Source organism: Procambarus clarkii, chromosome 21, assembly GCF_040958095.1.
Source record: "Procambarus clarkii isolate CNS0578487 chromosome 21, FALCON_Pclarkii_2.0, whole genome shotgun sequence".
NCBI lineage: Eukaryota > Metazoa > Arthropoda > Malacostraca > Decapoda > Cambaridae > Procambarus > Procambarus clarkii.
Window position 1 is genome coordinate 20,350,387 of NC_091170.1, and position 72,089 is coordinate 20,422,475.

Genomic DNA, 72,089 nt, shown 5'->3' on the forward strand with positions numbered 1-72,089 from the left:
TAAGAAGTTTCTAGTTACCACCTCCAGTAGTTTGGCTCTCCATGTATCCTCGCCTCCATGCGGTTCCTTGTTCTCCCAATCAATCCTTCTGTGATTGAAGTCCCCCATGATGAGCAGGTGAGATCTATTTCTACAGGCAGCAGAGGCTGCCCTTTCAATTATAGTGTTAACTGCCATGTTGTTGCTTTCGTACTCTTGACTGGGTCTTCTGTCATTTGGTGGAGGGTTATATATTACTGCTACTACTATCCTAGGTCCTCCCATTGTTATGGTGCCTGCTATGTAGTCTCTGAAACCCTCACAGAACGGGATAGCCATCTCCTTAAAACTCCATTTCATTCTCATGAGTAGGGCCACTCCGCCTCCTCCCCTACCTTCCCTCTCTTTCCTTATTACTGTGTACTCCTGGGGAAACACGGCATGTATGTATGTTTGCATGTATGTATGCATGTATGTATGTATGTATGTATGTATGTATGTATGTATGTATGTATGTATGTATGTATGTATGTATGTATGTATGTATGTATGTATGTATGTATATACTCACCTATTTGTGCTTGCAGGATCGAGCATTGGCTCTTAGATCCCGCCTTTCCGGCCATCGTTTGATAACAGCAATGACTCCTGTCCCATTTCCCTATCATACTTAATTTTAAAACTATGAATAGAGTTTGCTTCTACAACCTGTTCCCCAAGTGCATTCCATTTTTCCACTACTCTCACGCTAAAAGAAAACTTCCTAACATCCCTATGACTCATCTGAATTTCCAGTTTCCACCCCATGTCCCCTCGTTCTGTTATTATTACGTGTGAACATTTCATCTTTTTCCACTTTGTCAATTCCCCTGAGTATTTTATATGTTCCTATCATATCTCCCTTCTTTTCTCTAGTGTCGTAAGGTTCAGTTGCCTCAGACGTTCTTGATATCCAATCCCTCGTAACTCTTGGACAACCTCGTCGCAAACCTCTGAACCTTCTCCAGTTTCTTTTATGTGTTTCTTCAGGTGGGGGCTCCATGATGGCGCGGCATACTCTTAAGACTGGTCTCACGTAGGCAGTGTAAAGCGCCCTAAAAGCCTCCTCACTTAGGTTTCTGAATGAAGTTCTAATTTTCGCTAGTGTAGAGTACGCTGCTGTCGTTATCCTATTTATATGTGCCTCAGGAGTTAGATTAGGTGTTACATCCACTCCCAGGTCTCGTTCTCGAATCGTTACAGGTAGGCTGTTCCCCTTCATTGTGTACTGTCCCTTTGGTAGTCTATCACCTTATCCCATTTCCGTAACTTTACATTTACTGGTGTTGAACTCCAGTAGCCATTTCCCTGACCATCTCTGCAACCTGTTTAAGTCCTCTTGGAGGATCCTACAATCCTCATCTGTCACAACTCTTTTCATTAATTTTGCGTCATCCGCAAACATTGACATGTATGATTCCTCTCCTGTAAACATATCATTTACGTAAATTAGAAAGAGGATTCGACCTAGCACCGATCCTTGAGGTACTCCACTTGTTACTGTTCGCCAGTGTATGTATGTATGTATGTATGTATGTATGTATGTATGTATGTATGTATGTATGTATGTATGTATGTATGTATGTATGTATGTATGTACATATGTATGTATGTATGTATGTATGTATGTATGTATGTATGTATGTATGTATGTATGTATGTATGTATGTATGTATGTACATATGTATGTATGTATGTATGTATGTATGTATGTATGTATGTATGTATGTATGTATGTATGTATGTATGTATGTATGTATGCAGCATGCATGTATGTATGTATGTATGTATGTATGTATGTATGTATGTATGTATGTATGTATGTATGTATGTATGTATGTATGTATGTATGTATGTATGTATGTATGTATGTGTGTATGCATGTATGCATGTATGTATGTATGTATGTATGTATGTATGTATGTATGTATGTATGTATGTATGTATGTATGTATGTATGTATGTATGTATGTATGTACATATGTATGTATGTATGTATGTATGTATGTATGTATGTATGTATGTATGTATGTATGTATGTATGTATGTATGTATGTATGTATGTACATATGTATGTATGTATGTATGTATGTATGTATGTATGTATGTATGTATGTATGTATGTATGTATGTATGTATGTATGTATGTATGTATGCAGCATGCATGTATGTATGTATGTATGTATGTATGTATGTATGTATGTATGTATGTATGTATGTATGTATGTATGTATGTATGTATGTGTGTATGCATGTATGCATGTATGTATGTATGTATGTATGTATGTATGTATGTATGTATGTATGTATGTATGTATGTATGTATGCATGTATGCATGTATGCATGTATGTATGTATGTATGTATGTATGTATGTATGTATGTATGTATGTATGTATGTATGTATGTATGTATGTATGTATGTATGTATTTATGTATGTATGTATGCATGTATGCATGTATGTATGTATGTATGTATGTATGTATGTATGTATGTATGTATGTATGTATGTATGTATGTATGTATGTATGTATGTATGTATGTATGTGTGTATGTATGTTTTCCCAATCACGTTAAAGACTCCCCGTCTATCTTCCAGTTTAAGAGAAAAACAACTATGTACTAAATAATCAACTCCTTGTAACTTTAATTATGCTGACCTTCCTATCTGTATTCAGACTGTGCCTACCATAATTAAAGGTGATTATAACGCTAGGCATAGGAATATTGGTAATTCGCAGTTCAGTAATCGTAACGGCAACCAACTGTGTCACTATTAGGTAGTCACGATGATGCACAGATTGTGGGTGACCTTGAACCGACGAATATCTACGGAGGTATTCTTGATCAATGTCTCAATGTCAACGTCTCCCACACCGTGTGCGCCTCGTCAATAGTGCCAGATATGGCGTCTGATCATCTGGCCATATTAGCCACTGTAAACATTTGCAGCTCTATCCTCCCCGGTGGAGTGTTCAAGCGGAAGAGGCTGGCTGTGCCCATCGATCAACGAGACAATCTTGTTGCTCATTTGTCAGATTGGTGCAGTTCATCTGAGCCTTCATCAGTTGAAGATTTTAACAATGAGCTCACAGGTACTATCGAGCAGTTTATAGAATCACTTGATCCATCGTCCAGGCCACGTAACCCAAATTACACTGGTCATAGCACTTATGCTTATTGTAATGATTCTAAATTGCATGCACTAAAACGCACTGCCAGAATAATTGGACTAGCTTATAGAAGGACCCGCACTGCTGAAATGCTTCGGCTCTTTCAAGTTGCTCTGGCTAAGGCCAGGGAACGTATGGTGGAGCTGAGGCAGACAGACTGGGAAACTTTTGTCCGTGGTCTCAATTCTCACACGCCACTAAGTCGGGCATGGAAGGATATCAACAAGATCAAAGGGAAAAATGCTGCAGAGATCTCGTACCCTAATCCTCTGCACAGAGCAAATGAGCTTGTTGATGCTTGGGCCACAACTTCCAGCTTTGACAGTCTTCCTCTACCCTCACAGAATGAATTAAATGATAGATATACTGATAGACAACCCGTTCTCACACAAGACAGCACATATATGACTTAATGCTTAAAGTCAATATGTTGAATATGAATTAGTAAATATGTGATATATTCCCAGTTACTTTTTTTTCCAAGGCCCAAACTCTTCCTCACGTACCAACTTGCGTCTCACAGTACCCGTCCGTCAACCTAGATAGCAGAATAGTCGTGATTGGTTCAATTATAAGGAAAATTGTACTTTTCAGGTCCCACATGGGTTGTGAAATTTACCTACTATTGTCCATGCTCTTAGAATATTATAGATCAGCTACTTCCTATTGAAGGTTCGTAGTTTTGTTTTGAGAAATATTAGTTGTTCTTAGTATATTATAATAAGCACTAAAAATTATTACATAGAATAACAGTCCTTCACCAATCAATATTATATACCATAGTTGGTGCTTTACAAATCTTTAAAGGATGTTTTGTAGGAACGCTAACAGAAAACGATGGTTCATTGGAATGTCTATGGGGTAAACTACTCTAAACAGGATGGTATTGTGTCTACTATACCAACTACAGGATCGGTATATTGTCCACTACCACCTGTTAGGTGAGTAAGGGGTGCAATACCACCCACAGGATGGGTATGAGGGTCACATCCACCCAGAGGATGAGTATGGGGATCACATCCACCCACAGGAAGGGTATGGGGTCCAATACCACCCACAGGATGAGTATGGCGTCCACTGCAACCCACAGGATGGGTATGGGGCTCCAACCACCCATAGAATGGGTATGGGGCTCCAACCACCCATAGAATGGGTATGGGGCTCCAACCACCCATAAAATGGGTATGGGGTCCAATAACACCCACTGGATGTGTATATGGCGTCCATTGCCGCGCGTCGAGCTCGAAAACCGCAGCATTCATCTCAGAACCATGCCTATTTCACGCAGATTCCTTAATAAACGTAAAAGTTTTATATGTCACAAGAAAGATAGAAATATAAGCTTCATTCTAAATACCTTACCATGGGCATATTTAAATTTAAACCGAAGATACGTGTACTTTTATAATAGCCGAGCTCCGACCCCGGACAGATCGATCGACCGAGCAACTCTCTCTCAGAACAATGTTTATTTCACGTGAATTCGTTAGTAAACATATATGTTTTATATGTCTCAAGAAAGACAGACATATAAGCTTCACTTTAAACACTTTACTATAGACATATTTAAATTTCTAATGAAGATTATTGTATTTTAAAAATTACGGAGCTCCCACCCCGTACAGACTGAACGACAGAGCAACTCTCTCTCAGATCAATGTTTATTTCACGTAAATTCGTTAATAAACACAAATGTTTTATAAGTCTTAAGCAAGATAGAAATAAGAGCTTCATTTTAAATACATTACAATATACATATTTATAGCTCAAGTGAAGATACATATGTTTTTATAGTAGCGCTCAGTAGCTTGTCGGGCATGGAGTGCAGACGCCTACGCACTTGCCGATATATTGTATAATATACAAAGATACGCTAATAAAGCCTAAAATCTTATATGCCTCCAGAAAGACCGATATATGAACATTATTATAATTGCACCAAATGAAATATATCATGTTCGAGAACAAAGATATATCAATTTTAAATTAAGTTTCGACTCTCTCTCGGGTGAGAGAGATGGGGCGACTCTCGCCCCATCTATTGGAGATTCTGTGCACTAAATACCCAAAGCTACTCAAACCCTCCTAGCATTATTTAAGTAATGAAGTAATATGGTATATTTACTCACTATAATGTGGGTGCTGAATGCAGAACATGAGAAAACATATATTTACTCCAAACTAATATAATTTCATTATGAAATAAGTAGCATCAAAGGAAGTCGATGGTCCAAGCAGCAATGTTGTGGAGCGACTTATCCAAGATATATCGTTGTTTGGAAAGTGTTTGTTGGCATATCCAGTTGTCGCACTTCTCTGCTCAAATTATCACAAATTTAAATTATAATGTTAACAAGTAGAATACGTATTTTTAATAAAATCTAACATAACTAGCCAGAAAACATTTAACATTAATTAAAAAATATATGTTTGGAAGTTAAATCGACTTCATAGGACAATGGTTTTGTTATATATACTCGTTATTCGTTGACATGCGTTCGTTACTTAAACTACCATGTACTGTACTTATGTAAAATCTCCCATGTCTCTTCGCTCATCTCACCGAACCCTACAGGCTCTGTGATATATTGTTTAATTAATTGAGATTCACAAATAAAGCTTATAATTGTATATGTTATCAAAAAGGCAGAGCTTAGTTTAGTTCATTTATTATGCACTCCATACCCATCCAATGGACGATAGTCGAGTGTTACAGAGGCACATAATGGGCTCAGGGAATGAGCCCCACAATTCATATAGCCAAGCAAGTTATAATCTTGATAAGCTAGTTACAAAAGTCAATACACATTGTCACATCAACAATGGGCTCGAGACCGACCACAAGTACAGTTTATAATTTAAGCAACTGACATATGGAGGGCTAGTGTCACAATTGATATGTTTATCCTACACATAACCCCCTCTCCCCCATCCAATGGGCAGCGGTGGATAGGTTACAATCAAGTCGTTTTTTGCGTTTTATTCAGAGATTAGATCTTATTGGGTGAGAAAAGATATTCATATTTTAAAGAAGGCTTCTTGGCTGATGCTCTCCATTGATGGAAAATATACAACCTTTTGAAAATCAATGTTAGTTTGATCTAGATATTGTAATTAACGAAAGTATTTATGTCATCTGAAAGGTAGAAATATAGGCTACATTTAAAATCCTTTGTCATAAATATAACTGAAGTGAAAACGAAGATATATGCGTTTTGATAGTTACTTGATGGCTTGCTCTGAGAGTGTGAAGCCCTGCACACCAGCCAATAAATTGTATAATTAGTTTCCATATATTTTAATTAATCTTAAAAATCTATATGTCAGAAGAAAGGAAGATGTAGCCGTTAATGTGACAACATTTAAAAATATATATATCTTAAGTTAAATAAATAATACCACCTTATTGCCGGTGTCCGGACACATGAAAATTACCTAGGTATCAGTATCCAGCCAGGCGGGGATCACAGGCTGCACAATACTGATAAATTTATGTAATGCACTACTTGTGGTCGATCTCGAACCCATTTATGATGTGACGACTTATAGTGAATTTTGTAACTAGCTCATTAAGATTGTAACTTGCTTAGCTAAATGAATTGTGGGGTTCGGTCCATTCATTTTCTTTCTTTATTATGCACCCCATAATACACATCCCGTGGGCGGTGGTGTAAAGGATTACAGAGGCACATAATCGGTTCAGGAACTGAACCCTCTAGTTCGTTTAGCTAAGCAAATAACAATCTTTTGACGCTAGTTACAAAATTATTAATGTACACATACTTATGCATACATGTACATATTCATACGTATACATATATACATACACATACATATTTAATCACCACCACAAATACACACATCAGTAATCTTTTGTGTCACAAGTGATTCAACAAGAGGCTCACAACAGTCACTATACAAGGCACTTTACATCTATGGTGAGTCGCACAGTTACTAGTCTTGCTGCACACCCACCCAACTGGGCGGCAGCTTTACAGTCATGTGCTCCACACCCACCCAACTGGGCGGCAGCTTTACAGTCATGTGCTCCACACCCACCCAACTAGGCGGCAGCTTTACAGTCATGTGCTCCACACCCACCCAACTGGGCGGCAGCTTTACAGTCATGTGCTCCACACCCACCCAACTGGGCGGCAGCTTTACAGTCATGTGCTCCACACCCACCCAACTGGGCGGCAGCTTTACAGTCATGTGCTCCACACCCACCCAACTGGGCGGCTGCTTTACAGTCATGTGCTCCACACCCACCCAACTGGGCGGCAGCTTTAGAGTCATGTGCTCCACACCCACCCAACTGGGTGGCAGCTTTACAGTCATGTGCTCCACACCCACCCAACTGGGCGGCAGCTTTACAGTCATGTGTATGCATTACCTACAGTAAGCAAATTTTGGATACTTCGCTAAGATTTCGAGCAGCACATCATTATGAATGAAGTACTTATACATTTCATGGACACTATTGATGTTGTTATCTTTAAATTCCGCGATTTTTCACATTCCATTATATAATGACGCAAAGTATGCGAATAGTTCTGCTGACAGAGTTTACATTTAGTCAAATCTACATCATCAGATGTTACAAACTTCCAGAGGTACTTGTAGCTGAGCCTAAACCTAGCAGTTGTAAACATCTAGAAGTCTGCTAACATTATTGGATGACCCATAGACGAGCGATTCATCAAAGTTTATACAATATTGTGAAATTGACAGTCAGTGTAGTAACATAAATTGGTAAATCATAAATATTGTAAGTTAAGAATCTGATGCATGTGTGTGTGTGTTGGGGGGGGGGGGGGGCGGGGGTTATACCCTTGGTAAGCGAGAGAGGAAAGTAACCTTAGACGTACTGCGGTCAATGTGTGGGGGGGGGGGGAGTTGGAGGGAGGGTGGGAGAATTAAATCCACCCTCCAACATCTGGGCATAGTACCAGCAGCCTCCACAACACTCCATCAGCCTCCAGCTGATGCTTGTAGATGCTTCATCTAACCTCACTTATGTCACACATTAACCTACAGTTCCTGTGATATTTAAACTCCTCATCACAGTGGCGTCTCACCAATATAAACTGTATTGGATTTTGTCCCGAAATAGCTATATGCTGACTGGACGTGTATGTATGTATGTATGTATGTATGTATGTATGTATGTATGTATGTATGTATGTATGTATGTATGTATGTATGTATGTACGCATGTATGTATGTATGTATGTATGTATGTATGTATGTATGTATGTATGTATGTATGTATGTATGTATGTGTGTATGTGTGTGTGTATGTATGTATGTATGTATGTATGTATGTATGTATGTATGTATGTATGTATGTATGTATGTATGTATGTATGTATGTACGCATGTATGTATGTATGTATGTATGTATGTATGTATGTATGTATGTATGTATGTATGTATGTATGTATGTATGTATGTGTGTATGTGTGTGTGTATGTATGTATGTATGTATGTATGTATGTATGTATGTATGTACGCATGTATGTATGTATGTATGTATGTATGTATGTATGTGTGTATGTATGTATGTATGTATGTATGTATGTATGTATGTATGTATGTATGTATGGATAGATGGATGGATGTATGTATGTACGCATGCATGTATGTATGTATGCATGTATGTATGTATGTATGTATGTATGTATGTATGTATGTATGTATGTATGTATGTATGTATGCATGCATGCATGCATGTATGTATGTATGTATGTATGTATGTATGTAATGTATGTATGTATGTATTTATATACGCATGTATATACGCATGTATTTATATACGCATGTATGTATGTATGTATGTATGTATGTATGTATGTATGTATGTATGCATGTATGCATGTATGTATGCATGCATGTATGTATGTATGTATGTATGTATGTATGTATGTATGTATGTATGTATGTATGTATGGATGTACGCATGCATGTATGTATGGATGTATGTATGTATGTATGTATGTATTCCCAATCACGTTAAAGACTCCCCCTCTATCATCCAGTTTAAGAGAAAAACAACTATGTACTAAATAATCGACTCCTTGTAACTTTAATTATGCTGACCTTCCTATCTGTATTCAGACTGAGCCTACCATCATTAGAGGTGATTATAACGCTAGACATAGGAATATTGGTAATTCGCAGTTCAGTAATCGTAACGGCAACCATCTGTTGTCACTATTAGATAGTCACGATGATGCACAGATTGTGGGTGACCTTGAACCGACGCATATCTACGGAGGTATTCCTGATCTATGTCTCGGTTTCAACGTCTCCCACACCGTGTGCGCCTCGTCAATAGTGCCAGTTATGGCGTCTGATCATCTGCCCATATTAGCCACTGTAAGCATTGGCAGCTCTATCCTCCCTGGTGGAGTGTTCAAGCGGAAGAGGCTGGCTGTGCCCACCCACCGATCAACGAGACAATCTTGTTGCCCATGTGTCAGATTGGTGCAGTTCATCTGAGCCTTCATCAGTTGAAGATCTTAACAATGAGCTCACAGGTACTATCGAGCAGTTTATAGAATCACTTGATCCATCGTCCAGGCCACGTAACCCAAATTACACTGGTCATAGCACATATGCTTATTATAATGATTCTAAATTGCATGCACTAAAACGCACTGCCAGAATAATTGGACTAGCTTGTAGAAGGACCCACACTGCTGAAATGCTTCGGCTCTTTCAAGCGGCTCTGGCTAAGGCCAGGGAACGTATGGTGGAGCTGAGGCAGACAGACTGGGAAACTTTTGTCCGTGGTCTCAATTCTCACACGCCACTAAGTCGGGCATGGAAGGATATCAACAAGATCAAAGGGAAAAATGCTGCAGAGATCTCGTACCCTAATCCTCTGCACAGAGCAAATGATCTTGTTGATGCTTGGGCCACGACTTCCAGCTTTGACAGTCTTCCTCTACCCTCACAGAATGAATTAAATAATAGATATACTGATAGGGCAAGGTTCCTTGACTTCATGCTTCATCAAGAGGATGACTGTGACATGCTTTTTACTGAATACAAACTAGATTCTGCTCTACATAAAGGCAAAGCTACATCACCCGGGGTGGATGGAGCTCTCTCTCTCTCTCTCTCTCTCTCTCTCTCTCTCTCTCTCTCTCTCTCTCTCTCTCTCTCTCTCTCTCTCAGAGCATCCCCTTATGTGTTGTATGTGGGTGCTGAAGTTCAGTCTCTTGTCTATGTATAGGTGAACGAACTTTCCATAATTGTTATTGCTAATGTTTACTTGTAATACTGGGTATACATCCGGTGTTCTTACCCTCGACCGCGGCGAGGGTAAGCCGCGGTCGTATGGTCTGAAACCCACAAATATTTACAATGGGGGGGGGGATAACATTTCCTCTTCAAGCACGCGCGCACAAATGAACTATGTTACTTAACTGGAAGCACTCGTACAACATAATTTACACGATTTTTCAGGATAATTATACTTCTTACAAGCATATATACAGTATAGTACCTAGGAGGTTCTCTTCAATGATATCTAAGATAATTAAAAGAACCCAAGCAAACTACTGTGGAAATGTGCAGGACAAACATATCCATTGTGACACTAGTTCTCCACATATGACATTTGCTTAATTTAGAAACTGTACTTGTGGTCGATCTCAAACCCATGTTGTTGATGTGACGATGTGTTATGAATTTTGTGGCTAGCTCCTCAAGATTGTAACTTGCTTAGATAAATAAATTGTGTGTTCAGTCCCTGAACCCATTATGTGATAAATTAACTAAACTAAAAACTATAGTCTGGCGACGAAGCCTGAACTGCATAATGTAAATAGGGATTAACCAGAAAAAGATATAGGTGAAGAATAACATCAGGTAACTGCGTTAATTACAATATTAGATCAAACTAACATTGATTTTCAAAAGGTTGTAGATTTTCCATCAATGGAGAGCATCAGCCAAGAAGCCTTCTTTAAAATATGAATATCTTTCCTCACCCAATAAGATCTAATCTCTGAATAAAACGCAAAAAAACGACTTGATTGTAACCTATCCACCGCTGCCCATTGGATGGGGGAGAGGGGGTTATGTGTAGGATAAACAAATCAATTGTGACACTAGCCCTCCATATATATCAGTTGCTTAAATTATAAACTGTACTTGTGGTCGGTCTCGAGCCCATTGTTGATGTGACAATGTGCATTGACTTTTGTAACTAGCTTATCAAGATTATAACTTCCTTGGCTATATGAATTGTGGGGCTCAGTCCCTGAGCCCATTATGCGCCTCTGTAACACTCCACTATCGCCCATAGGATGGGTATGGGGTGCATAATAAATGAACTAAAATAAGCTCTGCCTTTTTGATAACATATACAATTATAAGCTTTATTTGTGAATCTCAATTAATTAAGCAATATATCACAGAGCCTGTAGGGTTCGGTGAGATGAGCGAAGAGACATGGGAGATTTCACATAAGTACAGTACATGGTAGTTTAAGTAGCGAACGCATGTCAACGAATAACGAGTATATATAACAACACTATTGTCCTATGAAGTCGATTTAACTTCCAAACATATATTTTTTTAATAAATGTTAAATGTTTTTTGGCAAGCTATGTTAGATTTTATTAAAAATACGTATTCTACTTGTTAACATTATAATTTAAATTTGTGATAATTTGTGCAGAGAAGTGCGACAACTGCATATGCCAACAAACACTTACCAAACAACGATATATCTTGGATAAGTCGTTCCACAACATTGACGCTTGGACCGTCGACTTCCTTTGATGCTACTTATTTACTTATTTCATAATGAAATTATATTAGTTTGGAGTAAATATATGTTTTCTCATGTTCTGCATTCAGCACCCACATTATAGTAAATATACCATATTACTTCATTACTTAAATAATGCTAGGAGGGTTTGAGTAGCTCTGGGTCTTTAGTGGACAGAATCTCCAATAGATGGGGCGAGAGTCGCTCCCTCTCTCTCGCCCGAGCAAGAGTCGAAACTTAATTTAAAATTGATATATCTTTGTTCTCGAACATGATATATTTCATTTGGTGAAATCATAATAATGTTCATATCTCGGTCTTTCTGGAGGCATATAAGATTTTAGGCTTTATTAGCGTATCTTTGATAATTATACAATATATCGGCAAGTGCGTAGGCGTCTGCACTCCATGCCCGACAAGCTACTGAGCGCTACTATAAAAACATATGTATCTTCACTTGAGCTATAAATATGTCTATTGTAATGTATTGAAAATGAAGCTCTTATTTCTATCTTGCTTAAGACATATAAAACATTTGTGTTTATTAACGAATTTACGTGAAATAAACATTGATCTGAGAGAGAGTTGCTCTGTCGTTCAGTCTGTACGGGGTGGGAGCTCCGTAATTTTTAAAATACATGTATCTTCATTAGAACTTTAAGTATGTCTATGGTAAAGTGTTTAAAGTGAAGCTTATATGTCTGTCTTTCTTGAGACATATAAAACATATATGTTTATTAACGAATTCACGTGAAATAAACATTGTTCTGAGAGAGAGTTGCTCGGTCGATCAATCTGTCCGGGGTTAAAGCTCGGCTATTATAAAAGTACACGTATCTTCGCTTTAAATTTAAATATGCCCATGGTAAGGTATTTAGAATGAAGCTTATATTTCTATCATTCTTGTGACATATAAAACTCTTACGTTTATTAAGGAATCTGTGTGAAATAGGCATGGTTCTGAGATGAATGCTGCGGTTCTCGAGCTCGACGCGCGGCAATGGACGCCTTAAACATCCAGTGGGTGTTATTGGACCCTATACCCATTTTATTTGTGGTTGGAGCCCCATACCCATTCTATGGGTGGTTGGAGCCCCATACCCATCCTGTGGGTTGTAGTGGACGCCATACTCATCCTGTGGGTGGTATTGGACCCCATACCCTTCCTGTGGGTGGATGTGATCCCCATACTCATCCTGTGGGTGGATGTGACCCTCATACCCATCCTGTGGGTGGTATTGGACCCCTTTCCCACCTAACAGGCGGTAGGTGACAATATACCCATCCTAGCTATAGTTGGTATAGTAGACACAATACCGTCCTGTTTGCAGTAGTTTACCCCATAGACATTCAAATGTAACATCGTTTTCTGTTAGCGTTCCTACAAAACATTCTTTAAAGATTTTTAAAGCCAAACTATGGTATATAATATTGATTGGTGACGCACTGTTATTCTATGTAATAATTTATAGTGCTTATTATAATTTACTAAGAACAACTAATATTTCTCAAAACAAAACTACGAGCCTTCAATAGGATATAGCTGATCTGTAATATTATAAGAGCATGGACAACAGTAGGTAAATTTCACAACCCATGTGGGACCTGAAAACTACAATTTTCCTTATGATTGAACCAATCACGAATATTCTGCTATCTATGTTGACGGACGGGTACTGTGACACGTAAATTGGTACGTGAGGAAGAGTTTGGGCCTTGGTAAAAAAAGTAACTGGGAATATATCACATATTTACTAATTCATATTCAACATATTGACTTTAAGCATTAAGTCATATATGTGCTGTCTTGTGTGAGAACGGGTTGTGATAGATCAAGGCTCCTTGACTTCATGCGTCATCAAGAGGATGACTGTGACATGCTTTTTACTGAATACGAACTAGACTCTGCTCTACATAAAGGCAAAGCAACATCACCCGGGGAGGATGGAGTTACTTACGGCATACTGCGTATGCTTCTGCTAGTTCCAGGGAATCCCTTGCTTCAGTTGTATAATATGAGCTATGTAACTGGGGAGCTTCCAAAGTCATGGACCAACATTCTTATTATTCCCATTTCTAAACCAAACCAGCAGTGTGCTTTTCGCCCAATCTCCCTCACTAGTTGTCTCTATAAGTGTCTTGAGAGGATGGTTCTCAACCGTCTCCTTTACAGAATTAGTAACATGTTGTCTCCCAAGATATATGGCTTTACGCATGGAAAGAGTGTACGTCACTGTATTACCACGTTCCTCACCCTGCATACTGATAGGTCATATACGTAAATACGTTAAAATGTCCAAAGAGCTGGCAAGCAGAGGTTGGAAGAACAGAGCGAGGATGCAGAAATCTTGAGCGAGGAACTGGAGACGAGGTGAAGAGGGGAGATGAAAGATCGGTGGCCCAACCACCGTTGGTTTGAACTTGAGTAGAGTGAAGTAGGGTTGAGTGGGGCGTCATTTTCAGTACACACAGGGGGGCGGGCTCCCAAGCAGCTGGCAGTTGATGGTAGTTGAAGGTTGATTACTTCATTGGTTTACTTCTTTCTTGATGGTGGGAGCAAACTCTGATCTTTGGTCTTCGTTTTCGGCTTGTCTTTCTTGGCGGTCCGACTTCGTGTTGACATTGTTGTGCTATCATTGGAGGTTGTTGGTGTAGTGTCGTGAAGAAAATCGGCAGCTGAGAAGTGGTATTTCTGTTAAGGTGGAGATGTCGTTCCCACAGAGACTTCCTCATCTGATGAGTCAGATGAGTACATACCAGGAGATGTGGGTCGTAGAAGTAAAGCTCCTGATGGTTTAGTAGCAGCAGCAGGACTTATTGCAGATGTAGAAGGTTCAGTGGATGTATGTACTGTGGGTGGAGATGTAGCAGGAGATGGTGGATGAGAAGTCGTCGGCTTCCGGGTTGCTACCGTACCAGGAGCAGGTGTTGCAGCTGCAGTAGGTTCAGTATCGTTCACAGTAATGTCCGAGTCCGGACCAGGAGCTAGAGCATCGTCCAACAATGGGTTTGAAGGGTCGGTGACTAGTACAGTGGTCCCTGAAGATTTGGTAGGAAGAGGTGCTGAGTGGCTCTGCTGGGTTGAAGATTCATTGTCGGTTCGTTCTTGAATTACTCTCTTTATCATAGCGGCGTGTTTCGGATATTTCACATAGTACAGAGGGTCAATAATGGCTGGGTGGAGCATGGTAACTTCAGTGCAGTAACGAACTGTGTCAGCATCAACGTACCAAATCTCTCTGCGGGTTCCGTCATCTAGTAGTCCGTTTTCGTAGTCGATGTTCCATTCCCGAGCTGCGATACGTTTCTGAGAGGTCATATACCACTTTCCTAGATCTTAAGTCAGCCTTTGACATTGCTAACCCACACGTCATTCTGAGCGAACTTACTAAAATGAATGTTGGAGGATGGCTTCTATGGTGGGTAAGAGGCTATCTATCCAACAGGAAGTCATCTGTACTGTTCCAAGGGCATAGGAGTGTAACGAGAGATTTTGAACTTGGCACTCCACAGGGAGGTGTCCTCAGTCCTACTCTGTTCAATGTGTTAATCAATGCACTTTTAAACTCGGTAACTAGGAGACCCAGCGAACACATCATTAGCTATGCGGATGATATACTGATCCACACCAATGGATATACCAACACGCAAAATGTTCTGAACTCTGTATTGCACACATGCCAGGAACTAGGCTTGGTCATCTCAGTAGAGAAAACAAAGATCCTGAACCGACGCCCACCTAGACGGGGTGAGGCCGACGCCCACCCAGACGGGATGGGGCTGTTCCCAAAATGCAGCTGGATGATGGCTCTCTGCTCTACTATGTAACCAGATACAAATACCTTGGTCTTGAGGTTCTACTGTACCGCAATGTGTAGCCAGACTGGGTCGCCAATGTAGAGAGAGGCTCCGTGCTCTCAAGGCTGTGGCAGGCTACCATCCAAGCTATGGTGCAAATGTGAGAATTGGAAAAAATGATATATCTCTCATATATAAGGTCTCTGATTGATTATGCTGCACCCATGCTTGCTCTAGTGCCTGAGAGAATGCTTGGAGGGCTGGAATAGATGCAAAACGAAGCCATGAGGATTATCCTCGGATGCCCCCGTACAACTAAATTACTAAACTTGAGGAAGGAACTCAATATTTCATGTGTATGTGATCGTATCTTTGAAATTAATGCTTTAATTGGTATCAAGATGCTTAGGCTAGCCCTCCCTAACCCCTGCACTGAAGCCCTCCAAGCCTTCTTCCTTGAAGGTCAGCATCCCTCCAAATGGATTATCAAAACTGTCGTTATGCTCAGAATGTATAATATTCATCACCTCTACCAAGAGAGACAACAACAACACTTTCCTGCACCATGGGAGATCACTCCTTTCCAAATTATTGTCCCCACCTTTCCCACCCAAGAAACTGATTAAAGAACAAGCCTTGCTTCGACAAGAAGCAAAGTACAATGTCTTAAGCCAAATTGATGCTTTAGTCAGAGAGCGCTCCCTTTCCCAGATTATCTACACTGATGGATCCTTGCATCAGTCCCATGGTGCAGCTGGAAGTGCAGTTGTTGTGACAGTGAGAGATGGTTCCTTCTCCCATGAGTGTGGAGCGCGTCTCAGTAACTGGGCCTCCACTCTTCAAACAGAATTGGTTGCCATAATCCTTGCACTCGAGCGTGTATATGAATCCAAAGTTGGCACGCTAATTGTAAGTGACTCCTTGTCATCCTTGACTGCCCTCAGCTCCCCAAGGCAAAACTGTGACGTGCTTATCTCTGAAGCTATACACAGATTTAATGAAATAATCAATGATGGAGTCAGAGTCTGTCTTCTGTGGATTCCTTCCCATATTGGTCTCCGAATGCATGATAGAACTGATGAGAATGAGAATTTCGGAGACTTGAGGCAAAGTGAAATTCACACCAATTCCTCCATCAATCATCATTCTATTATGCAGGAAGAACCGCACGTCTCTGGGTCATCCAATAAGGTTAGCAGACTTCTAGATGTTACCACTGATAGGTTTAGGCTCGGCTACAAGTACCTCTGGGAGTTTGTAACATCTGCTGATGTAGATTTGACTAAATGTAAACTCTGTCAGCGGAACTATTCGCACACTTTGCGTCATTGTATAATGGAATGTGAAAAAATCGCGGAATTCAGAGATAACACCATCAATGGTGTACAAGAAATTTGTAAGTACTTCATTCATAATGATGTGCTGCCCGAAATCTTACCGAAGTATCCAAAATTTGCTTACTGTAGGTAATGCATGCACATGACGCTAAAGCTGCCGCCCAGTTGGGTGGGTGTGCAACACATGACTGTAAAGCTGCCGCCCAGTTGGGTGGGTGTGGAGCACATGACTGTAAAGCTGCCGCCCAGTTGGGTGGGTGTGCAACACATGACTGTAAAGCTGCCGCCCAGTTGGGTGGGTGAGCAGCACATGACTCTAAAGCTGCCGCCCAGTTGGGTGGGTGAGCAGCACATGACTCTAAAGCTGCCGCCCAGTTGGGTGGGTGTGGAGCACATGACTGTAAAGCTGTCGCCCAGTTGGGTGGGTGTGGAGCACATGACTGTAAAGCTGCCGCCCAGTTGGGTGGGTGAGCAGCACATGACTGTAAAGCTGCCGCCCAGTTGGGTGGGTGTGGAGCACATGACTGTAAAGCTGCCGCCCAGTTGGGTGGGTGTGCAACACATGACTGTAAAGCTGCCGCCCAGTTGGGTGGGTGAGCAGCACATGACTGTAAAGCTGCCGCCCAGTTGGGTGGGTGTGGAGCACATGACTGTAAAGCTGCCGCCCAGTTGGGTGGGTGTGGAGCACATGACTGTAAAGCTGCCGCCCAGTTGGGTGGGTGTGGAGCAAAACTAGTAACTGTGTGACTCACCATAGATGTAAAGTGCCTTGTATAGTGACTGTTGTGAGCCTCTTGTTGAATCACTTGTGATATAAAAGATTATTGATGTGTGTATTTGTGTAGGTGATTGAATACGTATGTGTATATATGTATATGTATATATACGTACATGTATGTATGGGTATGTGTACATGTATTTATATCATTAATAACTGTGTAACTAGCGTCAAAAGATTGCTATTTGCTTAGCTAAACGAACTAGAGGGTTGAGTTCCAGAACCGATTATGTGCCTCTGTAATCCTTTACACCACCGCCCACGGGAGGGGTATGGGGTGCATAATAAAGAAAAAAATTGAATTGTAACTTATCTTATCTCCTAAATGTCAACATATGTCAGTTCAGTTCATGCTGTTGATCTCAATTAGTCTTAAGTCTTAGTTTTTAAGATTTTTCCAGATCTTGCCCAAAACGCTGTGCGTATTAGTGCTTTAGACATAGTATATACTTGTTCTCTCTTGAAATTCAACATTCTGCTTGTAACTCCCAACCACTCCAAACACCACCACCACTACCACCACCACTCCCAACACCACCACCACTCCCAACACCACCATCACTCCCAACACCACCATCAGTCCAAACAACACCACCACTCCTAACACCAACACCCCGTGGGAAGTAATGGAATTTATATCTATCCTTGAGCTGTAGTTGCTCCCATACCCCAGCCTGTGAGTGATAGTGGACCCCATACCCATCCTGTGGAAGGGAGTGGACCCAATATACTCATCCTGTTGGTGATAGTGGACCCCATACCAATCTTGTGGGTGCTAGTGAACCCCATACCCATCTAGTTGGTGGTAGTGGACCCCATACCCATCCTGTGAGAGGTAATGGACCCCATACCCATCTTGTGGGTGCTAGTGAACCCCATACCCATCTAGTTGGTGGTAGTGGACCCCATACCCATCCTGTGAGAAGTAATGGACCTCATACCCATCTTGTGGGTGCTAGTGGATCCCGTACCCATCTAGTGGGTGGTAGTGGACCCCATACCCATCCTGTAGGTGTTAATGGACCCCATACCCATCCTGTGGGTGGTTGTGGACCCCATACCCATCTTGTGTGTGCTAGTTGACTCCATACCCATCTAGTGGGTGGTAGTGGACCCAATACCCATCCTGTAGGTGCTAATGGACCCCATACCCATCTTGTGGGTGCTAGTTGACTCCATACCCATCTAGTGGGTGGTAGAGGACCCAATACCCATCCTGTGGGTGGTAGTGGACCCCATACCCATCTTGTGGGTGCTAGTTGACTCCATACCCATCTAGTGGGTGGTAGAGGACCCAATACCCATCCTGTGGGTGGTAGTGGACCCCATACCCATCCCGTGGGCGGTAGTGCACCCCATACCAATCTTTTGGGCGGTACTGGACCCCTCGCATATCCTGTGGGAGGTAGTGACCCCATAGCCATGCTGTAGGCAGTAGTGGACCTCACACCCACCATGTGGGCGGTTGTGGACCCCATACCTATCCTGTGGAAGGTACTTGACCCCATAAGCATATTATGGACGGTAATGGATCCAATACTCACCCTGTGGGCGGTAGTGGACCCCATACGCGTTCTATGGGTGGTAGTTGAGCGGTAGTTGAGCTCACCTATGGGTGAATGCTTTGTCCTGGGTTCGTATCCTGGCCGGGGAGGATTTACTGGGAGCAAATCCTTAACTGTAGCCTCTGTTTAAATCAACAGTAAAATGTGTACTTGGTTGTAACAACGATTCTTCGCGGCGGGGATCGTATTCCAGGGACCTGCCCGAAACGCTACGCGTACTAGTGGCTGTACAAGAATGTAACAACTCTTGCATATAACTCAAAAAAAAAGTTAACCCCATACCCATCCTGTGGGCGATAGTGGATCCCATACCCATCTTATGGGCGGTAGTAGACGATATACCCAACCTGTCTGCGGTAGTTAACCATATACCCATTCCGTGGACGGAACTGGACCCTATACTCATGCTGTGGGCGGCAATGGAGGCCATACCCATCCTGTGGGCGGTAGTAGACACAATTTTCTTCCTGTGGGTGATTGTTCACCCCAGACCCATCCTGTTGGCAATATAGTGGTCGCCACACACATCCTTTGGGCGGATGTGGAACATATACCCATCCATTGGGCAGTAGTGGACCCCATACTCATCCTGTAGATGATAGTGGACCCCATACTCATCCTGTAGATGATAGTGGACCCCATACTCATCCTGTAGATGATAGTGGACCCAAACCTATCCTGTGTGTAGTAGTGGACCATATACCCATCCAGTAGGTGGTAGTGGACCCCATACCTATCCTATGGGTAGTTATTGGGCCCAGAACCAACGTCATACAAGTGGTATAGACCCCTTACCCACCAACCAGGTGGTAGTAGACCCCTACCTACCTAACAGGTGGTAGTGGACCCTATACTCATTCTACAGTAGGTAGTAGACACTATACCATCCTGTTTGCAGTAGTTTACCCCACAGACATTCCAACGTAACATCGTTTTCTGTTGAAGTTCCTACAATACATTCTTTAAAGATTTTTAAAGCACAAACTAGTGTATATTATGTTGATTAGTGAAGCATTATTATTCTATGTAATAATTTATAGTGCTTATTATAATTTACTAAGAACAACTAATATTTCTTAAAACAAAACTGCGAACCTTCAATAGGATATAGCTGATCTGTAATAGTCTAAGAGCATGGACAATAGCAGGTAAATTTCACAACCCATGTGGGACCTGAAAACTACAATTTTCATTATAATTGAACCAGTCACGACTATTCTGCTGTCTACGGTGATGGACGGGTACTGTGAGACGTAAATTGGTACGTGAGGAAGAGTTTGGGCCTTGAAAAAAATGTAACTGGGAATATACCACATGTTTACTAACTCATATTCAACATATTGACTTTAAGCATTAAGTCATATATGTGCTGTCTTGTGCGAGAGCGGGTTGAAAAGAAAACACTGGCAGCAGTGTGTTTGCTTGGAGAAGTTTAACACAAAAACCTAGTTCAAAATTCAAATGGAAAATATCCTCAGGAATAAGAAGATGCCTTTTGGCTCGCTGCCAGCTACTTTTCCGTATTTCTTTTTCCATTTCTTTCGCTTTTATTCCACTCAGTGGTCGGGAACGCGAATCCTGGAATCCTGTAAGGCTTATCGAGGTCGCCATAGGCTAACTGTTGATGTTTATCTGGATGCAACTCACAACAGCTCACCAACTCACGGGAACCTAAATACAACTTGGTTCATGACAACGTGAATAAACTTCTGGGTCCTGCCACGAGAGTGGAACCCAGAACCTGTCGATCGTGCCGCCTACAATTATTCACTGCGCAGAGAGAACAAGATAACTTACTGAATGGCATTTACACTTCAGAAACAACAAGAAGCGACTGCAGTAAACAAAATATGGTGTATTAATTCCGCCAGATTAGATTCAGCCTTGGATTAGAAATACTGGTATTCCCTGAGGAAGTTTTTAATTTTAATATCTATCATTAGTCTTAAACAATGTTCGTTAAGAAGCAATTTTATGTTAAAATAACAATGTTTCCTTGATCAGAATTTCTTTTAATAAATGTAAGAATAAACACTACAATGGACAAATTAAAATGTGTAGATGTTGTGTACCATTACTGCCAAAATCAATTTCAGTGCAGGAGGCGTGTGAATGTACTGAGAGCAATCACTAGGTCGGCAGATACACTGGTACACCCCGGCCCAGGAACACACTGGTACACCCCGGCCCAGGGACACACTGGTACACCCCGACCCAGGGACACACTGGTACACCCCGACCCAGGGACACACTGGTACACCCCGACCCAGGAACACACAGCCCACACATCCCGAGGCAACACATCGTCTCTGGCTCGCCTGGCTGGCTGATCCTGCACTCAGGATGATGGCTGGATTAAAGACAGTTGTTGTGTGGTGGTTGGTGATGGGTGGCTGTGTAGCCAAGCTGGACGTCCCGGAACTAGAGGAGCTGCGCTCAGCATTAGTGGTTACACAGTTGGTGCTCTCCGAGCAAGCTGAAACCTTGAAGCACCTGGTGAACAGCACACTACAGGCGAAAACCTCATGTGCTCCAGGTATGTCTTGCACCTGTTCTCCCCCTCTACCCAAGACAGCTGTCCTTACTTAACAGTGCTCAACAATTGACTTGAGATACTGATGTTCGTCCCATCAGTGGAACTACAACCACTCACCGCCTACACACACCTTCCATGCACCGCCCACACACACTGCCCATACACCGCCCACACACATTGCCCACACTCCGCCCACACACACTGCCCATACACCGCCCACACACACTGCCCACACTCCGCCCACACACACTGCCCATACACCGCCCACACACATTGCCCACACTCCGCCCACACACACTGCCCATACACCGCCCACACACACTGCCCACACTCCGCCCACACACACTGCCCATACACCGCCCACACACACACCGCCCACACACACACCGTCCACACACACTCCGCCCACACACACCGCCCACACACACCGCCCACACACACTGCCCACATATACCGTCCACACACCGCCCAAACACACCGCCCACACACACCGCCCAAACACACCGCCCACACACACCGCCCAAACACACTGCCCACATATACCGTCCACACACCGCCCAAACACACCGCCCACACAAACCGCCCACACACACTGCCCACATATACCGTCCACACACCGCCCAAACACACCGCCCACACACACCGCCCACACACCGCCCACACACACATCGCTCATACACACCGCCAACACACATACACACCGCCAACACACATACACACCACCCACACACCGCCGACACACCGCCCACACACACACAGCCCATACACAACAGCCACACAAACACCGCCCACACACACACTGTCCCGGAACTGAGAGGGATGAGCTACAAGGAAAGGCTAAGGGAGCTGAACCTCACAACCCTGGAAAACAGAAGAGTAAGGGGAGACATGATAACCACCTACAAAATTCTCAGGGGAATTGACAGGGTGGAAAAAGACAAACTCTTCAGCACGGGTGGAACACGAACAAGGGGACACAGGTGGAAACTTAGTACCCAGATGAGCAACAGAGACGTTAGAAATAATTTTTTTCAGTGTCAGGGTAGTTAACTAATGGAATGCATTAAGTAGTGTTGTGGTGGAGGCTGACTCCATACACAGTTTCAAATGTAGATATTATAGAGCCCAATAGGCTCAGGATCTGTACACCAGTTGAGAGGCGGAAACAAAGAGCCAGAGCTCAACCCCCGCAAACACAACTAGGTGAGTACACACTGCCCACACACACACACACACACCGCCCACACGCACACACACCGTCCAGACACATTGCCCGCACACCGCCAACACACACCGCCCACACATAGTGCCCACACACAGCGCCCAAACTCACCGCCCACACACACACAACCCAAATACTGCCCACACACTACACCAATACACTGCCCACACATACTCCGCCCAAACACTGCCCACACACACCGCCCACTCACAATGTCCACACACCGCTCACTCACAATGTCCACACACCGCCCACACACACACCGCCCACACACACACCGCCCACACACACACCGCCCACACACACACCGCCCACACACACACCGCCCACACACATCAGCCAGATACCCACACCAACATACAGACTGGCTAAGCGACTCAACTGTCTGTTGTCTCCTTATGTGCCTTGTACCTTTAGCCTGAAGTCTCCAAAGGAATTCGGTGACTTACTGCAGGGAGTGGGGCCCACAGGGATAAGAGCCTCTTTTGATGTGGAGTCGCTGTTTACCAACGTGCCTGTGGTCGAAACAATTAGGATAATGATGGACAGATTGTACCGTGATCCAGCTTACACCCCTCTAGACATACTAAAGAGCATACTGAGGAAGTTACTCAAAGCCTGCACTAAAGAGGCACCCTTCTTGAGTCCCGATGGGCACATGTATAAGCAAGTAGATGGGGTCGCCATGGGGTCTCCGCTAGGTGTCCTGTTTGCGAACTTCTACATAGTTATCATAGAGCAGAGGGTCTTAGTTGACATGGACTTGAAACACACCATATACTGCATGTACGTTGACGACATTTTTATGGCGGTACCTGATGTCAGACGTTTGCAGCAGCTGAAGGAGGCATTCGAGCAAAATTTGGTGTTAAGTTTCACTTACGAGATGGAGAGTGATGGGAGGCGGTTCACACACACACACACACACACACACACACACACACACACACACACACACACACACACACACACACACACACACACACACACACACACACACACACATACATATATATATATATATATATATATATATATATATATATATATATATATATATATATATGTATATATATATATATATATATATATATATATATATATATATATATATATATATATATATATATATATATATATATGATACTATCGTTGTTACAGGTTCGTGCCAATAGGCTCTGAGACTCTGGGCGCCTGGGGTAAATGTACACTTAAGTTCCTGAAGGAGCTGGGCGAGGAACTCATTAGGAAGACTAGAGACCCAAGTGCGGCCAGTTTTATGTTCCAGCGCCTCAGTGTCGCTGTTCAGAGGGGAAATGTGTGCTGTATCTTGGGTACGCACCCGACCCCCGAGGTGCTGGACGAGGTCTTCGAACACTGATTGGTATATTGTTATATTGTTATATAAGTGTGTGTTTTCTGTAAACTGTAGCATTGCAATAAAATCAAATAAAAAAAATAATAGGGGTGGTAGGAGAGGAAAAGATGAAAGTATTCAGTAAGAATCCACAAGATCTTCTCTGAACACTATTTATTTTCTTCTTCGAGGATGTGGGTCCCTTTAATTAAACCAGTGGTGGTACCCCTAAATATATATATATATATATATATATATATATATATATATATATATATATATATATATATATATATATATATATATATATGTCGTACCTAGTAGCCAGAACTCACTTTTCAGCCTACAATGCAAGGCGCGATTTGCCTAATAAGCCAAGTTTTCATGAATTAATATATTTTCTCTAAATTTTTTCTTATGAAATGATAAAGCAACCCATTTCATTATGTAAGAGGTCAATTTTTTTTTATTGGAGTTAAAATTAACGTAGATATATGACCGAACCTAACCAACCCTACCTAACCTAACCTAACCTATCTTTATAGGTTAGGTTAGGTTAGGTAGCCGAAAAAGTTAGGTTAGGTTAGGTTAGGTAGGTTAGGTAGTCGAAAAGCAATTAATTCATGAAAACTTGGCTTATTAGGCAAATTGGGCCTTGCATAGTAGGCTCAGAAGTGAGTTCTGGCTACTAGGTACGACATATATATATATATATATATATATATATATATATATATATATATATATATATATATATATATATATATATATATATATATATATATATATATGTGTGTATATCACGAAAATAAACACGTGATTAAAAATGTGACAATGTCAGACCACCTAGGTAAAATGAAACAGGAATTTCCTTAAGTACTTTCGTATATTAATACATCTTCAGAAGGAGTGCTGAAGATGTATTAATATACGAAAGTACTTAAGGAAATTCCTGTTTCATTTTTCCTCCGTGGTCTGACATTGTCATATATATATATATATATATATATATATATATATATATATATATATATATATATATATATATATATATATATATATATATATCTATATATATATCGTACCTAGTAGCCAGAACGCACTTCTCAGCCTACTATGCAAGGCCCAATTTGCCTGATAAGCCAAGTTTTCATGAATTAATTGTTTTTCGACTACCTAACCTACCTAACCTAACCTAACCTAACTTTTTCGGCTACCTAACCTAACCTAACCTATAAAGATAGGTTAGGTTAGGTTAGGTTGGGTTGGTTAGGTACGGTCATATATCTACGTTAATTTTAACTCCAATAAAAAAATATTACCTCATACATAATGAAATGGATAGCTTTATCATATCATAAGAAAAAAATTAGAGAAAATATATTAATTCAGGAAAACTTGGCTTATTAGGCAAATCGGGCCTTGCATTGTAGGCCGAGAAGTTCATTCTGGCCACTAGGTACGACATATATATATATATATATATATATATATATATATATATATATATATATATATATATATATATATATATATATATATATATATATATATGTATATGTCGTACCTAGTAGCCAGAACGCACTTCTCGGCCTACTATGCAAGGCCCGATTTGCCTAATAAGCCAAGTTTTCCTTAATTAATATATTTTCTCATATATTCTTATACATATTCATATTCATATACATATACATATTACATATACTTATACAGAACCTACATTCCCTCCTATGCGTTATGTGGGGTTTCCTCCGAGGCTATTGGGGGGTCACCCTTCTTCCAGCCAGAGGTGGTACTCCCTTATATATATATATATATATATATATATATATATATATATATATATATATATATATATATATATATATATATATATATATATATATATATATATATATATTATTAAATATGACCGAAAAAGTAAGATTAATAATTCTAACACGAATTTTCTCAATCTTTCGTACATTTCTTTTCACTGTTGGAGGTAATTCAAAAATCAATTCTCCAAAATTCATTTTTATTTCTAGTCTGACGCAACACTTGAGCTCGTTTCGTAAAATTTATTACATTTTCAAAGACTTTACACATACACAACTGAATAGAACTTACATATCTCCGATTTGTTTATATCTACATTTGAGTCAGGTGGATGGGGTGAGGTGGTATTTAATAGGGTCTTAATTTCATCAACACAAGACAGAACACGAAACAATGGGTATTGAAATGGAAGTGATTGTAGAAAGCCTATTGGTCCATATTTCTTGATGCTTCTATATTGGAGCGGAGTCTTGAGGTGGGTAGAATATAGTTGTGCATTAATTGGCTGTTGATTGCTGGTGTCGACTTCTTAATGTGTAGGTCCTCGCAGATATCAAGCCGCCTGTTATCGCTGTATTTATCGATGATTTCTGTGTTGTTTGTTAAGACTTCGCTGGTGATGGTCTGGTTGATGGAAGAGATTATATGTTCCTTAATGGAGCCCTGTTGCTTATGCATCGTTAATCGCCTGGAAAGAGATGTTGTTGTCTTGCCTATATAGTGAGTTCTTTGAGGCTTACAGTCCCCAAGTGGGCGTTTGAAGGCATAGACGACGTTGGTCTCTTTTGAAGCGTTCTGCTTTGTGTCTGGAGAGTTTCTCATGAGTCGGTTGGCCGTTTTTTTGGTTTTATAGTAAATCGTCAATTGTATCTTCTGATTTTTGTCTGTAGGGATAACGTTCCTATCAACAATATCTTTCAGGACCCTTTCCTCCGTTTTATGAGCTGTGGAAAAGAAGTTCCTGTAAAATAGTCTAATAGGGGGTATAGGTGTTCAGCTTGTGGCTCAGCTGAGCCACAGCAACCTTTCCTGTCCCCCAGTCCTCCCCACTATTCTCCTCTCCACCGTCCCCTCGTCCTCCCCACCATGCCCCACTCCCGTGTCCCTTTGTCCTCCCCACCATTCTCCATTCCCCCATCCTCTCGTCCCCACCATCCCAAACTCCCCCGTCCCCTCGTCCTTCCCCACCATTACCCCCTCTCTATTGTCCCCTCGTCCTCCCCACCATCTCTCACTTCCGTCCCCTCGTCATCCACACCATTCCCCACTCCCTCGTCCGATGCCTTCCCAAATGGTCTGATGTTCCCATCAGAAAATTAGGAACATCAAGTCATCTGATGTTCCCATCACTGAAATATAAGAAAACAGTTTAAAAATTAAATGAAAATATGAACAAAATTAAATAATAAACTATACTCACGAAATGAACGGTATAGTAAACAACACAGCTCAATTCCAACACAACACACAAAATAATTAAATGAAAATGAAAATAATTCAAAATCTATGAAAATTCTATTTATCAATGCAATCAGAAACATTGAAATGAAATTGTAACATATTTAGTATAGCATGTGTGTTGCTCTTACATGCAACATATGGCACTGTTTTTCAAAAAACTTAGCTTTACCTGTCACAGGTGTGGCATCTATACCTATTCTTACGAAATGAACAGTATGGTAAACAACACAGCTCAATTCCAACACAATGTCACACAAAATAATTCAATAAAAAATAAAATAAATAGAAATCTATGAAAATAAAATTTATCAAGGCAATCGGAAACATTGAAATGGAATTCGTGACATATTTATTATAGCGTGCATGTTGCTATTATATTCAACAGATGGCGCTGTTTTTCAAAACTGCATGTTTTTACCTGTCACAGGTGTGTCATCTATATAGTAGGTATATAAAAAGTTGCGCCTATTTGAATGCAACGTTGTGTCAAAATTTTCAAAGCAATCGGTAAATAGGTTTTCAAAAATTTCCCTCACATGAAAAACACATGAAAACAAAATTTTTCAGAAAAAGTATGTTTTTTGTACAGTCACAGACGTGACATTTATTAAGTATGTATATAAAACTTGCTCGGTTGCGAATGGAACGTTGTGTGAAAATTTCAAAGCAATCGATGAAGAACTTTCGGAGATTAGCAATTATGCACAAACGAACATTTCCATTTTTATTTATATAGATATGTAAATATATAATATAATCATCTCGTGGGTGGTAGTGGACCGCATACCCACGTCGGTGGAAGTGGACCCCATACCCTTCCCATGGGGGATATTAGTTCCCATATATATATATATATATATATATATATATTAGATCTAAGCCGGAAGTGATTAACATAGCCATGTAGATCTACGATAATTACTCTTCTTGCTTACTTTTTATTCAATTTTCCTCGCCTCTCCCCACTCCTTACATCTTCCTCCTTCCCTCATAGTCCCTCTCCTCCCCTCCCTCTTGTGGAAGGTAGTGGACCGCAGACCCATCTCGTTGGTGGTAGTGAACCACATACCATTCTCGTGATTGGTAGTGGATCGCATACCCATCTCGTGATTGGTAGTGGACCGCATATCACCCGTAGGTGGGTAGTGGACCGCATTCCCATCTAGTGGGTGGTAGTGAACCCCATACCCTTCTCTTGGGTTGTAGTGAACCCCATACTTATCTTGAGGGGTGGTATTTGACCCCATACCCATCCCGTAGGTGGTAGTGGACTCCCATACCCATTCCATGAGTGGCAGTGGACCGCATACCCATCTCGTGGGTGGTAGTGGACCGCATGGCCATCCCGTTGGTGGTAGTGGTGATAGTGCACCCTATACCTATCCCGTGGGTGGTAGTGGACCCCCATACCCATTCCGTGATTGGTAGTGGACCGTATACCCATCTCGTGAGGGGTAGTGGACCCCCATACTTGATTCAAGGTGATTGGTACTTGATACTTGATTACTCCACGTTCTTCCCGTTGGGTGTAGTGCACCAAGAGTTTATTCGACAAATGTTAAGTTGTTTAACTATGTGTTTTTTTTCTCTTTCCAGAAATGATTATGAACTTACTACTGACACTATCTCCAGTTCTTGTTTCAATAAAGACTATGACTTCCTCTATTTTCTATCCTAAGGACAACCATTCTTATCAATAAATTTATTCTAAAAATACCTTTTGATAAAATATTTTTTCTTACTTTTAAATAATGATGTTTACTTTCCAGAGCGGTGCTGCCCCTACCCTTACAAACGGGTGCTGGACGAGTGCTTTTATCTGAGCAGCAAGCAACTGGCCTGGAGTCAGGCTCGTCACTACTGTCAGGGGATGAAAGGGGACCTGGCCACCCCTAAACACGTCTTCGCTCTCGTGTCCTTTGTCCTCGAGAATGGAGGTATTTGGTTATGTTTGGTCATTGTACATGATGCTGTGATACTGCACCAGGCTATAATAACCAGCATTGTCTTCCTGGTTTTTAGGCAATGGAGTGACTTGAACCCACTATTCAGTAAGTGAATTCACCAGAGTTCTGGGTTAGAGGACTTTTGTACCATCATGGCTGAGTTGGTTATGGCCGGTGTCTAGGATTCATCCGAACGCGAGTTCAAGTCACTCCATTGTCTCAAAACGATTCTCACTGATATATCCCCTCCATTGTGGTTTCTTTTCTTATATAAACAAAGTTATATTACCAGACCTATGAATCTTACCAGCTGTCTGAGCATTTCTTTAAGACTTATAGATTTCATGTTACACAGTTCGTCACTGTGTAACGCAGACCCATTGGCATGAGGTACCTGGAGCTTTGTAATTACTTTATTCACTCTCGTGTTCTTGAGGATATCTTCATAATGCACCTAAAACTTGCCATTGCAGGCTACTGAACATATGATTCTGTATCACTAACCATCCTGCTAGATGGGGACTTTATTATCACTGTTACCCTTATTTACTTGTGTGTTAATGATGATATCCTCATAATGCACACAGAGTTTGCCTGTGCAGAATACAGATCACTTGCGTCTGTATGACTAACCATGCTGTGTGATGGAGATTTTTAGCATCATGTAACACACAAACTGTACTCCCCTTTCATTTAGTCTAGGGCAGCTCAACAAATGCAGATGAAGCTAAATGTGTTAAAAAATTAAAAAGTGTAACGTATCGGAAAATACAAAAGCAAAGAAAAGCAGAGTGACGTAGAACAATATAGAGTGCGGACGAGTGACAGGTGAAGAGTGAGAAAGAGTCAGCGACAGAGAAAGTTTAGAGAGAAAATGGGATGAAGGGTTGGCTTAAAGACAGGGACATAATATGTAGAGGAAGATGAGTGGAAAGAGTTAGAAAAAAGAACTAGAGTGAGTTAGAGTAGATAGAGGTAGATAGAAAAGCAGTAAGAAGGTAGAAGGGCTGCCACCATCCAGTCAGAATGTTTAAAAGACAAGGCACGGAACTCTTCTCTATAATCACAGTAAACAGTAAACTGTAACCAAATAAACATATAATTATAGTGGTAGTGGACCCTATAATCAAGTAATCTTCAGAGTGCTCTCTCCTCTAGATTTCATTTTATCATAAGTCAAGAAATTAATCCAAGAGTAAGGAGATCAATTTTAAGATAATTAAAAATGTCCTAAAAGAGATTATTAATTGATTATATGTCGTGCATAATTATATTACCTTCAGGCGATGAGTCACAACAACGTGGCTGAAGTATGATGACCAGACCACACACTAGAATGTGAAGGGACGACGACGTTTCGGTCCGTCCTGGACCATTCTCAAGTCGATTGTGATGAGGAAGTAGAGACAGGCAATAAATGGCACGAGAGATGAGGAGCAAAGTAAGGTGTAGTGGAGGGGCTAGTAGTAGGAACTGCAGAGGGCCTATTGGCCCATACGAGGCACTTCCTATTATACCCACCGAAAGAGAAGGAGAAAATAATGAGAAGAGGAAAACGAGGGAACGTAGGAGAAGACAATGAACAGAAAAAAGAGAGAATAGAGAAAGAAAGGAAAGAGAAAGAAAGGTAAATGGAAAGGGTAAGCTTATGTAAGGTCACGTTTGTTAGAAAGATTAGAGCATTTGAGTATATACTGTGAAAGGGAAGAGTCCACAGCAACAAAGCCAGGACTCAAGTTCATGTTGGGTACATTGTGTATTAGAGCCGATTCAACAAGACGGCGTCTGTGTAAAGTAGAGGCAGGAAAGATTATTTTGGAGGAAGACCAATCAATGGGATGATTAGAATCCCTCACATGGCAGAAGAGAGCATTGTTAGTGTCTGCAGACTTAACACTTCTCTTGTGTTCTTTAAGTCTGTCATTCAGTGTAGTTCCAGTTTCACCAAAGTATTGGAGAGGACAAGATGAACAGGAAATAGAGTAGACACCAGCAGCATTTGAAGCAGGAGGAGCAGTGTGAACTAGATTGCTACGAAGTGTGTTAGTTTGTCGAAAGACGAGCTTAATGTCAAGAGGACGAAAGGTATTGGTAAAAGTTTTGAGTTCAGATATGAAGGGAAGGCATAGTACAGTGCAACTAGTGTTGGAAGCAGGTTTAGGATGAAAGAAATTTCGTTTAGCTTGAGAGTGGGCACAGTTGATGAAATGCAAAGGATAACCAAGGCGAGAGAATGATTTGTAGATAAAGGCAATTTCAGAATCAAGAAACTGAGGGTCGCTGATGCGTAGAGCGCGGAGGAAGAGAGAGACGAGGACACTTTTCTTAACAGAAGTAGGATGGTAGGAAAATAAGTGAATGTACATGCCACTATGCATGGGTTTACGGTAGACAGAGAAAGAGAACCCAGACACAGAGCTGTGAACATGAACATCAAGAAAAGGATGGAGAGAATTAGATTCCCACTCAACTTTGAAATGGTTAGAAGGAGCCAGATTGTTAAGAGAGGAGAGGAAAGGCTTTAAATGACTAAGGTCATGAGGCCATACAGCAAAAATGTCATCAACATAGCGAAGTCAGAGAGAGGGACGAGTATCAATAGAAGGAAGAAGAACAGTTTCGAAGTATTCCATGTAGAAATTAGCAAGAACAGGGGAGAGAGGGGAACCCGTAGCGACACCGAAAGTTTGAGTGTAATATTTACCGTTGAAAGAGAAAGAGTTAGAGTCAACACAGTCTAATGAGTTCAAGGAAAACGTCAATGGGAAGCGGGAGAGGAAGAAGGAGAGGAAGAAGAGCGGAACATTAGTGAACAGAGAGTCGACATCAAGACTAAGCATTTTACAAGAGGGTTGCAGGCGCAGTCTTTCTATGAAGTCCTGAGAGTGACGCAGGGGAAAAAGTGCCAAGGTAAGGTGTCAGGATTTTAGCGAGCCAGGAGGCAAGAGGATAGCTGACAGAGCCCCGTGAAGAAATGATAGGACGAAGAGGAACACCAGGTTTATGAGTCTTAGGAAGACCATAGAAATAAGGAAGAGAAGGGCAGATGACACGGAAACGTTTAATGAGATCAAAGTCAGGAGGACAAAGACTAGAGAGCTGTCTTAGTTTGCGGTTAGGGTTAGAAGTCAGAGGAGCACAAGTGTGAGAGTCAGAGAGCAAGACATCTGCTTTTCGGAGGTAGTCCTCACGGTCAAGGACAACCACCGAATTGCCTTTGTCGGAAGGAAGGATAAGAATAGAGTTGTTAGATTTCAGGGAGGCAAGGGCAAGCTGGAAGCGACGAGGAAGGTGGTGATTTTTAGAAAACAAACTGTCAAGAACAGGGATAAGGCCCCTCTAAAGGCAGACAGGTCCGAAAGAGTACTAGAGTTAGAATTGACAAACCTGTCAAAGGAACAAATGAGATCAATGCCACAGCGTGGGCCAGGGGAAGTAGCAAAAGAAAGACCAAGTCCAAGAGGTTCTTGCTGGTGCTCAGAAAGAGGGTATTATTGCCTGTCTTTACTTCCTCATCACAATCGACTTGAGAATGGTCCAGGACGGACATACACGTCGTCGTCCCTTCACATTCTAGTGTGTGGTCTGGTCATCATTATATTACCTTCACTTTTCCCCACATCAACACTAATTAAGAATTTGAGTCACCACACAAGAATTGAAAGCAACATGACCGACTGACCAAAAAAATTTACGCAACATATAATTTGGAGAAACACACGATACATCATCTTACAAATTAAGCTCACCAAGGTCTTTGAGTATAATTGTTAGATAAATTGGATGACATAACCTAAGATTGCAAGAGCCTCCAGAATACAGGGCTGGAAATTAACATGAACTAAGAAACCACTGGTGTGTATGAAGGGCAGGGGTGCAGTACCATTTTTTTAGGTACCGGAGCTCTTGTGGTAAATCTACCGGCGATTAATTTGATTATTAATTCAAGAGATTGTATTTATTACTTACGAGCGGGCTGTATTTTATAATTTATTATCACCAGTAAACTTCCCTTCACACCATTTGGAGATGGGGGGTTCACATTTAATCTTGCGATAATTAAACAGAAGATTTAATTGTTAATGAGATAAATTACTCTACTACTGGTTTATTATGCTTTTAAATTGGCCTCAGCTGGTTTGTAGTGTGTTGTTAGCTGGTTATCCTACATAAGATTTCCCGGACACATGTACTCCGTACTGGACAGGTATTCATTGCGTCTGGGTAGTTCTGGGTTCCTTACCAGCTCACTGATGTCTCATGCAGTCACAAGTTACCTGCCAACAAATTACACCGTAAAAACTGAAGATAACATGTAAAGTACAGGTGTTACACATGAAATTTGGGTGATTAATAATGTATCACAGCTTACCCTTGTGGGTGGTGTTGTCTTATGCCCAAACGATTTATCTAAGACATAGAACATAGGTACCAACTAATCTGAGCTAATAGATAAACAGAACTTGGGCACTTAATTCCCTTATTCTGCAGGTTGCGGCAACAAATAGTGACTATGTTCTTTGTAATAAGTCACACTGCGTTCTATAACTTCCAGGAAGTGGGAGGCTCTCTGTTGTGGGAGGCCCGCTTGTGGGCTCGAGTTTCCTCACAATAACAACACTTTTAATGGTTGCCCGCTCTGCTTCTTGAGGTTATCTTGAGGTTATCTTGAGATGATTTCGGGGCTTTTAGTGTCCCCGCGGCCCGGTCCTCGACCAGGCCTCCACCCCCAGGAAGCAGCCCGTGACAGCTGACTAACTCCCAGGTACCTATTTACTGCTAGGTAACAGGGGCATTTAGGGTGAAAGAAACTTTGCCCATTTGTTTCTGCCTCGTGCGGGAATCGAACCCGCGCCATAGAATTACGAGTCCTGCGCGCTATCCACTAGGCTACGAGGCCCCTTTATCTCCAGAAACTGCTCGTTTTGCATTTCGGAAAAAGTGGTTTATTTGGTATATTTAATTACTAATTATTAGGGAATGTATGATTAATTGAGATAATTTGTTTATTGTGTTACCTGCACTGAGACTGGTGGATTTTATATTAATCAGAAACTTTTGAGAATGATCTGTAGTCGATCCAGAGTACTATTGTGAGGGAATGGTTTCACCAGACTACTTCCACTGATTTTACATGCCTGTGGCGGCCGGTGCACTTTGCAAGTGCACCATCCTATGTTTATTAACCCGTACCCGAATCATCTTGAGTTAGGGCTCATCTGAAAGCCCCAGTCATCAGCAGTCCAAATATGTTACAATGACCATTGTGACGCATTTGTAGAAAGAGATAGAGCCAGCAACAACTTTTACTGTGTAAAATTTGAGGGAGACAGAGGTTTGCTCGGGAAGAACGTGGGAGCGGGTGGCCACCATCTATGCCGCCAGCCTTGATCCCATGGCCACGCCTGCCAGCCAACTTGGGCGGCCATCTTGGGGTCCCCCAGGGCCAAGGTACCTCGTCTCTGATTGGTTGAGAGAGGTAGGCCGCTGTGTGCCTCCCTCTAATAGGTTCTTTCGAGGAGGACGGGGGGAAGTCCCCGGCGTCCCTGTCTCAAGGATCATTTTGAAATCAGCCGTCAACTTGACCTGATGCTTCCTTGCTCAATTCGGCCAAATTGAGCAACAAGATGTCTTGGCGGCTGGCTACTCTGCTGCTCCTCCCTCCACCTCAACTACGACGTCGTCTGCAGCAGAATCCAGTATGGCAATCACCATTCCAAAGTGAGAAAGACAAGGAGTATAGTGAGTAGGGATCGTGGAACGAGGGTAATTTGCATACGAGCAGTCAACAGATTCGTGGTTTCCCACTCCAGTGATCATACAGACGTTCTGAATCCTGCTAGGGCTCTATAGATGTCGAGTGAATGGGGGAAATATCTTGTCAGTGTTCAGGGGTCAGGTTTTCCCATAGAAATTCGTAAGAAGAGACTTTAGGCGTTTACCTGCCATCCGTGTACGAACACTCTGCTTCACTCGGTGGGTTTACGAACCGCACCGTGTGTTGTGTGGGAAGTTACGAAAAACGTGCCAAACCATCCATGTACGAACGTCACCGCTTGAGGCTACATCAGCTAGCCTAATCGCTGTGACCGACCACCTACAAGCAAGGGGTGTGGGAACCAACCTGTGAGATTTATATTTATTTAATTTATATGAATTTATATAGAATTTATATTTACGTTAATTTATATATTTTGATAGCAATTTGCATGATGTTAAGTGGACTGTATTTCTGCAATAATCTCACAAATCGATCCACTACACATTAGGGGAGGGGTTATATTGAATTTATATATATATGCAGCCAATCAAACTACAGTATTAAACTACATATATTAGTATACATTGAAGAGGTTCCTTATCTTATTATACAGCAGGCTTAGTCCACCAGATATAACTAGGATATAGACACCAAATTTCCTCGTGTGAGGCAGCTTTCGTCACCCAGTAACTGATGCACAAAGTTTGCTTCCTCTTCTTGACCTGTCAAAAGGGCGCTAGCTAAAAGCCAGAATCCTAATATATGACAGCTATATCAGAGAAAACACTGTATAATGAATTATAAAGACCAAGGCTTAATTACCTTTTATTAAGAGGCTGTTCGCATTCTAACCAGCTCGCCCTAGCTACTGACATTAATGGCCAAAAATGATTAAATAAATGGGTTTCGGCAGAACACTTTCCTTGTATTTGTTGACAGCGTGTTGATGATGGAAGACCTTTGGTTTCCACAACACTTCGTCCAAGAGAAAGTAACAGGAGCCATTTACTCCCATGCGCCTCTGGTCTTAAACAACAATGGCTGACCACTCCCTCCTCACTGACGCTACTGGCCTATTTGTCCAGATGTCAGTAAGTTATAGAAGGGTCACATTTACTCTATTTTAATTCTGATAATTAAATTAATTTATATGAGATGTTTTATGATGGTAAAGTCCAAAGACTAATGTATTTAAGAATAATTCCCAGCAGAATAGCTGGTGAATTTATAATAGTATGTGGCAATGATATCCCATTTTCTATAGATGGATAATTCCACTACGTTACATTTGCTATAGGTTAACTTGTGTATACAATGGCAGCAATATTATCTGCCTGTATGTAATATTATTAAATGGTGTCGGATTTTCCAACATAACTCCCCGGGGGCTGCTCACGGGTCGAAGTCCTATTTAGAACAGACGAACACCGATACTCCTCCTTCGAATTATTAGATTAATTTGATGTTAGTAGTTAGTAATCACACATTTGTGCGTATGTTCGTACAGGACAGATGTCCCGTACTCGAATTGCAGGGATTAGAAGTCTAATGCGATTTTGTTTCCCTGTTAACTCTTGAGAGGCTAATATTCAAGCCTAATTACATATTATTTAACCCAGAAGACTGAATGTGATCAAGTACTACAGTCAAATATGATTCAGGGACTGCAGTGAGATGAGTGACATTAGATATAACTTGAAGCTTGTTCAGGTAACTGGTCACTGATATATAAACACTGAGGCCCATGGAATACATCTTGATTAAATAATAAATGTATCAAAATCAGTCGTCAGATTTATTGGGGTTTAATTTAGTTATTTGATTCAGAGGATTGACTAGCCCATCATTAAAGTAAAGTATGGTTCTGAGACAGCAGTGGGTTCAGTTACATTGGTCGCAGTGACTTGTAGCTGTTTAGGCTACTGTTCACTGATTTACCACTGAGGCCTCATGAACTCATCTTCAGCTTTAAATGATAATATTAACATCAACCTCTGTTACTATAGTCAGCTGTAATCTCCTTAGTATAATGCTACTGGAGAAATATAATCAGCTGACAAATTTAGATTTCTATTGGTATTGTTTATCTGCAGCCATAGGTCTCCTCAGGCTTGATACTGGGCCTGAGAGTAATTTACCTCCTGCAGAATTTAACATGGTCATGCCCTGATATTTAGTAGGGCTACCAATGAATCGATGGTAGTAGTCTGTCCCCACAAGGAGAGCTATTTGGCATTTGATTTGCTCAAATTTACCAGCAGCTGCTTGATAATAGCTTTCCAGGTCAGCATAATCAACTGGTGATTGTTGCGACAAATCTTCACATTTCTTGATCTGTCTTGTTAAGTGGCCTTTAAGACCTGCAACGGTTCCTTTCATTCTCCCTGCATTATCCATACTGGCTAGTTGGTAAAGCCTTGTGGGGCTTGTACTTGGGTTGCTCATAATACTGAACAAGCACTGATGGTGGCCTAGGGGTAAAATTCTGCACTCACTAGGCGTTAATCCTACCTCTACTAGAGGTTAGCACTTAAAATTAATACACATTATATATATACAATCATACACACTAATGATTTGAGTGATAAACCAGTGTCACTGGAAGTACCTTTAGGTTAGCTCTTCTATATCACCCTAGGATGGTATAGACACTAATTAATAACTCAAAGGTGTAATGATCATAAGTAAATTATTATATATACACAACTCAACTCGAGTTGATAAAAATTACACCCAAAATAGGGTCTGCACCATTCATTAATGGTGCTAGGTTGTTCAATATAGTACAACTAGACTATGGTAATAAATGGGACTAGGATGAACAATAAATAGTTCAACTAGTCAATGGTAATAGGGGACTAGGTTATCTATAAACACTAGTCAGTGTATATCCTACCCTGTTGTGGGTTGGCAATTGGTAAATATTATATTGAGAACACTAGTGCAATATATATTAAATAATTCTCTATTTTGGAGAAATAATATACACAATTATTGATAATAGCCTCTTAATTAGCCTCTATGAAACTTCTAATATTATCAAGAAGTGTTAAATATTATTAGTGACCTCGCGAAATAAACTCCACAAAATTCGTGGATAATCTCTCGCGAAATTTAACACCACGAAATCCATGAACAATCTCGTGAAGACACAGCCACTAATTTGGCTGGCTTCAATATTAGCGCTGTCACGGAATAAGAACCCACCAAATCTGTGGGTGACCCTGAAACTGCTGATGAGGCTGAACTGAACTGAGGGGGGCTCCTGAGCTCGCTCCAGGCAACGCCGCCGTCTTCGACTGGCTTTGTTGTTATTGTATAAATCACACTGCACTAGTATATTTAATGAATCCACTGGTTAACTGGTTCATCCAGTACTAAGATGACCAATAATCTGTCATCCGACTCGAAGATGACCAATAATGTGGGTTCAAAGGACCAAATAATCCGGTTCCGAGGGTCCAAATAATGTGGGAACCGACCTGTGAGGTTTATATTTATTTAATTTATATGAATTTATATAGAATTTATATTTACGTTAATTTATATATTTCGATAGCAATTTGTATGATGTTAAGTGGACTGTATTTCTGCAATAATCTCACAAATCGATCCACTACACATTAGGGGGGGGGTTATATATATATATATATATATATATATATATATATATATATATATATATATATATATATATATATATATATATATATATATATATATAAATAACTGAAAACTCACACCCCAGAAGTGACTCGAACCCATACTCCCAGAAGCAACGCAACTGGTATGTACAAGACGCCTTAATCCACTTGACCATCACGACCGGACAAAATGAGGTGATAGCCGAGGCTATTTGAACCACCCCACCGCCGGCACTCGGATAGTAATCTTGGGCATAGCATTTTACCAAATCACCTCATTGTCCAGGGGACCATTCTGGCTTGTTCGCATATATATATATATATATATATATATATATATATATATATATATATATATATATATATATATATATATATGTATATATATATATATGCAGCCATTCAAACTACAGTATTAAACTACATATATTAGTATACATTGAAGAGGTTCCTTATCTTATTATACAGCAGGCTTAGTCCACCAGATATAACTAGGATGTAGACACCAAATTTCCTCGTGTGAGGCAGCTTCCATCACCCAGTATCTGATGCACAAAGTTTGCTTCCTCTTCTTGACCTGTCAAAAGGGCACTAGCTAAAAGCCAGAATCCTAATATATGACAGCTATATCAGATAAAACACTATATAATGAATTATAAAGACCAAGGCTTAATTACCTTTTATTAAGAGGCTGTTCGCATTCTAACTGGCCCGCCCTATCTACTGACATTAATGTCATTAATAATGACGTTAATAATTAAAAAATGATCAGATAAATGGGTTTCGGCAGAACACTTTCTTTGTATTTGTTGACAGCGTGTTGATGATGGAAGACCTTTGGTTTCCATAACACTTCGTCCAAGAGAAATTAACAGGAGCCGTTTACTCCCATGCGCCTCTGGTCTTAAACAACAATGGCTGACCACTGCCTCCTCACTGACGCTACTGGCCTATTTGTCCAGATGTCAGTAAGTTATAGAAGGGTCACATTTACTCTATTTTAATTCTGATAATTAAATTAATTTATATGAGATGTTTTATGATGGTAAAGTCCAAAGACTAATGTATTTAAGAATTATTCCCAGCAGAATAGCTGGTGAATTTATAATAGTATGTGGCAATGATATCCCGTTTTCTATAGACGGAAAATTCCACTACAAGTTACATTTTCTATGGGTTAACTTGTGTATACAATGGCAGCAATATTATCTGCCTGTATGTAATATTATTAAATGGTGTCGGATTTTCCGACAAGGGGTTTGTGTATGGTGGGGGACACATGGGGTATGAATGAGCCGGCAGTGTAAATGAAGTAAGTACCCTGTGTGTGTTTTTAGTGATATATATTCTCTAAGCCTGAATTAGAGATCAGATGTTCCATCCCATTATCTTCAAGCATCCGGAGGGGTGAAGAGAAGTGAGGGCGTGTGAGATTTTCATCCTTATTGACATTTTTGTCAGTCTCAGAGGGATTTAGCCTGGCTACCCACCTGGTGCTCAGAACATGGCCTCTTTTGCAACTCTGTTATTCAAATTGAGAGGCACATTCAGATAGTTCCTTTTGATTTAGAGGTGATTTACTGTAAACTGAGTACAATTTGTCCATAATTGATTGAAAATTATTAATTCCATGAACTTCTCTCATTGAATCACCTACTGCAAGCTCTAATCTGTGATTAAGACAGTGCCAGTTTATTATATCAGGGTAATGTTTCTTGAGTATTGTTGCAACACCAGATCTGACACCAAGCATGACACATGCCCCATCACTAGGAAATGCCTCAAGGTTCTGTTTCAAATATATGTCATCAAACCAATGATAATTGAGAGATGCCTAGCAATAGTTGCTGCTTTCTAATCAGGTAGTTCAATTAGATCTAAGAACATGAAATGGGGAATACCTTCCTTATCACTTTCACATTTCGAGTAAACTATGAAGGTTGTTTTAATGCTTAGGCTTGTTGATTCATCAATGAGATCATAAATTTAGTAATTTATCTGCTTGATACGCTGGCAAATATTATTTTTCATATTAATATCAATGTGATAACCTTCCTTCAAATAATATCTTTCAGGACTCTTTCATCAGTTTTATAGGCCGTAGAAAACAAGTTCCTGTAAAACAATCAAATAGGAAGTACAGGTGTTGAGTTGGTTGTTTCTTCAGAAGCTGTATGGCGTGTCATCTTCCTTTTGATGACGTCTTGAACATAATCGTTAAAGAAGCCATTATTGACTAGGATTTACCTTACTCTACAGAGTTCCTCTTCAACCTTCTTCCAACCTTAGCTGTATGTTTGAGCTCGGTCGACGTAGGCGTTGACAACACTCCGCTTGTACCTGTCTGGGAAGTCACTCTTAGCATTAAGGCACATTCCTATGTTCGTTTCCTTAGTGTAGACTGCAATATGGCAGCCTCTATTCCTTTCCGCGACTGTTACGTCTAGGAAGGGTAGCTTCCATCAGTCTCCATCTCATAAGTGAAACTTAACTCGGAATTTTGCTGGAATGCCTCCTTCAGCTGCTGCAAACGTCCGACATCAGGTACCTGCATAAATATTTCATCAACATATCTGCAGTATATGGCAGGTTTTAAGTCCATATCAACAAAGACTCCTATGCTCTGTGGTAGAGCAGAGGGGGTAGAAATGTAGAAATTAGGAAATTCGCTAACCATGGTATTGGGGGTGCTATATTAAATTGGATTAGGGCATGGCTATACCAAAGAAAACAAAGAGTTAGTATAAATTGGGTTAAATATGAGTGGGAAAATGTTGTAAGTGGAGTGCCTCAAGGCTCTGTCCTGCGACCTCTGTTATTCGTAGTATATATAAATAATTTAGATTCAGGTTTGAGCAACAATATTTGCATCTAATATAAGCCGATGATACAAAAATCGTGAGGGGAAATAAACACGGAAAGAGACTCACTATTACTTCAAGACGATCTAAATAGGGGGGTTTGAAATGGTCATAAAATTTGCAGATGCAGTTTAATGCTGACAAACGTAAGGTTTTGAGGTTAGGTAAGGTTGATAGTTACAAAATACGAGCTAGACGGAATTGAGATTGCGAAGTCGGATTGCAAAAGGAATATGGGAGTTATGATCAGAAAGAATTTAAAACCAAAAAATCAATGCATAAATTTTCGTAATAAGGCAAATAGGACACTGGAATATATTAATCGAAGTGTTAGCAATAAGACACCTGTGTCCACCCCGCCACAAAGTTGAGCACTGTACCAATGGGCCATCACACGACAAAGTTGAGCACTGTACCACTGTGCCACCACCCGACAGTTGTTCTTGTTGTTCGTCAGCTATATCTTACTTGGGAATTTGGGTTTTAAATTCTTGGTTCTTAAATTCTGTTCCCTAGCTCACTCCCTATTTCGATATCATTAATTTGTGTTTCCCTGTTAGTTAACACTAAGTCAAAAATATTATTTTCACACAGTTGTTCCTTAATGTGTTGCTTAAGGAAGCAATCTTTAATTAATTCTAGAAAATCTTCTTCGTCATTATTCCCTATTCGATTAAGCAAGTTTATTTCCCTAAAATTAAAGTGACCCAATGAGACAAATAATTTTAGACCTAGATGATCTAGATATTTCATCAGAAAGATGCTTTGCATCCATTCTAAGTTTGGTGGCCTGTATATAACTCCTATTATAAGATTTTTAGCTTTTTCGTTTAATTATAGCCCAATAGTTTCTATGCGTGTGGCTCAGTTTTGATTCCCTCTTTGATACTACATTTTAAATTTTCCCTAACATATCTGGCTACTCCCCCTCCTCGTCTACTATATCTATGTGAACTAGTTTAAATCCGTTTATTTGATATCCAGCAAGTAGTTCTCTGTTTTCTACATTTATCCATGTTTCGGAAAGAAGAAGAATATTTATTGTTTATGACAGACGAGAGCATTTAAATCGTTTACTTTATTTCTTAGACTCCTACTGTTTGTGTAGTATACCTTAAGTGTATTGTTATTTTGACGCCCCTCACTTTCCCCGTTTCATTTTGCCATTTCTCCTCCTTCCTTCACATAATTTTATTGCCTCCTTTCTCCATATCAATTCCCATACCGCTGTCTACTATCAGTTTAAACCCAAACAAACTACTCCGAGCACAGATTCCAGTGAGTTAGCAACAGCAACGACCCCAACCGTAGATAAATGCACCACATTCCGATCATACATGGCATTTCTTTAATAGAAGTGTTCCCAGTTATCAATGAATGACAATTGCATTTGATTTGCAATATTTGCAAAGTCGGCAATTGACACCAAGTGCCCTTGAAAACCATTCATTTCCAACTCCCTTTCTTGGAAGAATGCCACATATGATCGGAATTCCTCCCATGCTCCTAACTAATTCTATGGCTGTTTTAAACCTCTGTATCAGTGCCTCAATCCTAACTTATCCTATATAATTTCCATCGGCACTGATAGAAAGAATGAGTTTTTACACATTTCCTGCTATAATATCATTCATGTTATTAACAATATCACCAATTCCTGCTCCTGGATAGAAAACCCTCAATCTGTTCCCTCTATCTCTGGCACAAAAAGCTCTTTCCAAATACCTCACCTGGGAAACTCCCACAACCAAAATTTGCTTAACTGCTACTTCTACTTTGTTAGCACCTTGAGGGACCTGCACTCCCCTCGTTGCCTTGCCTTTCGTGCGAACTGCTGGCTCCCTACAGCACTCGTCTTCCAGCACAGTGAGCACTGTACCAAGCTGGAAGTCTTAAGAACATCGGTAGGCGGCCGTGGCACAATCTTCTTAAGACTCCTGTCCTTTGCGATTTTCCAAGACGAAGACTTTCTTATACTGGACTCCTCCTTTTCTTCCACCTGACAATGTTTCAGCTGAAGTAGCTTCTGCAGGGACTTCAACTTTATCCTCAGTGCTCCACATAGCTCCCTCACTATCATCAGTTCACTCACTAAACCTTCCATCATAAGTATTAAGTGACAATCGGAACTCCAGCTAGCATATCGTCTCACTGTTACTGTCTGCACCTCACTGGTCTTTGGTTGTGACTGCGCTTCATTATTTACCCAGGTCATACGCAATATACCATAAGTAATTCCATCCTTCCCTGGAGATGTAGCTCTGCCTTTATGTAGAGGAGAATCTAGTTTGTATTCAGAAAAAAGCCTGTCACAGTCATCCTCTTGATGAAGCCTAAAGTCAAAGAGCCTTGCTCTATCATCATACCTATTATTTAACTCTATATGTGAGGTACAGAAAAACTGTCACAGATGGAAGTTGTGGTCCAAGCATCAACAATCTCATTTCCTCTATGAAGAGAATTAGAAGGAGATCTCTGCGGCATTTTCCATTTGATCTTATTGATATAAAAAATATTGTCCCTTGAATTTGAGAGTTGGTGGCACAGTGGTACAGTGCTCAACTTTGTGGTGTGGTGGCCAAGTTTTACAGCTCCCAACTTTGTGGTGTCATGACCCAGAGGTACAGCGCTCAACTTTGTGGTGTCATGACCCAGTGGTACAGCTCTCAACTTTGTGGTGTCATGACCCAGTGGTACAGCTCTCAACTTTGTGGTGTCATGACCCAGTGGTACAGCTCTCAACTTTGTGGTGTCATGACCCAGTGGTACAGCTCTCAACTTTGTGGTGTGGTGGCCCAGTGGTACAGCACACAACTTTGTGGTGAGGTTGCCCAGTGGTACAATGCTAAACACTGTGGTGTGGTGGCCCAGTGGTACAGTGTACAACTTTGTGGTGTGGTGGCCCAGTGGTACAGTACTCATCTTTGTGGGGGGTGGTGGCCTGTGGAACAGTGATCAACTATGTGGTGTGTTAGCCCAGTGGTGCAGCACTCAACTTTGTGTTGTGATGACCGTGTGGTATAGTTTCTCAACTTTGTGGAGAGGTGGCTAAGTGGTTCAGCACTCAGATTTGTTGTGTAATGCCCGAGTGGTATAATGTTCAACTGTGTGGGGTCGTCCCCCAGTAGTACAGTGCTCACCTTTACGGGGTGGTGGTACAGTGCTCACCTTTACGGGGTGGTGGTACAGTGCTCACCTTTATGGGGTGGTGGCCCAGTGGTACAGTGCTCACCTTTATGGTGTGGTGGTACAGTGCTCACCTTTACGGGGTGGTGGTACAGTGCTCACCTTTACGGGGTGGTGGTACAGTGCTCACCTTTACGGGGTGGTGGTACAGTGCTCACCTTTACGGGGTGGTGGTACAGTGCTCACCTTTACGGGGTGGTGGCCCAGTGGTACAGTGCTCACCTTTATGGGGTGGTGGTACAGTGGTACAGTGCTCACCTTTACGGGGTGGTGGTACAGTGCTCACCTTTATGGGGTGGTGGCCCAGTGGTACAGTGCTTAATGTTGTGGGGTGGATGCCCATTGGTACAGTGCTCAACTTTGTGGGTGGGGGGGGGGGCCGAGTAGTACAGTGCTCAACTTTGTGGAGCAGTGCCCCATTGGTACAGTGCTCAACCTGTGGGGTGGTGGCCGAGTAGTACAGTGCTCAACTTTGTGGGGTGGAGGCCTATTGGTACAGTGCACAACTTTGTTGTGTCGTGGCTCAGTGGTAAAGTGTTCAAATTAATGGGGTGGTAGCAAAGTAGTACCGTGCACAACTTTGTGGAGTGGTGGTACAGTGCTCAACTTTAGCGAATGGTTGCCCAGTGGTACAGTATTCAACGTTTTGGGATAGTGGCCTAGTGGTAAAGTGCTCAACTTTTTGGGATGGTATCCCATTGGTACAGTGCTTAATTTTCTTGGGTTGTGGCCCAGTGGTACAGTGCTTAACTTTGTGGAGTGGTGGCCTGTATTACAGTGCTTACCTTTGGGGTGTGGTGTCCCAGTGGTACAATGCTCAACTCAGTTGTGTGGTGGCCCTGTGGTACAGTACTCAACTTTGAGGTGTAATGGCACAGTGGTACAGTGCTCTACTTTGTGGGGGTGGTGGTCGAGTGGTACAGAGCTCATCTTTGTGGAGTGGTGGCCCAGTTATAGTGTACTAAACTTTGTTGTGTGGTGTCACAGTGTTACAGTGCTCAGCTTTGCGGTGTCATGGCCCAGTGGTACAGTGTTCAAATTAATGAGACGGTAGCAAAGTAGTACAGTGCACAACTTTGTGGAGTAGTGGTTCAGTGGTACAGTGCTCAACTTTGGGAAGTGGTTACCCAGTGGTACAGTGTTCAACTTTGTGGGGTGGTGGCCTGTGGTACAGTGCTCAACTTTGTGGTGTAGTGGACCGGTGGTACCGTGCTCAACTTTGCGGTGAAGTCGCCTAGTGGTACAGTGCTCAGTTTTGTGGGGAGGTGGCCCAGTGTTACGGTGCACAACTTTGTGGGGTCGTGGCTAAATGGTACATTGCTCAACTTTGTAGATTGGTGGCACAGTAGTAAAGTGCACAACTTTTTTGTGTTGTGGCCTAGTGGTACATTACACAACGGTGTGGTGTGTTGGCACAGTGGTACAGTACTAAAATTTGTGGTGTGGAGGCGCATTTGTAGAGTGCTCAACTTTGTTATGTGCTTGAGCAGTGGTACAGTGCTCAGCTTTGTGGTGCAGTGCTAAATTTTGTGTTGTGGTCGCTTAGTGGTACAGGCTCAACTTTGAGGTGTGCTTTGAGAAGGAGGCCTGGTCGACGACCGGGCCGCGGAGACGCTAACCCCCGGAAGTACCTCAAGGTAAGGTGGTGGCTCAGTGGTACAATGCTAAACTTTGTGGTTTGGTGGCGCAGTGCTCAATGCTCAACTTTGTGTTGTAGGGACGCTGTGGTACAGTCCTCAACCTTGTGGTATTCTGGCCCTGTTATCCAGTGCTCAACTTTGTTGGGTGGTTGCCCAGTGGTACAGTTCTAGATTTTGTGGTGTGGTGGCACAGTGGTACAGTGAACAACGTTGTGGTGTGGTATCCCAGTAGTACAGTACTCAACTTTGTTATGTGGTGTCCTATTGGTACAGTGCTAAACTTTGTTGTGTTGTGGTACAATGGTACAGAACTCAACTTTGTGGGGGTGGCTCATTGCTACAGTGCTCAACCTTGAGAGGGTAGTCTCCAAATGGCACAGTACTCAACATTGTCGCCTGTGGAACAGTGCTTAACTTTGTGGGGTGTTGGCCCAGAGCTACAGTGCTCAGCTTTGTGGAGTGGTGGCCCAGAGCTACAGTGCTCAGCTTTGTGGAGTGGTGGCCCAGAGGTACAGTGCTAAACGTTTGGGGATTGTGTGTTGTGGAACAGTGCTCAACTTTGTTATGTGGTCGCCTAGTGGTACCGTGTTCATCTTTGTGGGATGGTGACCCAGTTTTACAGTTCACAACATTTTGGTGTCGTGGCCCAGTGGTACAGTGTTCACCTTTTGGGGAGGTGGCACAGTAGTACAGTGCACAACATTGTTGAGTTGTGGCCCAGTGGTACACTGTACAACGTTGTGACGTGGTGGCCCAGTGGTAAAGTAGTCAACTTTGTGGTGTCGTTGCCCACTGGTACAGTGCTCAACTTTGTAGTGTTGTGGCGAAGTTGTGCAGTGCTCAACTTTGTGGTGTCGTAGCCCAGTTGTTCACTGCTTACCTTTTTAGGGTCGTTGAGCAGTGATACAGTGCTCAACCTTGTGGTGAGGTGGTCTAGTGGTTCAGAGCTCAATGTTGTGGGGTGGTGGCCCAGTGGAACAATGTTCAACTTTGTGGGGTGGTAGCCTCTGGTACAGTGTTCAACTAATTGGTGTGGTGGCTCAGGTTTTCAGTGTTCATCTTTGTGGTGTGGCCGCCCAGTGGTACAGTGCTCAATTTTTGGGGGGTGGTAGCACAGAAGTACAGACCACAACTTAGGGGTGTGCTTCACCGGTGGAACAGTGCACAAATTTGTGGTGTGTTTGCCTAGTGGTACAGTACTCGACTTTGTGCTGTGATGATACAGTGATACAGTGCTCATATTTTTCGAGTGTTTGCCCAGTGGTACATCACTCAACTTTGAGGTGTGGTGGACCAGTCGTACCGTGCTAAATTAGTGGTGTTGTGGCGCATTGGTACCGTGCTCAACTTTGTGGTGTGGTGGCGCAGCTGTGCAGTGCTGATCGTTTTTGTGTGATGGCGCAGTGATACAGTGTTCAACTTTATGATGGTGTGGCCCAGTGGTACAGTGCTAAATTTGTGGTGTGGTTACGCAGTGGTACAGTGCTCAACCTTGTGGTGGGATTGCACAGTGGCAGAGTGCTCAATTTTGTTGTGTCGTTAAACAGTGTTACAGCGCTACACCTTGTGGTCTGGTGGCCCACTGGGACAGTGTACAACTTTGTGGTGTCGTGTCCCAGTGATACAGTGTACAACTTTGAGGAGTGATGGTCCAGTGGTACAGTGCTCAACTTTGTGGTGTGGTGGCACAGTGCTGGACTTTGTGGTATGGTGGCCCATTGGAACAGTGCTCAACTTTGTGTTGTGATGACGCAGTGTTACAGTGGTAAAGTTTGTGATGTATGTTGCGCAGTTGTACAGCACCCAACTTTGTGGTGTGGTAGCCCCATTGGTGCACCTCTTAACTTTGTGATGTGGTGGACCAGTTATACCCTGCTCAACTTTGAGGTATTACCTTGGTGGGGCTGAGGTACCGTACTCAACTTTGTGGTGTGGTAGCCTTGTTGTACAGCTCTCAACTTTGCATCATGCGAGCGGAGGTTCTAGTCTCATCATCCAATAGTCAGAGTTTCCTAACAAGTCGGATTTCCGTAAATATTAAATTTTCAATAATTTAATTTTTAACAATGAACGCAAAAAGAAAATAGTTTCTTGAAGCTGTAGGTTTATTCGTACTCCATGTATGCTGGGCAATAACCCTGGATTCAGCAGGTATTTTATCTCTGGATCACCACATTGAGGCGCTTGATAATGAAACTGTCGGTTCTAATGTGTCTTGAGTATCGTTGAGAATGGAACCCAAATCACTGAGACTGATCGGGGCGTCTCAGATCCGATAGGAGGAAAGTTTTGCCGGTGGTCTGTTTACCTGTGCGTGTCTGACCGGTAGTGAGGGTAATATAGGGATCTCATTAGGGAGATACTGCCATTGGTAGCCAGTTGGATACCTCATTATTGGTTTGATTTCACAGAACAACTGCTGATAAACGACGGGTGTTATTCCCAGTAACTCTTTCAGCACTAATCTGAATATATTTTATATGGTTCTAGCATGGACTGGTGCTGTCTGGATTGGTGCTACGGACCAAGGACGCGAGGGTGTCTGGCAGTGGGTGAACGGACAACCTATTGCCGCCGACCAATGGACCCCCGGACAGCCTGATAACGCTGGAGGTGCTGAGAACTGCATGGACATCAGGCTGGCATGGCATCCGTCCCTCAACGATTTCAATTGTGTCATAAGTCAGCGATTTGTCTGCCAGTATAATGCATAATATAATGAAGATTCTCGTTCTGAGTGTATAATTTTCTGATCTTTCAAATTAATTACTTTAATGTGGATTAATTAGGTATATTATTTTTTGTTGGACTAAATACATCAACAATAATTACTCTGTTGTATATATATGTACTTTTAGAGGCAAATATGTCACGTTGGAGTCAGGTACTGTGTTTGTGGGACTGTTGAAGGACTGTTGAGTCTTGGTGTGTGTTGTTTGACTAATTTTGTAAATAGATGCCATATGGCACAACTAATAAGAAATCTTAAGCTTTAGTTCCTGACATGAGGGACAATATATCATATAATGTGTATTTTGATAGATAATTAGTTGAACGTGTCACCAAGCATAGTAGACAATAGACTGTATCATGATAGATGTGTACATGAACATGTCACGAGGTGTAGCAAACATTAGATTTGACCATGATAGATGTTTACTTGAACATGTCACAAAGTGCAACATACAATAGATTAAACTATGATAGATGTTTACTTGAACATGTTAGTAGTGAAATATGAGACTACGACCGTCCCAAACCTGAGGAGTACCTCAGTGGATCGAACTCGGTCATAGTCAAAAGTGGTGTGGGAGTCCGTAGAATAGGACGGGTTGCGTCAGGGGGGACGTTGTGGGTCGCAGAGGGTAAAATGTATGGCGCGTTGTGTGACATGTAGGTAAGAGAATAAGTATGTGGGCATGTGTACATCATCTCTAAGGTTTCTGGGGCTTCCTCGGATGTTTTGGCGCGTGGCTGACGCGTGGCGTCCGGCCAGGCATCACTTGAGAGAGTGTCATGTTGGGTAGGGGTTGGAAGCTATGTGGTTGGTATGCGGTCATGTAGGGAGGAGGAGGAGAAGAGAAGATGAATATGTTATTCCTGTGTGTGTGTAGATAGATGGGAGTATGTTGAGTGAAGGAGAGCATAGTCTTAAGATGGGTATAGGAATATGTAGGTTATGTTGTAAAGAACCACTTAGTTTGATGAAAGGGAGCAGTAGAGCAACAGAAGTGCACTTACATCGCATCAGGCTTGGATACCCATGTGCATGAGAAATAGGCTTACAGGTTCCGGAAGATGAGAGGAAATGTCAACGCTGTGGAGAAATGCCCGACAGACCACTGGAACATTATCTAACATAGTGCACAGTTACAAGCCCATTAAGATTTCAACCTAGAGTCAGCAGAGCAGAAGAAGTTGTTAAACGCATATGGCAAAATCTTACTGAAGCGACCATACGAGTCATAAATACTCATACTCCGCCCAAGTAAAACAGAAACAATCAACGCTTAGTGGGCCAGCCAGAAGCTTAGGGCCCCCGCAGGAATATCCCTGCAAAAAAAAAAAAAAAAAAAAATGTTGTGGAGGGAGGAGGGAGCCCCCATACCTGAGAGGAGATCAGGTTCCTAAGATGTGAGGGAGAAGGAGGGGAAAGTGAGGAGACAGGTGGAGTCATTATTTTAACTTTTTCTCACCCAATGCAGCTGTTGGTGATCAATGACGTGATTAGTTCCCCCATACACTGGCAGGAAGTTATGAGGGGGGTGAGAGAGAGAGAGAGAGAGAGAGAGAGAGAGAGCGCAGACTCTCTTAAGATGTGAATGAGAGGAGCAGACTTTCAAACAAACTTTCTCTGCCAACTAGCAGTTGGCAGAGAAAGTTTGTTTTATGTAACAATGCACGTGTGTGTATAGGATGTGGGCATTAGTTAGGTGTCAGACCAGGTCGTGCTGAGAGCCTCACCAGGGGCGGATGTGATCCATTAACCTTAATCGTTTTACAAAATCTGCAGAGGGGTCTGGGAGGTGTGTACTGTCCACCATTCAGTGGCTAACTGAAAGACTATCTCCAGTAGCTGGTGGGGTCATATCTTCCCCTCCCGCCCCACTTCCCCTCAGCTCCAACCTCGTCAGGTGACAAGCCGCATCTATCACCAGTAATTTCACACTCCGTGGGTCTGGAGGACTGCTTTTTAAGAGAGTTTTGACATACCACACACCTCAGCCAGAATGTTTGCGTTTTCTCGCTAGTGAATGAAAGAATATATGCAATAAACGAGGGAAAAGTAAACACATTATATAAATTTATTTCTTTATTAAACACTTAAGTGATCTACAACTATAATATTAATAATAATAATAATAATAATAATAATAATAATAATAATAATAATAATAATAATAATAATAATAATAATAATAATAAGACTTCTTCTTGATGTTTTAGCCGGCAGGTAGATGGGAGAAGTATTCATCAAGTCCATCGAAGCTTCTTGTCATCCTAGTCAATCATTCAATCTGTAGAAAGGGTTTAGGTAGTAGACAGACAGATTGGGAGTCATTCATCCACTCCATCGAACCTTCCCAGCACGCTAGTCAACCAGCCAATCTGTAGAAAGGAAAAAAGGTTATAAGTTTTTTGTTGTCAATGTTGTAAAAATAAATACAGACATTATTATGTTCATCATTCAATCCTAACATAAAGTATTACTCACCGCACTATCATCCTAGCCAACTTCGTCACACAACGTTTCACACTCAGCATCACTACCGTTTAAGCAGAATGTTTGCTTACACACAGGCATTTTCATCTGAGCATAACTGAATTTCAACACTTTTTCATTATTCTTGCGAAATTGACCATATTTAAATGCTTCATCAAAGTGAAGCAGGGCGGCCTGTAAGCCTAGTCTGGAAAAATGATTGAATCCTTTTCTTCATAATATATAGGGCATAGTCTTGGAAGTATGACATAAACTCTTCGAAATATCTTGAATAAGATCCTATTGCAGGATTGGCGTACCTGTCTAGTATAACTATCTCGCTTCTACCTTCATCCTTATTTACATAGAATGTTATCCAATGCCCCATTTTATTACGAGAACCAGAGTCCAGAGTGTTGATTATGAACACCACAGGTCTTTTTTTATGTATTTTTGTCAGTATTTTCCTTACGTCATCAGCTAGGAAACAACCTAGATAGTTTACCTTATCACCTAAATTTTTTCTGATAGCTTCATTTATTTCCAAACAATTCATATTAATATTTATCCTCGCGTATCGCAAATAACGCGACGATCTGCATTAATGCTGATCACATCTGTTGTAGACCCGTAAACTAGAATGACTTTATTTCTAGCCACTCCGCGTTTAAATTCCAAAACGATCCGCAGATTACCACTTTTTTCAATCGGGATGGTGTCATCTATATCCTCAGGTTGTAAATTAAAGGCCAGTATGGTTCCACCATTCACAAATGTATCATAAGACAATATATTGTCTTTATCGAAGCCTAAGGCTTGTAATGCTGTGTAATACAACTTGGCGCAGTTATGAGGGAAGTCGCACCCAATATTGACAATATTAGTGCTATTCTGCGATATTAATACTTTACTAAGCTCGCAGTTTTCTAAATAAAGCGGGTTGCGATTATTTTAACCAGACACTGCCTCCATATCAAGGATGTTCATATATAAATGTTCTGGTATAACAGTCCCCCATGGCTGGTCCATTGTTATCGAGCGCTGGCCTGTGCCCAATATATACGTTTTGTATAAAGTTTTATTAAAAGTATACGTAATAGGAGAGTTGTTCTGCACCATGGCTTTATTAACGGCTATTAATCCTTCACGGTACGGCAATACCCGATCCACCCATAGACGTGTAGACCTGATATTGTATTTTAAATTAGTGTGTTCATTATCGCTGAGTATAAGCCATTTATCGGGTTGACGTTCGAGCCGCACCCTCATGTCCACATTATCCAAAACGTATTCACTAACTAATGTGACATCCAGCATTAGTTTTAAAAAAGTATTCACACCACTCGTTTTCATATCAGTCATCCGTTGCTTCTCACCAGCCAAGGCGTTAGCGAAATAACCAGCTTCAATTTTACAAGGATCGACACGGTTAAAAAACTGTGACAGTTTATCATAGCGGCTAACCTTGCACCCAGAAATCGTAGATAATAACTTTACGTACGACCAGAATGAGAATAATGAGGTGGTTTCAACTACTGTTTCGTTTAAATACACAATAGCGGATTTGAATAGAGTTTGCGATAATCCATTCACCAACGAAACGTTTTTAGCATCTCCTAAACTCGTTGTTCCATCTTCTTTGGTTAGATCAATAGACAACTCCAAAGCTATAGATGATAAATCCACCAGTTGCCCATTCACCCCCTTGATAATGAATTCCAGATAGGTGTCTGTAAACTTATTATTGACCCCAGAATTCACAGGTAATACATCCACCGTTTGTCTGCTTGCAATTGTTGATTCTACTAATCGAGGGGAAAATACTTTCGGAAAGGCTTCACTAACAGCAGCTGTATAGTGTTCTAATGGCATCTGGAGGTCAAGAGCGTTATATCCGGCCATGTTCGCGCTGTAGACAACACCAGCCGAGTGAGAAGAATTTATGACAGCACATCATTATATTTCGCTTTAGTAAAACGTTTGATGTTTACTAATCTTTTTGTTTGTTTTTTCTTTTTCTGCACTCTTCCGCCTATCATTTGCTTCCCCACACCATTTAATGTTTCAACTCCGCGTTTCTTAAGAGATTGTTTGAAAGTTTGTTTGTCATTATTAATGTCGTCTAGTACGTTCTGCCCCAAGCTAAGCGCAGCCGGAGCCAGTGTTCTCATGATAAAGGGCGCTGCTCGACGCGCTCTTCCGCTTAAAAAGGAAAATATTCCCCCTCCACGCGTATAACGTCTACTGCTGTTGAAAATCCGTATATCATCAGTCCCCCCACCTCTAGGAGGGGTTAACAGAATGTATAATTCCTCAACAGAGGGGGGAATAAAGTGGACACGCATTTCTCCGCTTGTTTCAGACGAATGAGGAGTGGCGGGAAAGCATTGGTGTTATATACCTCCTGCAATGGGGCGTACATGCAAGACTGCTATGGTACTCCCACGTTCATCAAAATGTATTGGGTTACCATCTTGATCCCTAATAGTGATGCTGACGCTATCTATCATGTTAGTGTTAAGACACACATAGAGTTTTTTATTGTTGCTGTTATTACTTCCATTTAGGGAGATTACATCACAAAATATTTACAGACTGGTTCCCATATCTAGTAGAAGTGATTTTATCGCAATAAACACACAGAATATCAACTCCTCCTCTAGGCATTGGCGGGAATAGACATGTGTCAACTACACTCGAGGCATACTGACGTTTTGCAAATGTCATATACAATTTCTGGAACTAAGCCCACCACTTTCCCAAAAGCTGTCTCAAATGATAATGTAACTCTACTGATGTTTTTATGCCCCGTTGTAGAGCTAATATTCTCATCACTAATCACAGTAGTGAACTTGTTTCGATTGGAGGAAGAATCATATTTAATAAAACGTGTTCCGTATTTAGCTGAAAATTGTTTTAATGACTTTCCTAAAAAACTCAGTTTAGCATTACTTGAAAATATGGCCTCTATTTCTGTATTAATCGTGGTATTAATTTCTTTTATAGTTCCGGCTAAAACATCAGATGATAATAAATGCTTTGAATCCATGTATCTCCCCTCGCCCACTTTCTCATACGTAACCCCTACACGTATATATGCCTCAGGATTATCACGCTTAATAACGTAATGGGAAGTGGGGAGGAGTAATTTTTGTAGACACATTTCATAACTCCTCCTGAGATCTAATTCTAGCTGGTTAAACAATCGATTTTGGAACGATGTGGGGATGTTATTTGGGAATAATTGCGTATCTGATTCGCTGGTGGCGTATATCACGTGAGTGTCCATCGCTCTGTCTCCTTAGACTGCTTTTTACCTAATAAAGCCAGCTACACATTACGTGCACATTTATATACACTCACCTGTTAATATACGATCCAGGAAGCATTCCTTTTACTGTGAGGATCAATCTTGACAGTTGCCTTTCTCTTAACAGATGGAGGCTCATACACTTGACTGCTTGCCGTAGTATTATGGAATAAATCTCGTGGTGTAGAAGTTAGTGTGAAAAACAGTTGAGCAATGGGTAATTCATCCGGTAAAAAAACAGATTTAAGCAGTCATTTTATGTATAATGTCGTTAATAATATATATGCCAGATACTGGAGCCAATACATTTCCATTCAGATCCCAACGAACGATTCCACTAGCATCATAATGGTTTAGCAAGAATCTTGCATATTCATGATCTCGTACTTTCAATTTCAAATCTATTAAATGTAGATTCAACCATGGAAGGGTTGGTATGCAACAGTGGAGGGGGAGGTTTAACAGTAAAGATGTTGAGCACCAGCTTTCACAGTGGGGTAAGCAAGGTTGTGTGCAACTTTCCGGTTGTCCACTATTTTACGTGGTACGAGATAAAAGGCTTTCATTTTACTTTACTTACTGAACAACCGTGTAATTAAACTAGCCGCAATCGGCAAAATAATGGATAAAATACTGCCTCCTCGTTTGCTGGTTAATATCTGTTTCTTAGTTGACACAGAAGGTTTCTTACAGGCTAGTGACCGAATAAGCAATTTATATTTTTTCAACTTTTTTAACGACCTTGTCAGGCACAGGCAATTTTTTTTTAAAAGTTATTAAAAATTTCTGATAAAAATTTATATGTGGTTTCTTTAATTTATCAATCAAGTGTTTTCTCGAGGAATACTGAAGTTTTGATAATAGTTGGATCAATTCCTTGTATTTATAAACTAAGGGCTTCTTCATTATAAATGTAATATCTCAGCAGCATCAATCCATTGATCGAATGATCGATCATAACCTGCGTACCTAACTTTATACTGGAGTTTTCCAGAGACTGCGTTGCCCCACTACCTTTTCAATATTAATTAAAGGTTTGAGGGAAATGTGTTGGTGTTAATTCTTGTTGATAGAAGCCACCATCAATTTCCTTCCCATTCAGATCTTTTAGAAAGTATAAAGGGATGTGTTGTCTCCGATCAATACGTGTAACTGTAAATATCTCTCGTGTGTTATGCTGCTTAAACTCTATCTTAAACTTGGAAATACGATCAGATAGAGCGGTGCGTACTGTATCACCAACAGTCAATCGAGGAATGACAGTTCTTTTTGATTTGCTCGGGCTTTTATACATTAAATCAAATTGTTTGGCGTGTTCGCTGGGCGAGGATAGAGCGTGCACCTCCGTGGGTGTCTTCCACTTCAATCCTCTGTGGGGGGTTAAATTATATGTTTTCACAATATCTGGTACAGCCTGTATGTATTTTAAAGTGTTGTGCGCCGTCATAAACTTGTAAAGTTTACCTTTTAAAGTACGTATGAACCGCTCAGCGATTGAAGCTTTAGTCTCCTGAGAAAATACACTATATAACTGAACTTTCTTTGCTGCCAGCATTTTTTTCATAGCGGCGTTATAAAATTCTCCACCTCGATCAGAATTAATTTTGCGTACTCCCTGAGAATGAGGTGAATCTAGAATTAAAGCCAGAGCTTTACTGGTACTTTTCCCGTCCTTGGCGCGTAAGGGTACTACTTGAGCGTACCTAGAGAAAATATCTGCACATACGAGTAAATATTTCACTCCGTCATTATGTTTGTCCAATAAACTCATCTCGGCCAAGACTATAGCTTGAAATAGTCGCGGTTTAGGGCTTAACACCCGACGCCGAGGGAATTTATGTGGTTGTAAATAATGCAACGTATAGGAGTCAGAGCTTTTCAGATAGCCTTTTACATCGGCTAGAGTTATACTAGAGTTAATTAATTTGGCGGCCTCATGCAACCTCTGTACCTCTCCAAGCCCCTCGCTAGATGAGGGGTCATTATATACACGTTCCAGTACATCTTTCTTGCTCACCATTGGTAAACTATCTCATAGGGCGACTCGTGAACAATATTACCACGTAATGTTATAGTAGAGGGAGTGTTCGAGCCCAGATCTACTAGCAAATAGCCGTAGGGTTGGCTAATAACTTTCTTATATAACTCTACAAATTTCTTTGAATCCACTTTCCCAAATATTTGTCGTCCGAGTGTTTCAATTTGTGAGAGGTCTCGCGATTTAACCAATATGAAATGAGAAGCATTTAAACTAATATTCCTCGAATATTTACCAGGAAAAAATATATTTTGAGTAATCAATATGACGGAAACCTTGAAATGTCAGCCCCTAGTAAACATGTCTGATACGATTTTTGATTTCGCAGACTCTGTAAAAAGGTCATCATAGATTACTAAGATATGAGAGTCATTATCCACTCGCTCTTCCACAGGATCAATAATGGTTGAATGCTCGATCAATTTCCTTTTAATTTGTGGATCTGATCGTAATTCAGAGTAACCTCCTCCGCATATGATTATTGAGGAGAACTTGTGTTGATACTTCTTTACAAGTTTACTGCACAAGTAGGATTTTCCGCTGTTTGAATAACCAGCAATAATAACACGAGATGGTTCTCTGAAAATATCTAGATGTTCCTCATGGATTATATCATAGGAACTGTCCATGATTAATGCTTCGTTAAGACTGCTAAAAACTAAGGAACTGAGGTGGTATTTATACAAACATAGTCATTTACAGGTGTTTATTCACATATTTTATGTACAGCAGCAACATTTTTTTTAAAACTAATCATAGGTCTTACAGTTCACAAACAATAATATTAAACATCCTATTCATTTAGTATAAATAGTTCTAGTCATATAGATCATCTATCTTAATACTAACTAAAAATTGTACAACATAAAATCTAGCGAGGGTTGAATAGTTTCTGAGCTGCAGCATCACGTTTGCTCCAGGGCGGAATATTGGGTAGAGTCTCTGTGCTTGCTCTACTTCCACTTCCTCCTCCATAAACACTTCTTCCATCTCCTCCTCTCCCACTTCTACATCCATCTCATCATCATTGTTATTGGGAATATCAGGATGACCATACGCTAGGGACTGTGTGGGGCATAAAATGTAGCGTTTATCGTCAAATGCTGACAATCCTCTGCAGGTACTGCGACATGTACAAATCTTTCCTTGCACGTTGCGTATAGATCTCGACACATACCTGATTGAAGTGTTTGTTTCAAGAGTGTGCTGAAGTGTGCTTGAGTCGTGTGAGAGTTTCTCTTGTAGGTGGTATGGCACGCCCTTACACTTACAAGTGTGCTCCCCATCATGTGTGGTGAACGAATATGTTTTAGGTCTGAGAGCAATTAACTGGTTAATAATCTTAGAGCCTATTTCAGACTTGAGCAATCCTAGTTCACCTTCTCGCGCTTTAGAGTAGGATGGATGTGTGTCATTAAAATTACTAAAATCCATACAGTCAAAGAGAGGAGACTTATTCAACTCTTCAAACACATCTTGACAGTCAAGTTTAATGATGAAAGAGTCTGTGTCTGTATATAACAGACACGCTTTATCCCCATACGCAGGTTTGACAACATCATACCAGAACTCATAGAGACGCCTCTTAGCAATTTGAAGTATATGATAACCCAGGTACGTAGGAGTGTTGACTAGGAGAGACTTCTGCTTGATAGTACATATCACACGATCCTTACTTAACAAAAGACTCCGCTTGAAGAACGGGTTTCGAGCATGTTTCAGGAAATGTCTACGATCTGTGACCAAATAGTGTTTGTTCCCATATTTAGATACATCTGTGAGACTCTTTCCATATATAGAGTTTGATACGAGTTTGAAAGCCTTTTTTTTTATTGCGCATTTGGTACTGGCACGTTCACGAACATTGGTTTCAATGAAGTCTTTAAGGTAACTCTCCTGCTCGAAATCGTAGATGTCGTAAACTTTAGCTACTTCTAATCCAATGCGGATGAGCAACTTTAACAAGTCCAGACTAACCAGGTAATCTTTCTGAGGAAGGTGAGAAGCAATTAATTTAGTGTTGTTTTTAGGCAGACCGCGACTTTCTTCTGTAAGAATATTCTTACTGTAGGGTGAAATATGATCCTCGGTAATGCAAGTATGGGAAAGAACAAGGGGCAGTTCATCTGTATACCTAGCTACCTCCGGTCGGACCTGCAGTGTATCACACAACACCCAATATCCCTTGGACCCATCACAAGGGATATTCTCCAAGCCTCGCTCTAGCAGCACGTCACGCTCATTGTGTGTCAGTTTCTGAATCCCACCACAAGGGAGCAGTTCAGTCATACACGCCCCGTAAAGACAATTAAAATCGAGGTAAATGATGCAGCTACTATCTTCCCCTAGATCTACGCCTGTATGCTGGTTCTCCACATTCGTGTACTGTCTCGTCACACTGGTGAACCCACCTCGGAGATTCCCACGAAGTAAATCATATAACAATGGGTCTGACACAACATCAAGTTGAACTTTCGGTTTAAGCAAGAATGCATCCCAAGCAAATGAGGGTAAAGAAATGTAGTGGGAAATGTCTAATTTGTAGAGAGCAAGCATGGTATCTGGCCAGACTGTGAACACATCAGCTAGCAAACCTGTGTCCACTTTGAGGTAAAGGAGTAGATACTCCCCTATGTTGCGACATTTAGCCAAATCAAAAATTTCTAAGGCTTGTTTATAATCTTTTTCTGACAACTCTTTGTCTTTTAGTGTATTGTAAAACTTATCACGAGAAGGGAGTTGTGGTTCATCTGACACAGACATAGAGGATAAATAATCATAGCAGAATGATTGTTTACCCTTGAGCAGTTTTGGGATGGCTGCTTTATTTACCTCCTTTAACATAGCCAAAGTGAATGTGGTAGGTTTCCCACTATCAATATGATCCTTGGCTATTCTTCCTAGCGAGCCGTTGAGAAGGGCTAAACTATCCAAAAATCTTAAATTGTTCACATCAACTTTCATAAATTTTAATCCATCCCTAGCTAATATATCTATTTCTCATCTCGTTTAGGATTACTCCTAAATCATAGGAAGCGTTGTGGGAAAGAGTGCATAGGAACTTGTATGAATTTATACACTGTAAATTACATCTATCACAGTAAGCTGCTTGATAATTGTGGAATCTTACTGTGTGGTCGTGATGACGGACTTTGATTACATCTTCCTCGTTAAAAGGTTCATCACAGAGTTCACAGGCAGTTTTTGTCTCAAATATTGCCTGTTGTTGCTGCGACATGTGAAGTTCATAGGATACTAACCCCTTCTTGATTCTAGCCCATGACGCTTCTAGCGTTGTTACAAAGTGATCGACCGCATCTTTACACAAATAAGTGTCATTCTCAACAATATTCATCTGTCTGTCAATGATGATGTACGCATACGTCACTGCGTTGTGACGAGATTCTATCATTCCCTTAGGGTTCGAGCGGTCTAACATGCACTCAAAGTCATAAAAGCACATGTGACTAGGACCATATCCCCGTCCATAGTTACGGAAAGTAACCTTCCTCTCTGGTGGATAAAATTTGAGAGTACATCAGACAAAGTCTGATGTACTTTACATGTACTTTCATGACTCTGCATGCGATCTGCTGGGAGTGATATCAAACAACAATGACAAAAGCTGTGGTGTGAAGGGAACTTTTCGGGGTGGGAGTTAATATGCACACATATTGGTTGAAATCCTTAATTAATACGATAGCGTCGACGATAGCAGACGGCTTGACATCTGCGAGGCACTACACATCAAGAAATCAACACCAGCCAATTAATGCACAACTATATTCTACCCACTTCAAGACTCCGCTCCAATATAGAAGCATCAAGAAATATGGACCAATAGGCTTTCTACAATTACTTCCATTCAATACCCATTGTTTCATGTTCTGTCTTGTGTTTGAATTTAATACCCATTCAATACCCATTGTTGAATGTTTGTTTTTACCTCATCCACCTCACCCAAATGTAGATATAAACTCGAAAATGTGTAAGCTCTATTCAGTTTCAATTGTGTGTTTGTAAACTAAAGTCTTTGAAAATGTAATAAGTTTTACGAAACGCGCTCAAGTGTCGCGTCAGACTAGAAATAAAAATGAATTTTGGAGAATTGATCTTTGAATTACCATCAACAGTGAAAAGAAATGTAAGAAAGATAGAGAAAATTCGTGTTAGAATTATTAATCTTACTTTTTCGGTCATATTTAATAATATATATATATATATATATATATATATATATATATATATTTATATATATATACATATATATATATATATATATATATATATATATATATATATATATATATATATATATATATATATATATATATATATATATATATATATATATATATATATATATATTGGTGTATACTGGCAGCAGGTTTTCTTTCAAACATGTTTCATTGAATATGACCGCATATTCTTAATTTTATTTTTTTCTGGTTTAAGGCTTCTATCCCTCTAACTATTTTCTTAGCATAAGGGCTTAGCTAAAAGAGGAGTTCTCCAAAACTCATTTTCGTAATTTTAAGGTGAAGAAAAGAAGTGAATTACTATAGAATGTATTACACTTATTTATACAATTTGCACAACGTTTCGAACCTCCATGGTTCATTCTCAAGTGAAGAGATTTTACAGGGCTGGTTGATTTTATACCCGCTCTGGGTCAGGTGATAAGACAATAAAGGTGAAAACATGGGGGGATACATAAGGGATAAATGTGGGGTGAAACATAAGAACATAAGAATAGAGGTAACTGCAGAAGGCTTATTGGCCCATACGAGGCAGCTTCTATCTACATACAAAGATTAATCAAGTGTAATTGGCCTGTTATGTTGAACATTGTCTTCTGTGTTGGAATCGTTATGTTCTGGTCTTGTCCTTACTCTCATGGTGGGTTGAGTAAATAGTTCCGTGATTTGGGTGTTCATGGTAGGTTGTTCTATTCTTATGTGAATTGCTTCAAGAATTTGTAATCTTCTTGCATCTTGGGTTTTGTCTATTATACAGGTATTTTTGTTCAACATTTCTCTTGTTAGGGTGATGTCATGGGCTTGTCTCATGTGATTCCTAGGGGCACCGGATTGAAGATGGCACGTCAAACGCGTCGTCAGCTTGGTCGACGTCATACCTATGTACTTAGATTGAAGGTTACATCCTTCGTGGGGGCAAGTGCACATGTATACAACGCTTGACTGCTGTAGAGGGTTCTCCGTCGGCTTCGGGCTGTTTTTGATAAGGAGTTCGGAAATCTTCTTGGTTTTGTAGAATATTATCAGGTTTATGTTTTGGTTAGGAGTAATGCTTTTTACTCCTTTACGGATTATTTCTTTCATTATTCTTTCCTCTTTTATATGTTCTCTGTGCATGGTTGATTTGTAATATAACACAAATGCAAACAAGCCTGAATGTCCGGTCGTGATGGTTAAGCGGATTAAGGCGTTCTGTAGTTACCAGTTGTGTTGCTTCTCGGAGAATGGGTTCAAGTCACTTCTGGGGTGTGAGTTTTCAGTCGCATATAGTCCTGGGGACCATTCAGGCTTGTTTGCATATATATATATATATATATATATATATATATATATATATATATATATATATATATATATATATATATATATATATATATATATATATATATGGCACAACTCTCCTAAACACGAGAGTGAAGTATACAACTTTAGAACACTTTCCCACCAGGAGACTCGAACCCTAGCCAGCACAGAAGCCTTCCAGCAACTGGCATAACAGGTACGCCTTAACCCGCTCCACCACCTGCTCAGACCCTTAAAAGAGATGGTAATTTCGGAGTATTTATATACCCCAAAGATCACCACCTCCCAAGAGCACTAGAGCAAGTGAGGGGTCATTTATACGTTTATTTCATCAAGTCCCTGTTAATATGGGAGAACACTGTGTCTCTGCTTAAGGCACAACTCTCCTAAACACGAGAGTGAAGTATACAACTTTAGAACACTTTCCCACCAGGAGACTCGAACCCTAGCCAGCACAGAAGCCTTCCAGCAACTGGCATAACAGGTACGCCTTAACCCGCTCCACCACCTGCTCAGACCCTTAAAAGAGATGGTAATTTCAAAGTATTTATATACCCCAAAGATCACCACCTCCCAAGAGCACTAGAGCAAGTGAGGGGTCATTTATACGTTTATTTCATCAAGTCCCTGTTAATATGGGAGAACACTGTGTCTCTGCTTAAGGCACAACTCTCCTAAACACGAGAGTGAAGTATACAACTTTAGAACACTTTCCCACCAGGAGACTCGAACCCTAGCCAGCACAGAAGCCTTCCAGCAACTGGCATAACAGGTACGCCTTAACCCGCTCCACCACCTGCTCAGACCCTTAAAAGAGATGGTAAGGCTTCTGTGCTGGCTAGGGTTCGAGTCTCCTGGTGGGAAAGTGTTCTAAAGTTGTATACTTCACTCTCGTGTTTAGGAGAGTTGTGCCTTAAGCAGAGACACAGTGTTCTCCCATATTAACAGGGACTTGATGAAATAAACGTATAAATGACCCCTCACTTGCTCTAGTGCTCTTGGGAGGTGGTGATCTTTGGGGTATATAAATACTCCGAAATTACCATCTCTTTTAAGGGTCTGAGCAGGTGGTGGAGCGGGTTAAGGCGTACCTGTTATGCCAGTTGCCGGAAGGCTTCTGTGCTGGCTAGGGTTCGAGTCTCCTGGTGGGAAAGTGTTCTAAAGTTGTATACTTCACTCTCGTGTTTAGGAGAGTTGTGCCTTAAGCAGAGACACAGTGTTCTCCCATATTAACAGGGACTTGATGAAATAAACGTATAAATGACCCCTCACTTGCTTTAGTGCTCTTGGGAGGTGGTGATCTTTGGGGTATATAAATACTCCGAAATTACCATCTCTTTTAAGGGTCTGAGCAGGTGGTGGAGCGGGTTAAGGCGTACCTGTTATGCCAGTTGCCGGAAGGCTTCTGTGCTGGCTAGGGTTCGAGTCTCCTGGTGGGAAAGTGTTCTAAAGTTATATATATATATATGTATATATATATATATATATATGTATATATATATATATATATATATATATATATATATATATATATATATATATATATATATATATATATATTGAGGTGAGGGAGCAGACTAGTGGGAATTAATACGCTTAGGAAATAGACTGAAATAAGACAGTATTAACTTACTTATATCCTGGTGAGGAGGCCGAGCAGGTGTGAGGTTTTGAATCCTTAACGTTGTGTTAACTGGGCATGATAATGTCTCGTAGCCCTCCATCTGCTGGTGGCGCTGCTGCCGGCCTTGTTGAAGGGGCGGGGGATGCTCGCGAGTGACATCAGCTCTCCTTAGCTGGGTATGGGGTGAATGGGATACCGACTCGATGACGTCTATCTGTTCCCTCCGTTGATTGAGGTATGAATTATAACCTTGAATGGAACAAAATAATAGTCAGCACGGGTGAATGGGGAAAATATTATTATGCATGTGTGTTTGCTTGCAAGTGGATGATGAAAATATAATACAGATACAAGAAGTATATTTATATTTTATCGGTACGTTTATGAGAAGTTTCATTCCGACGATGTCCTCCTCGAGGGGCAGGTGAGCAATAAGGACACTTCACTGTTTTGTAAACTGAAATTGAAAAAGAACATATTTAAGTGTGTGGAATGTAATAGCCCGAATGAGTAAATATTCTCACACTATAAGAGAGATAATAGTTTACACACATGATATTTCACCTGTGGATGCAATAAAATGAACTGTGGAATATTAAATAAGAATAACACTCACGGTTATCACAGAAAATCTGCTGACATCGCTTGCATTTGATGTCGTAATGGCCTAGGGGTGGTTTTTCACAGCTCGTGCATTGCAGACGACATAGTTGATTTTGTGCCGGTATATAAAACACGCCGCAATTCATGCAGGCTGTTAAGGTTCGTCTTTCCATGATGCGGAGCTGTATGGTGTGTGTGTAGCGAATGAAGACTCGCAGTGAACTAACGTCGCGTTTGTGTGTGGAGGGAAACGATCCCGGTCAAATGAGAAGTGATTGATGATGGCAGGTGAGGACCTGCTGGCGGAAGTAAGAACAACGCCCCTCCTTAATGAAACCGCAGTGGCGGGAGAGCCCTGCTGGGGTGAACATCTCCCAGACCCCTCTGTAGACTTTGAAAAACGATTAAGGTTAATGGATCACATCCGCCCCTGGTGAGGCTCTCAGCACGACCTGGTCTGACACCTAACTAATGCCCACATCCTATACACACACGTGCATTGTTACATAAAACAGACTTTCACTGCCAACTGCTACCTCCTCTCATTCACATCTTAAGAGAGTCTGCTCTCTCTCTCTCTCACCCCCCTCATAACTTCCTGCCAGTGTATGGGGGAACTAATCACGTCATTGATCACCAACAGCTGCATTGGGTGAGAAAAAGTTAAAATAATGACTCCACCTGTCTCCTCACTTTCCCCTCCTTCTCCCTCACATCTTAGGAACCTGATGTCCTCTCAGGTATGGAGGCTCCCCCCTCCCTCCACAACATAACCTACATATTTCTATATCCATCTTAAGACTATGCTCTCCTTCACTCAACATACTCCTATCTATCTACACACACACAGGAATAACATATTCATCTTCTCTTCTCCTCCTCCTCCCTACATGACCGCATACCAACCACATAGCTTCCAACCCCTACCCAACATGACACTCTCAAGTGATGCCTGGCCGGACGCCACGCGTCAGCCACGCGCCAAAACATCCGAGGAAGCTCCAGAAACCTTAGAGATGATGTACACATGCCCACATACTTATCCTCTTACCTACATGTCACACAACGCGCAATACATTTTACCCTCTGCGACCCACAACGTCCCCCCTGACGCAACCCGTCCCATTCTACGGACTCCCACACCACTTTTGACTATGACCGAGTTCGATCCACTGAGGTTCTCCTCAGGTTTGGGATGGTCGTAGTCTCATACTTCACTACTCATGTAACCAATTGAAACAGAAAATAAATTTGAAGCTCCAAGTAAATTATTAAAAATTTTGGTCTTTAACTGTTGTCAGAAAGGCATGTGGTCTTCCTTCATTCATTGAATAAGGAAATAATTTGCTTTATTCAATCGCCGTCGTTAATTGTATTTCAATTTCCGTTTTCATTACACACTACTCAATATAAACAACTCTATAAACGGACGATGTCTTTCTTTTGTAATCCCAATATATTTTATTTATGTTGTTTATTGGTTTTCTTGCTTTTGTGTTAAAATGTTAAGCGGTAATTAGGAATATATTGTGGTTGAACAGATGGAAAATCATCAAAATCATTGTTGAAATTTAGTTGTGTTTAGCGTGCGTAAAATAATACACAAATAACGATAAAAGTTAAAAACATAGGGCAAAGAGGGCATTTTACCTTTTTTGCTCATATAATGTTCTTTTTGCTAGTTAATTGACAGTCAAGTTTGATGACATAACCACAGTTCAGGGAGGTCTCAGGAGACATCCAGGGCGATGCCTACTAACCCTTTAAGTCAGTATACGTGTCAAATGAGAGGTATTGGTTTACAATGCCTTACTGCGACTAATGCTAGTTGACACTTAGAACAATATACAACCAAAATATTTGAGTTATGCATCCAAGTTACTAAAATTACCAAGAACCGACATATCTCTCCCTACTATTACTTAATGGAAAGACAGATTATGAAATTATATATAAAAATAATAAATTGTAGGAAATTTGGATTGTTGTCATCAACACACAAAAAAGTGTGGCATCAACACAGAAAAGAAAATATGGCATCATCACACCAAAGAAAATGTAACATCATCACACCAAAGAAAATGAAGCATCATCACACTAAAGAAAATGTAGCATCATCACATAAAATAAATGTAGCATCATCTTACCAAAGAAAATGTAGCATCATCACACCAAAGAAAATGAAGCATCATCACACTAAAGAAAATGTAGCAACAACACACGGATGAAATGTAGCATCATCACACCAAAGAAAATGTGGCATCATCACTCCAAAGAAAATGTGGCATCATCACACCAATGAAATGTAGCATTATCAGTAGTAGGCATCCGTTAATCCCGTGGGGTTATGGAGTGGTGCCCTGGGTGTCTAGTTGTTGTAGTCTAGTTGGATGCAGCGCCTACTGTGGCTGTGAAGGCCAGCCCGAGAATGACAGTCCCGACTGCAGCGAACGCAGATAAACGACGAAACGGGTGCGTCAGCCAGTGGTCGAGACCTCCTCTGAAGTCTATTATCCTCCGCCTGCCTCTTCAGTTCATCCTCGAATTGCTGGAATCCCTTCTGCACTTTGCATCTCCAGGCAGATCTGACCGCAGCTGCTGCCTTCCAAGTGTTGATGTCAATGTTCATCTGCTTGAGGTCGCGTTTGCAGGTGTGGAGGTGGTAGCCACGTGGTATAACAATAGCATAGTAATAGTTCACCTTGAGCTGTAGTCGTCGGGGAAGGTAGGTCTGGGAGGGCAGGTGAAGCAAATCTAGGCTTCTCAGGAAGGATAGGATAGAAGGATTCAAAGCCTCTTCAGTAATCCTAGTAGCATCATCACACCAAAAACAATATACCACCACCAACTATATTGCGTATATTGTGGTATATACCAATATACCACAATATAGTACCCGGCACCACCTCCTGAGTGCAGGTGGTGCCGGGTAGGCGTCGTCTGCGTTGGGTCACGTGCAGTTAATATCTGTACTCTCTCGACCTGCGCGGGGCTGTGTGCGGTCGCAGTCCACCAAACAGGGCACAGTCCTACCTACACTATGAAATGTTTCCTTTGGCGGGCACTTTGAATGTGGTTCCCTCCACACTCCTCCCGTCCTTATAGAACAATGGGTATACTAGAAGGGAAATGTTTCACTATATATAACATGATTTTGTGTAAAAAGTCTTCACCAGCTCCACACTAGGGGGTGCAGTGGCAAACAAGGCCACAAAGGAGGAGAACATTTCCGGTTTCAAAAATGAGTCCTATTACAATTACTGTATTACCCGTATTATCTTTGCACTATACACAAATTATTTCAACACTGCATACACTAGACTACCTTCTTCTGTTTTTTTTTCTTCTTCAGCTTCACTCCTAGGAATTTACTCTGTCCTAACAATATTCCTCGCACCGAAGCGCTGCTCCTTGAATGTGGGTCCTTCTTTGATAGAGCAACCCTCTTCCCACATCTCATCCCCAGGATCCCAAGGGAAAGCAATTGGATCTATGCCTTCCAAGAACTGACCAAATGCTAGTTCATTCTTTATTTTCTTCTGAGCCCTCCTTTCCACATTGTGTCTTAACGGGCCCCATTTCCTGTGAGGACTTTGCTTCGCTTCCTGATCCAGACCTGTCTGTTCAGTAGTGGCACGGTCCCGAATTGCCACTTTTCTCCTGCATTGGATTCCTGAAGGAGCCTCACTTGATGAGTTCCCACTTAGCATAACCTAACTCTGCTGGTTGTCCTTGTGTGGTATGCTAATGTCCATGTCCCCCCTGTCAGTATGAGCCAAGATGTCTTCCACGCCCTTAGACAATACCTGGTCAGCATCTTGCTCCGATGCCCCTCCTTGGCCTGTTATGAACTAGGTCGGATTTAGGCCGAATGAGCCGACCCAGCAGCGTTTAAAGACGAATTCTGGTCCTTAAATGAAACACGTGGCCTGTTGCCCGAGGTGTCCCCGTGCTGGCGGACTCCTTCCTCATCCCTTTCGGATTCCTCACAGCAAAATGACCCTCTTTCCCACACCTGTAGCACTGAACAGGTCGCCTAGAGGATGGGCTACGGCGATGCTGTGGTGACAAAAGGGCAACTGCAAGGTGCCTCAAACTCTCACACACCTGGTCCAATCTCCCGTTGGTCTCTGAGATACCTGCTACCAAGGTGTCCAACTTCTCCTCTACGCCCATGGAAGATAAAAGACGCGAGCTCGCACTCGACGGTCGGCGAGTGTCGATTCCACGACCTGAAGGGCTGGTAGCCGGTGAAATGCCCGGGGAGCTGGAAAGGGCGCGTGTCGAGCGCCGAGAAGCGTCATTACTCCTGGGTGGCTGCTCATACTGGGAGTACCTACCCACTGCATTCACTCGCACTGCTGGACCATGGGGCATGCGGTGATGGGAGTCGTATCTTTTGGAATCTGAGGAACCTACGGCATTGTGCTGGAAAGTTTGGGCACGATCAATAGCCTCCTCCATGGAAGAGTTCCTTGCATTGGAAATGTATCCTGCCAGACTCTTATCCTGTAATCTCTGGCCAAATCGCATTACTGCCATTTGTTCCACTTCCCACTGTGGTATGTGTTTGTAGGCTCGATGAGCCAGGTGATGGACCCTGTCTGCCCAATCAGCGATGTCCTCCTTGGGCTCCTGCTGAGCCTGGGTAAACTTCATCATGGCCACATCCAGAACTTCCCTATCTCCAAATCACTTGACCATCTTATGCATCATTCGATTATAATCGATGGATGACTCTCTGTCCAGTAAGCGATTGTAAAAATAACTCGCCTTACCCTTGAGGCACCACCCTAACTGCGTCAATGACGTAGGCATAGGATGTGAAACGGTGGTAGAAGGTGGCCCAATCTGACGTCCCGTCATAATCCAACGCTCGAGGTGGCGTTCAGAAGGTTTCTTTTCGTTGGCGATAGCCTGCCCGCCTGCTGCGGGATGGGGAAGCATCCGAATCGGAAGTCCGAGGGCTGTGTGATGAGTGTCGAGCTGGCCGTCTCCTTGATCGAGCCGATCGATGGTGGGGGGGGGGGGTTCTACCCTGCCGAGCACCTTGAGGGCCGCCAGCCCTGGAGTAGGCCGGTGATTGCGGCCGGCGTCCAGGCCGTCTGCCGCTGGTGGCACCCCCAGAGAGATGGTGGGCACTCTTTTCACTGGACGAATATGATGAACAGCTTCCTGCCCCCGGACCTGAGGGCCCGGGACCCTGTAGGACGGGTCCACCTCAAACGATATAGCAGCCAACAAATCGGGTGTGGTCCTAATGCGGTTGATATCGTAAATGTTGTCCTCCGTGATCTCGCTGCGATGCCGAAACTTGATAATTCGAGCGGCCAGTGTATCTCCTACACCAGGTAGCAGAAGCAGCTCAGCAGCCGAAGCAGAGTTTATCTTGAGTGGAGCCATCGGGCTGGTGTTGAAAACTAAAGCTCAAATATATCCTACCGACTGTGTGCCCACAGGTAGGTCACAGCCCAGAGGGGCTTGTACACTAGGTCGGATAATGGGGCAGGCCTGGTAATAAGCCTTAGATCTGGGGCCAGGCACCTCACATGTGTATCGCACCATACAAAAAAAAAAACAGACACCAATGGCCAAAATTAATGTTCAACAATCCAATGTTCAGAAATAAGAATGAATGTTCCACAACGGAAAAATAAGCACTGCACAGTCAATAATGTAAATGATGGAAGCAGGTGGATCTCAAGCAACATAAACACTGTACACTTAATTGGGACTTAAATCACTTGAGGCTTAGACCAAAAACTGGGCACTTACTGCACTTGCAGAACTGGAAAATCTTATATGGCAGTCACTTCGAGGAACTTTAACTAGCAATGTGCCTAATTTTCATAAGCACTGGGCTGAGGGTTCTCAAAAACACTCCTTTCAGGTGAACGTAGGGAACTTCGTGCAGGGCGGATCACCATCCACCTTAAATCTGGTAGGAAAACAAACTCACTGGCTTTCTTAATGTATCTGCCTCCCTGGAGCCATTACCTCTTTAGAAAGACTATAACAGGCTACGTCTAGCTAACAGTGGAAATGATAAAGTAACAGACCTGTAGCAAGCACCCTACAGAGCTGGGGCCAGCGTCGCAGTAGTAAACACACTGGAGATGGATGCGCTCGGGAACGATAGCCTGAAATCATCCGCGAGTGGATTCGTAAATAATAACAGGTGCCGGATACGCTCAGGAACGGTGGCCCGTAATCTGTGTGAATGGTGGTACTTGCCTTCCCTTGGTTAAAAAAACTTTGGAACCGCAGAAATCGGTGCTTGGGGAAAAAGACAATAAAATGCAAAAATACCGGGGAAATAATCTATATAAAACACTGGCAACTGGAACTTATGGAGAATCTTGGGGAATTACACGAGAAGTGGAATAAAGCATATGCACAAAAAACAGGGACTGAAAAATCTTGGGCACCGCTAATGAACAACAAGCCGGAGGACATCAATGGTGCAACCAAAGCCAGTAAATCGAGACTGGAAACGTTGAACACTATCTAAGACGACTTGACTGAAGTCGGCAGAACGATGATGCAGATATCTTGGCGAGGTCCTCTTGATCACCGCGTGGGAACGGTTACTCTCTGCGCCAATGTGGAGGTGGTCGCCACGTGGTATAGCAATAGTAAATAGTTCACCTTGAGCTGTAGTCGTCAGGGAAGGTAGGTCTGGGAGGGTAGGTGAAGTAAGTCTAGGCTTCTCAGGAAGGATAGGATAGAGGGAGTCAAAGCCTCTTCAGTAATCCTAGTAACACTTATCCTAAGTGCAGGTGGTGCCGGGTAGGCGTCGTCCGCGTTGGGTCACATGCAGTTCATATCTGTGCTCTCTCTCTCTCGACCTGCGTGGGGCTGCTG

The 72,089-nt window shown here is 41.6% G+C and overlaps 1 protein-coding gene across 1 annotated transcript; it reads left to right on the top strand.

Moving 5' to 3' along the window:
* The first annotated feature begins 21,686 nt into the window (after positions 1–21,686).
* LOC123749120 (perlucin) lies at positions 21,687–52,061 on the top strand. The gene is made up of 3 exons (XM_045731236.2): positions 21,687–21,990; positions 29,618–29,785; positions 49,377–52,061. Exons 1-3 carry the CDS (start codon positions 21,798–21,800, stop codon positions 49,598–49,600), a joined length of 585 nt encoding a protein of 194 aa, XP_045587192.2. The 5' UTR covers positions 21,687–21,797; the 3' UTR covers positions 49,601–52,061.
* Positions 52,062–72,089: the final 20,028 nt, after the last annotated feature.

Coding starts and splice junctions, on each gene's coding strand:
- LOC123749120 (XM_045731236.2), top strand. CDS start 21,798: ATGATGGCTGGATTAAAGACAGTTGTTGTGTGGTGGTTGGTGATGGGT. Junction 21,991..29,617: donor GAAAACCTCATGTGCTCCAG/GTATGTCTTGCA, acceptor TTTACTTTCCAG/AGCGGTGCTGCCCCTACCCT. Junction 29,786..49,376: donor CTTTGTCCTCGAGAATGGAG/GTATTTGGTTAT, acceptor ATATGGTTCTAG/CATGGACTGGTGCTGTCTGG.